Source organism: Callorhinchus milii, unplaced genomic scaffold, assembly GCF_018977255.1.
Source record: "Callorhinchus milii isolate IMCB2004 unplaced genomic scaffold, IMCB_Cmil_1.0 Scaffold2, whole genome shotgun sequence".
In the NCBI taxonomy this organism is placed as follows: Eukaryota; Metazoa; Chordata; class Chondrichthyes; order Chimaeriformes; family Callorhinchidae; genus Callorhinchus; species Callorhinchus milii.
The window spans coordinates 106,696,805-106,768,893 of NW_024704743.1; the positions used below are offsets into that span (position 1 = coordinate 106,696,805).

Genomic DNA, 72,089 nt, shown 5'->3' on the forward strand with positions numbered 1-72,089 from the left:
ACCAGTTGTATGTTTTGAAGTCTGTATGTTTAGCTCCCACAGCTGTGGAAGATGTCAACAAAATGGCTGTGCTGACACCCATACAGCACCACAGAACAATGGTCACTCCACAACAGAATGACGAGTGGACAAGTACAACCCATCCATCATCTACTTCACAATACCTGCACAGAGATCAGGGTCTACATTGGCAGCCGTGTGTGTTTTGTATGCGTCGGGTGTGGTAGTGTGCGAGGCAATGGGGTCGATAAGTAGAATAAACGCTATGATAGTTCGAGAAGAATTGTTAGTATTAAGAATACATTATTCTGATTTATTTTATGTAGCATTTACTTTGTCTGGTCCAGTATTTCAGTCATGCTCAAAACCTTCAGGCAAGGGTAGAGGGAACACCCACTGAAGTAATATAAAACATTTCTGTGGCCATACTGTTCCTGTTGATCATGATATTGTCGATAATGATGTGTTGTAATTACAGTTGCTAAAATGAGTTGAAAGGATTGTTGTGGTGGCTGAGGTAAAGGGAAATCGTGAAGATTCTGATGGTGATAGTGGCTGTGCTATCAGGTTGACCCACTCAAGGTGGGAACTGGACAGTTAGCAATCCCAGAATTCTAGTTTGTCATAAGTTGATCAAAAGGAAAATCACAAAGACTCATTCTCTTGTTTTGCTGAAATAGAGCTGACTTTATGGACTCTCAAGGACATTGGTAACATCAGTATGTAAAAGGTTGCCAAGAACAAAAGGAATGTACTGCAAATGCATTGTCTTCAAGGTTAAAATCCGTCAGACTTAGACTGTTTCCATCATTTCATCAATTTTCGTTAACTCCAGCAATTTCAGTAAGAAGGAACCTGTGGAAGCTCCAGAATGTCTGAAATCGATTGAAAGGTAACCTTGAAGGACATCTGTATTTAACCCTACAATGAGTGGTAAAAACAAGCTGTTGAATGTCTCACTGCAGATTTAGCATACATGACTAGAAAGGTCTAAGTATGGGAACGAAGAAGACAAGTCTAACCAATCTTGAGAAAAGAGATATTCTACAATCAACATTAATAATAATAATAATCCTTGCATTTGATATAGCGCTTTTCACGTCAGGAGGACGTCCCAAAGCGCTTCACAGAACACACTGTAAAGTGAATTGACTGTATATTTGTGGGCGAACGCGGCAGCCAATTGCGCACAGCAATGTCCCACAAACAGTCGTAGATTGAAAATGACCAATTTATTATTGTTTTTGGATTTGGAGGGATTATTATTAGGCGTGTGGAGTAAGGAAACTTGCCCAAGGTTTTGCCCTGTCTGGAATTGAACTCAGGTCTCTCGCTTGCAAAGCGAGTGCTCTAACCACTGAGCTACAGGACTCCACAACCACTGAGCTACAGGACTCCACTACACCACTGAGCTACAGGACATTGATCGAACGATGTTAACAAGTCAATTCCTAATCTGAGCTGCTTTATCAATCTGATTAATTCATTGCACTGAACTTTATTACTCATGTCATATGCGTTTGTGATTGCTCAAAATGTAATCTTATGTTGCTAATATTGCCTTTATGTTATTTGAGGTGCTTGTTAAAACAAACTCAAAAGAGGGAAAAGTATCTTGAGTTGAAACAGTTAATTAAGTGACAAATGATGTGAGAGCTCAGATGTTCCTTGCTCTCAAGGAGGGGACTATAGAGATAGGGGAAAAGGGTTAAGCAATCATAAACTAAAATAGAGTTAAAACCATACTAATAAGGTTAGCGGGCACCAACAAAGGGGAGTAGTGATAACTTAGAAGCTGTAATCGCAAGGCTGGAGCAAAGAACTTTTAGGGGAGGTACTATAACCTTGTAGATAAGGAAGTGAAACAGACCAAACAATTCATTAATAGAGTTGCTTCAGAAAGGGGCCAAGAATTAGACTGCGAAACACGCCTGGGAAACAAGCTTGGGCCACAGGAAAGAGACATGATCAGCAGGGGATGGAGAATGATCAAGGGAGAAGTTAAAGGTGGTTGTGCCTAGTACAGAAAGCCTCCTTGAAATACTTGAGATAGGAAGAGAGTAGACAGTGCTGATAGATTAGGAGAAGTAACATATAACTATTAAAAGGATATATGCAGATTCAGCGCTAAAATTAGTCGATGACAGAAATAAAAGGCACGAAGTAGAAGAGTTATGAGACCAGGAGTAGTGAGGTCTGTAAGGAAGGAAGGTTTTCTCCAGTCAGAGTGTGGTGTTATCGCGGGTAATATACATTTCGATTGTTATGCTGGATAAAACTGTATGCTAATGTGACAATATATTAGTGTTAATGCAGAGACTGTTGCTGCTTGTGTGTGAATAAAGACCTTTTCTTTGAATCGTTGTGTCAACTCGTACTAAGTAAACTGGTGTTCTGGCAGACCTTACAATAGTGGGTTGAAATCCCACAACGGGTGTTAAACTCAGTTAGGTTGACATTCCAAAGCAGTGCTGGGAGAATACTGCATTGTCAGAGGTGCTTCCTTTGAATGAGATGTTTAACCAAGGTCTCGGCTACCTATTCAGGTGGATTTTAAAAATTCCATGAAACTATTTGAAAAGAGAACGGAATTCTTCCCGGTGTCCTGGCCAAAAATCCCCCAGATGAAAAATTGATCGTTCACTGATCGTATCAGGTACAGCACACGAGACTCGAATCTAATTTACGGTTTGTGCTAACAATGAGTAACTACACACATGTGTAAATGGGATATTTACAGAATGCACTATTTATATCATTATTAACTAATGAAAATAGATACAAGTAATGTTACACACTCACTCTGCCTAAAACCGCTGGCTTCACACTCGGGATGGCAATGAGCCAGAGGTTACAAACTGTGAAACTTGTGTTCAGTGATCATGATGGGAATCGTTAAATAAATCAGCTAAGTGGTGATTGCAATTCCCCTCGCTTCATGTGCTGCTGACCAAAGCTAGAAAACAGTCTTCAGCATAGTGATTACTTTCCTTCAAAAGAAAATGCTGTAATTTCTCTAAATTTTAATTTGTATGGCACAGGGAGGACATATTACAGCATAAATGATGGAGATTTATTTGTCTCTTCACTTCATCTCAAAAGGAACAAAAGCCATCTGTTCTTAGATTGAAGATAACTGGCTTCTCCATTCAATTCCATTTAATCCTTTATTTAATTTCACTTACACTGAAAGACATATGAACAAAGCATGTTGTTATATAAGTTGCCAAGTCTTTTGTACAAGAACATTTCTTTTGACCGGGTGTAGTCACTACCGAATTATTTTCAAGATAGCGATTGTCGCAAAACCATTTGTAATCATTTTTTGTTGATTAGAAAAAGCAGAGCCAGCTTTCCAAAGGCATGGTTTGAGAATAGATGTGCATACAAATTCATGATGCCCACACACCTCAGTGGTGCTGCTAGGCATCAAACAAAACAAAATTCGATCTTGTCCTCATATGCAAAAATTGTAACTCTTTAAATTTAGACCATTTTTCTGTAACACCATTTTTAATCTAATACAATAACTTTAAATATGTTATTCATTGAAAGGCGTCATCCTGGCTCAGTTGGTAGCAGTCTCACCTCTGAGTCAGAAGCCGTGGGTTCAAGCCGTATGTTGAGACTTTGAACTCACACTCGAGGCTAACACTTTAGTACAGTGATGTAGAGTTACGAGTTGCAAGTTATGATTAGTAGAGACATAAAGCATCACAAGTGCTACTTGTGATGCTTTATGTCATGTGTACTGAAGTAAGAACCTATCCCCTTTTTTGCCTTAAGCAGAGATAAAGCGTTTCGCCCACAAAATATACGATTAATTAATTAGCTTTACAATATATTCTGTGAGGCGCTTTGAGACGTCTCGTGATAAGGCACTATATCAAATGCAAGGATTATTATTATAATAGACAGTATGAGCAAACCTAAAGTTAAGCTATATGGAGCCACGGGTTAGCAGATCTGCCTAAGGTGTTATTTTATGGGCTGAGTTGTAAAGCAATGATTTTCTGCATCTAGAAACTTAAAATAACAAGTTTAAATATAAATGCATGCATTGATGAATGAAACACCTGTTCTTTCTTGTCTCTTAATAATCAGTTTATAGCTTGCGCTGCACTGTGCACTGCTGAACTTGTTAATGAAGGGCTAGAGATCTATGATAAGCAGAGCCGCATTACCAAATCCGACCTTCAATTGGAGACTGTGGCAGAAACTGATGGCACCGTAATGTGAACAGAAACAGTATAATCTGTCTTATAAAATAGCATTCCTTGAATTGCGAATTGCTCAATAATTGTGTTGGAGTATAGCAAAACTTTTTGAAAAGAGCATTCAGACAAGTGATTTTTTAAGTATAGGCTAAGATTACAATAACATATCTATCACCAGAAATCCATTGCTATCACAATGGTCATAGGGCAGTAAATTGTTGGCACACAATTTAAATCAAGGTAATGTACCATGAACAAAACTACGGAAGAATTGTACTGAAAGATTAGGGGAGAAATTTCACCCGAGTCAAAATCGATTCTCTTTTCTTAGCATTTTAGAATGTGCAGAATTTCGCAACTTCTTAAATGCAAATCTTAATTTATTTCACGGCTTCATGGAGTCCTGTATCTTAATGGTTAGAACACTTGCTCACAAGCGAGAGGACCTGATTCCCAGGCAGGGCGAAACATTAAGTAAGTTTCCTTACTCTACACACATCTGTTTACGTAGCACTAAGTAGAAACACAGTTTGTGGGACACTGCTGTGGGGAATTTGCTGTCGCATTTCGTCCACAAAATATACAGTCAATTCACTTCATAATATATTCTGTGAAGCGCTTTGAGACTTCTCTAAGATGTGATAAGACGCTACATCAAATGCAAGGATTATTATTGTATTATGTATATATATTTGGCTGTTTGTGAAACATTGCTGTGCAAATTGACTGCCAAAATATCCAGGTTGCCTATAAAGTACAGTCACTACATTTCACAATAAAAATTCTGTGAAGTGCTTCAAGATGTCTGGACATATATCAAGCATAAATTGTATTTCTTACTATTACTATTATTTAAATCACGCTAATAACTCATTGACTATTGAAATAGATCCTGTTTATTCATAAGAAATAAAATGGCAATCAGTTTTGGACGGTGACCTGCCGTATCAGTTTTCAGAACCTCAGTGAGTAAGATCAAATGGATGCCCTCCTGAACCTCTTAAAAATCTAACCCATTCACTGCACAAACAAATTTTTTCACAAATCCGCTCTTACCTGGATTAATTATGCTCAAGATGCTCAAGTGAAAAATCCAACCTTTAAAAGTCTGGCAGCATATTACCCACTGTTTTGTAACATTAGCTTTCCACTTTAGCAGCAGGAGCAGTTTATTACTTTAGTCAGTGATGGTACTTCCAATACGGTTACTGCCAGATTATCTTAACCACATTCAGTTACACCAAAGTATAACAGATTCTTACACATTGACTAGAAAACACCAATTAAGTCAATTATTGTTTAGTTTTCATTAGAATAAGGTTATTCCAATCTTTCAAATTCTTGTAATCCGAGCAATACATTGATGTCGGAAAACATTAAAAGAAACAACTTGGTCTAACTTGTGATATTTCCTAATGAGATTCTTTAATATGTAATCAGAGCAGCACAAATAAGGCTGGTTACCAGTTCTACTCTGATCAGTGGGAACCAAATAAAACTTTGTCATTTACTTTGTGTAGTCCTGTAGCTCAGTGGTTAGAGCACTTGCTTTGCAAGCGAGAGACCTGAGTTCAATTCCAGGCAGGGCGAAACCTTACAAGAAAGTTTCCTTACTCCACACGCCCAATAATAATCCCTCCAAAACCAAAAACAATAATAAATTGGTCATTTTCAATCTATGACTGTTTGTGGGACATTGCTGTGCGCAATTGGCTGCTGCATTCGCCCACAAATATACAATCAATTCACTTTGCAGTGTGTTCTGTGAAGCGCTTTGGGAAGTCCTCCCGACGTGAAAAGCGCTATATCAAATGCAAGGATTATTATTATTATTAATCATGACTGTTTGTGGAGGATTACTGTGGGTAGTTCTGTCACTTTAAAGTACGTCCTGTGAAGCTCGTTGAGACATTCTTCCAACATGAAAAGCGCTTTATCAATTGTAAGCAACTCTGCTCCAATGTGATCTATTTCCAAGTGGAATGCCTACAGGAAAACATAAATCTAATAGTAACGTAAGGAGGTTATGAATAAGTAGAAAGTATGTTGATTCTTTCATATGCTGAATCTACCACCCAACATATGAGGAGTCTCACATGAATCCTTTGTCAGCGGCTCTAAGGATTTACAACTGCTAATAATATTTTGCCAGAGAAACGTTTCAAGCATATGTAGGGGATTAGAGTGGCATTGTTCAGTTTATCCTATCCATCTAGCACCAGAAAATGACTGATGACTTATCTGGAGGGATGAAGATTTATTCAGTTCCCGAAAGAACTGTTTGCCACATTGCAACAATTCTCTAATGCTGTTAGATTTCTCAAAATTCTAGAAGTGCTCAGCAATACCAACATTAAGTCAATGGGATCCAGCAAGCATTAAATATACTATGGAAGTCTATGTACCTCGCGATACATTAACCACAGCACAATGTTCTGAACTAATCCAATTCTGGTTATCAGTCAAAACAAGGTTTTCAAAACAAGCAGAAAACCGTAACCTGAAAAGTACCCAGGCTCATATTAAAGCACTTCATTGTCAGTCAGCCTTTCGCGCCTTATCTATTCAAACAGGATAATCCACTGCAAAGGTAGTTGTTGGGGATATGAATGTGGCCCAGAAGAATTAACACCACTGTGCCAAACTTCAACAGACAGACACAAATACATCCAGGCATCTTAAGCACCAACTTGTATGTTTAAATGAATCTAAAAATGAATGTGAGTAGCTTAGTTTTAAAGCCAATGTGCCTGAGTCAAGTGCAAATGTTGCAGACATTTGCCACAAATATCCAGTCAGTTCACTTTACAGTACATTCTGTGAAGCGCTGATAAGGCACTATATCAAATGCAAGGATTTTATTAGTAGTATTATTATTATCTGTGTTTGGACATTAAATTTGTTTGTGAGCAGATTTAAAGGAGATGGATGTCAATAATGCAGAACAAATGCATGTGCAATAAAATCATGTATGCAAATCACATTATTTGCTTAAGGTGTAAATTAATCATACTGGAATCATTTCCTTTTACTACAGTTATCAGTTGTTTGTGAGACATTGCTGTGCACAAACTGGCTGTCGGGTTTCGCCCACAAAATACAATCAATACACTTTACAGTATACACAGTATAGGTCCTATATCAATTGCAAGGATTATGATTATTTATACTGTCCATTGTGCTATTAATAACAATAATAGTACATCGGGAGGAAGTCTCAATGCGCTTTAGAAGATTTTACTGTGAAGTGTGGTAACTGTGTATTTTGTAGGCAAATGTTGTTAGAACAAGTGCCTGTTGTCTGGAACAGGTAATTATTTTCTGGTCCCTTTTGCTTGGCATCAAAGTTTATTTTAACTTTCTTTTTCAAAGCAGTCGCACTCTAAACCATGTTGTGACTGCATTGACACAGTCTTTGGGTAGGGTCTGACAGCAAACAGCTTCAAAATGCATGTTCAGTATTACAGGCAGAAAAGAATTCAAGTTGGAGGCAAATACACCCAGCAGTTCGGCAAAACACACTGATACAAAAATTGGTTGATTCCTTCTGAGTCCAAAATGTCAGTCTTAAATTGCAGATATGACGAGGAAAAGTACAAAGCACAAACTCCCTGCAGCACTGATTCTCAAACAGATTCCTCTCCCACAAAGCACTCTATCTAGATTGTTGAGTCAGGTTTGCAGAGAAGGCTTCTTCTCTCTAAAAATATTGAGATTTGAAATGACTACAATTAGCGCTTATTTCAGCTGCTTTGTTACAATTGAACAATCCCCCCAAATAAAATTGGTCATTCGCTTCATGATTGTCTGCACATATTGGCTGCTGTGTTTGCCTACAAAATACACAAACACTATAAATTACAGAATGCACTGTGAAGTACCTTGAGACATGCTTCTAAAATAAAATAAGCTATATCAAATGCAAGTACTGTGTTATTATTATTACTTGAAATACTGAATCTGTTTGCAGACAAATAGTAATCATTTATCATTTTGTTTCACTCCGAGTATAAATGGCCCAGATAGAATGGGAATATGGGTGGATCAGGAATTAATCCTTCAGATGTTAGCTATCTGTGTCTTTCAGCTTGAGTTATCATCTTCTTGTGCCTGAAAACAATTTTCTGGCAAAGTGAAGCATGATTATATTCTTGTGACAGCCACACTAAATGAAATTCTCATTCTTTCACCTCTGACTGGTGAAAATAATGACCTTCTTCACTAGATTTCCTGCTGAGAAAAGGGAAATGTAATAGACTATTGCTTTCATGGCTCTAGGATTCTGTGTAACATTTCCAGACTGCCCTTTGATATTCAGTCTTATGGATTAAAAGGGCCTATAAATAATCACTCACAAAATATTATTAGCCAGTGCTTATAATGTAAAGTTTCTAAAATAACTTCTATTTTTGAAATTGACATTTTTTGAAATTCAGGAGATATTGAAAATGATGATATTTTCGAGCCTGATTTTCTCTCTTTTAATAATTGAGCCGTGTTTCATTATCTTTTTTAATAATTGCAAAACAGCTTCATTCTATGTACAATAATTGTAATCCTTGCATTTGATATAGTGCTTTTCATGTCTTCCAGACGTCTCAAAGCGCTTCACAGAATATACTGCAAAGTGAATTGGCTGTATATTTTGTGGGCGAAACACGGCAGCCAATTGCACACAGCAGTGTCCCACACACAGTTGTGGATTGAGTGACCAAATTATTATTGTTTTTTTCTTGCGGGATTATTATCAGGTGTGTGGAATAAGACCATAAGACCATAAAATCATAAGGTGTAGGAGCAGGTGTAGGCCATTCGGCCCCTTGAGCCTGCCCCACCATTTAATAAGATCGTGGCTGATCTTCTAACCTCATTCCATTTACCTGCCCTATCCCCATATCCCTTAATCCCTCTATCCTTTAGAGTAAGGAAACTTGCCCAAGGTTTCACCCTGCCGGGAATTGAACCTAGGTCTCTCGCTTGAGAGGCGAGTGCTTTAACCACTGAACTACAGGACTCCTGATGCAAAATGTTATTATTATTAACATCAACGCCAGTAAGAAATTATTTGGAGGTATTACACAATCAGTGTCAACCTGGCTCAGTTTGTAGCACTCTCACCTCTGAGTTGTGGGTTCAAGTCCTTTGTCGGGACCTGGAACTCATAGTTTGCTGAAACTCAAGTGCAATGTGGGGGCGTGCTGCACTGTTGAAGATTCTGTCCCTTGAATGAGACATTAAAGATCCCATGGCACCGTTCGAAAGAGAAGAGAGTTTCACCTAGTGTCCTGGCCAAAATTCCCCAAATAGAATGGGTGACTCACTCAATGGTTGTTTTTGAGACATTGCTGTGAGCAATGTGGTTGCTACCTTCATTCACAAAATACAGTCATTCCACTTCACAGTATATCCTCTGAAGTGATGTTGGGTATCCTCCTGATGTGAAAGGTACAATACAAAATTGCAAGTATTATACTTATATATAAAGATCATAAGAAAAGTTCAGATAAAGAAAGCTCTTTGTCCTGAATACACCTCCTATTGAACTCCCATCACAGCATCAAGCTGTTTTTTAATCAGTCCAGTGTCCTGGCCTAAAGCATGCTTCCATAGAAACTAGAGCACAGAAGGAGCCATTTGGCCCATCATGTTTATGTTGGCTCTTTTGAGAGTAATCCTATCAGTCCCATTTATCTGCCCATTCCCCATCCCATTGGCAATCTGCTCCAATTGTTAATTAGCCTCTGGGTAAACATCTACAAAGGGCTACTTCACTTGGAGTTAAAAAAAAGCACCATGGCATGATCACATAGGTAGAAACTCCGCAATATATTAATGAAAGGTCGGCAGCCACTGAAAAGTTATTTTTCTTAGAGCTAAATGTGGTTTCTATTGAAGCCCATTTTGAATAATGAGCTAATGTCTTCCTCTATACAACAAATACATAGTCATAGGACTTTTTTATAGCTCTTTGTTCAATGTCCAATAAAACCAGTGTGATTCACAGGACTATTATAATTCATCATTAATGATGGTGTTGCAAACAAAGAGGAGTTCTGGGATTTGTACGACATCATTTTTATAATGATTGAAGTATATCAGGTAATACAGTTTGAAGACAAATGACAGAAATAGACATGACATGTTATTGATTATTTTGACGAATATCTGGAAGTAAATCTTGAGATGGGCTTTGAAAATGGGGTGGGAAGGATGAGCCAGAGAGACTCAGGGATGGAGTTCCAGAAAACAGGAGCAAAACGAGGATCGTTAAATAAATACCTAACTTGCAAAACATTTGCCACCCTGAACTCACAGTACAGGGCGGCAAACGTATGGAATTAGCAGAGCATTAAGTAAAATGGCATTGTGCAAGCTGTCTGCATTTGCTATTAATGCAGACTCACAATGGGCATCTTGGTAATCCAGAGCGAGGAGCTGTGCATTGTGCTTATATTTTGTCATGAGTGTGGCACTTGCTTCGGGGGACAGTGATAAATTGAGGACTGACAAATGCATCAGAAGATCCAAACACCAGCATTCATTTTTAATCAGATCCAGGCACTGAGTAAAAAAGATTACATTGGATTAGACAGAGGAATATTTAAATCTGTCAGCACTAATAACCAATAAATTGATGCGAATAACTTTTACCTGAACAACTACAGATAAGTAAATCTACATAAATAATAAAAGGCAAGTAGATCTACGTAAATAATACTTCCACAGAGTACGGATGAGTTTCTCCAAAGCATTCAAAACATATGAATGTGCTATGACAGTAGAGTTACATTTTTCATTGCATGTTAAAGGGCAAATGTGCATGTTTTCAAAATAAACAGTTACCCTTGATTAATTATGTCAATGGGAAAAATCCATTTTGCACACAAAAAATAATATTTATATTTGTTGTTTACATACTTTACACTTATTCCAAATTATGTAACATCTTGGCCTAACTTGGGTGATTTCCACAAACCAGTCAATAGTTTATGCATGGGATTCACAAACACATCTCTCCAAAGTGTTCGTTTTTTCACAATAGTTTGTTTTGTACCTTAGCTGTAACAAGGGTTAAGTAACTTACAGGCTTGATCTGTTTTCAGCAGAGATTTTGAATAGCCTGATGGAGAACATCTGATCAGTAAGCGATGGTAAGCTAAAAAGAATAATTTGGAAGGGGAATTTCCACAGTCCTTCAGATGCAATTTCCAAACAGAGACTGAATTTGAGATTTTTCTAAAATTCTGCATGATCTTAAATGTTAAGATCATGTTGTTAGGGCTAAGCTTGTGAGGTATTCAATGCCTCAGTTGGTTATTATTCATGTGTGCTCCTAGCAGTGAGCATTGGCAACCCTCTTGTAATGCAGTGTCTCAGATCCAAAACAATTAGACCCTCGGTTGCAACGATTCTGGGAAAAAATGGCTTCTAGTCCAACTTCTGAGTTATCGATCATACTGATGTCACTTCCAGTTCCTGGCACTTAACAGCTGTCTTACTGCATATGTACACATCTGGAATAAGCTGGTACCAGAAGTCGGAAGTGTATTGTACTTCCAATAGTCACTGCAATGCTACATGGTAAGCAAACAGGCACTTCAGTAAATCGTCTGGAATTTGACGATAAGGAGAATTACAGCCAATGGCAAATAATTGTCACCCAATGGAGACACACAAGCAGGGAACACTGAATAGTGATCAGCAGCTAACATGACTGATATCACTGGAGAAATCACAGGGATAATGAGGTCAGATGGATAGTTCGACCATCACCCTGACTCAGGACAGATAATTATTGGCCGGGGAGCTCAATAACACCCTATGAATTTCTTTTATCAACTGAGCGTTTAGGAATGCTAGCATCAAGCAGATCATAAGATTAGTTTGGATGAAGAAGGCCCTTCAGCCCATCTGATCTCATCCTTCCAGAATATCCACCTGCCATCTTCCCAACACAGCATCAAACCTTGGCCTCAGCCACGCTTCCTGACAACCTGTTCTCGTCGTTATTATTTAGGTAAAGAATACCTAAAAGAAAAATGTTTCTCTTTCACTTGTTGAAGTAGCATTAATAAAGATAAGTGAATGAGAAATGAAAATGGTCAATTTCACAATTCTGATACTCAACTGTTTAAAATGAGATCAGGTTAACCTTTAATTTTAAATAGACTATTTTATTGAGCAGTTCTGATATGGAAATATATAGACATTCAGACAGGTTGCTACTGGTGCTCACCCAGAGTCTTGGGCTATTATATTCGTAGAAGAAAAATAATGTGGCCATTTTACAAAATGACTCTAAAAGCAGTCATTGTTTCGAGATTCTTGTTTTATTGTAAGGCTTTGGACAAACTAGTTAGTGCAATATCAGCTAAATAATGTGAAAAGAATATTTGATAATACTGTAAAACAGCAAACAGTACCACAGTCATGCAGTGTTAAATATGCACACTAATGTGCAGAATTGCGTTCCACTTGTTGTATTAAATGGAGTGAACATAATAAAGGAAACCGGCAATGTGCAAACACCAAGCTCTGACAGCATAATCAGGCAATATGTCCCAGAATCACTGACAGTTATTATCAGGTGAACATGTACATCAACACATTAGGAGCAGTCTTGCAACTCAAACAATTTTCCTGGGGCAATTAGGAAAAATCTAAAATGTTACCATGGTGTTGATAACACACGCAAACAGCAGGTTTAGTTCACATTTCAAGTGTGTATTCTCATAATGTACGCACATAGCGTGCATGCTTTCCTTTAAAGTAGAACTCAATCATAATTAATAACCCAAGTGAAGCCTTAGGCATAGGTTTTCTGGCCAACTGTCCAGCGATAATGTCTATAGAGATTGTAAACAGACTAGGATTTTTTTGATGACTAGGACGATTCCACTTTCAGATGTGATGATTTGAGTGTGGAAGAGACGTCTCTTGCTGAGACAAGAGAGTCCTTCTTACAAGGACAACTTTCGCAGCCACAAAAACTGGCCAGCCAAAGACTTAGTGGGTGTATCATGTCATAAAGCATAAGCCCATATAAACCTAAATGTAATTTCTTCTTCTTCTGAATCAGCCGGGTTAACTGTATTACGAGCAGTCTTGTACGCACTCAAAGATTCTGTTCCAACTTGCTATCCAGTGCAGCACAGAGCTACTGTGCCCCCTTAATCAGATACTTATCCAGTTCTTGTCTTAAAAGATATCAGTAATACAGCATCAACTGATTTTGTTCGAAATCTGTTCCATATATCCACTACTCCATGGAAAAAACATTATAAGATAAATAGTTTGCTTTCTTCTATATTCCCATTGTTATTTTACATTGATCTGAGTAAGTTGTATAATGTAAATCATACCCTCTCCTGATCCTTTGTCAAATTAAAATTCACCATGAGTATCTTCACATTACTTTGAACTCTAAATCCTGAAATCATTCTTTTTACTGTTTTCTGAATGCTTTCAATGCTCTTTTAAAGGTACGATACAACAAAGACAGATGTACTCATTCTCGTTATATTATTTCTCTGTCCAGATGGTTGGTTGAGCATTGCTATTTACTATTGGTTCCTGTTGATGTTACATTTCAAGTTAATGTGAGACACTCGGTGATTTGTGTGAATGATCACAATTAGTATTAATCTTTAATGTGTATGTGAAACTGACTGTCCTGGAATAATAATAATAATAATCCTTGCATTTGTGCTATGTCCTTCAGTGTTCATTGTTCACAAGGCAAACCCCAACCTGTCTAAAAGCTTATTAAGTGATCAAGATAGTATTTACAAAAGTGAGATTAAACAAATCCAAAATAATTGTAAGAATTGCTTTTGTACATTAGAGGTAGTGTTTGATATATTTAATTTAATAGTTGCCTGGAAATAAACTCCTTCCTGCTCCACATGCACTTGCTGGCAAGATAATGTTATACAGTATTGTGTATAGAATCTGGACTGACATCTGTTTTGTTAAATGTTGGTTTGCTGCCACTTTGAGGTTTTGTTACAAACTACAGGAAGCATTCATACAGGACCAAACATGCTACTGTTGTAACTTACTGTGTGTCTGAAATCCAGGAATTTTGAAATGCATTCCAGAATAGAAAAACGTGTCGGTACACGCTTTTCTATTCTGGAATGCATTTTAAAATCCTGGATTTTTAATCAATCCATGTAACTGGTCAACATTTCCCCCCAAACAAATCGGCTGCCATGTTTGCCAACATATAAGTCAATACACTTTATAGTAAAATCTTGTGAAGCGCTTAGACATCTCATATTTCGCCCACAAAATATAGTCAATTCACTTTAAAGTATATTCTATATAATTTATAGATGTCTCAACGACATGATAAGGGCTATATAGGTGACGCCGCCTGGTGTGGAGGGTGCTATATTAATGCAAGTGGTTGTTGTTGTTATATCAAATGCAAGGATTATAATCATCATCACCTGGAAACTCCACCATTGTTATGGATGTAAATAGGAATGTGGACATATATTGATAAGTACAAATGTATACATATGATCTATACAAATGCATACATGTCTATGCATGAACAGATATTGCTGATGTACAATATTAAGCGGTCTGAGAACCTACCCTGCGTGGATGGCACTATACAAGTGCAAGTTGTTGTATTAAGATACCTGAATTGCAAACTACATACATTCAGAGAAGTTATTGCAATAAATTCAGCCAGAAAATGCTGTAGTTGACACCAGAAGCATGTTGATTTTGTTTTGGTCATCTGGGTGCCTGGCACAAGCCTACTACCGTGCTTCAGAGCATCCAAACCAGGCCAAAAGAGTTTTTATTCTAGAGTTTTTCTTGAAATCCTAATAAACATGCTAGGACATTCTTGTCTTTTTGCTGATAGTGCCATCTCATGGCAATAAATAGTCAGTTCAGTTGCTTTGAAGATGCTATTTTGCTTGAAAATATTGCAAAGTTTAGGGGGAGTGGGAATTCCAGAATATATATCATAACTTTACTTATAATAAACATGGTGAGGAAAATGGCACCCTGGCTTAACAGGTAAGTTGTAAACTCCGTTCATGGCACTCCAAAGTCTTGAGATATTATTCTATGTGAAGGATGCTATACAAATGTAAGTTGTTTTTGAGTTATCACATTCTCCTTTCCTAAATTGCCTACTGTAAATAGCTATCTCTGATAAATATCAGGACAAGGGTATTTCAGCTCACAGCTCAAGATTGAAATCAAGCACTTTTGCAACAGATAACATAAAGTTATTTTATTCACTACTAGTTAACTGGAAGTTGTAAGTGTTAAACATAAACATACAACATAGCATACACCTGAGCTAAAACTTAAATCAGAAGTCCAGAGTTTCACTTGGGGAGTTAAAATCAACGTATTTAAGAGGAAACAATGTATAAATGAGAAGAGAATTGAGAGCTAACCTTATCGCTAGGGAAGGGAATAAGAGGGGCAGAGTGAATGAGGGTATAAACATTGGGGTGGATTAGATCAGCCAAATAGTCTGTTTTTGCACTGTAGCATCGTTCATACACAATCTATGTAATTCTAATATGTTTTACGTCAGCACTTTAAAAAGCGTGTAAGCAATATGATCATTTATTGGGCTTTTTAAAATCTTGACCTTATCAGGGCCATCTCTCATCGCAGTTTCCATGGTCTCTTAGGTCATCGGTCACCTTGACTAGAGTTGCATCGTCATACTTTGGGTGTTCAGTTATCAGTTGACAAGTAATTTAATTTTTGAGAGTTGTTGTTTGCGTTTGAGAGCCTTCAAACTTGCTTTCCTTTTAGCAAAAATGCTGAAGGGAGAATTTTGCTGGTCTCTACCTTTCTCTGGATAGATTCCACTCGTAATTAGAATCCAGACTCAAATCAATACTCCATCAGCATTTTTAATCTGCCATCTCTCTGTCCATTTATTGAATTTTTCTCCTGCAGACTCTTCCCCCATTAATTTACCTGTTTTCTAGATTGTTAGTGGAAATGGAACGAGATATTCATTTACATTTCAATCAGCTGCCACCCTTTGTAATCAGCAGCTGACTTTTCTTCTTGATTTAAGCAATTTGTTTTTGGCCTTGTTTTGCTTTTACTTTCATATCTGTTAGTATTAAAATGATTTCTTATAACTCTAATCAGCTGGTAGCACAAAGGCTTTTTTGGGTGTTACCTGTAGGTCTTTGCAATTTGGGATCTTGACCAAAATTAACCTCTTCTATACAATCCTTGCATTTGATATGGAACCTTATCACGTTATCGAGACCTCTCAAAGATGTGTGGATATACTGTACTGTTGAATGGTTTGTCTTTATTTTGTGGGTGAAACGTGGCAGTCAGTTTGCACATAGCAATGTCCCACAACCAGCCATGGCGTGAGTGACCAATTTTAATTGGGAGATTGTTGACCAGAACACTGGGAGAAACTCCCTTCTGTTTACCAGAAATGAAGCAAAACTTAAAAGATTAAGATCATCTCACTCGTTTAAAATTCAGTTGAATAAAACAGGGAAATACCAATGCAATGAATGTGTAACACTGGCTCAGAATTAAACAGGTACCACTTTCACTGTTCATTCAGTTCATTGATCAAGCTCGTTTTTGATCAAGTTGGTTCATTTTGCACACGCGCATCATTTTGTTTGAATATCTTATGCTGAAAACAGAGAACTTTGCATGGATAATGTAAAGATTATTCGTGTATTCCAAAATATTTTAAGAATAACTTGCTAGACATGGTGATGTTTCTTTGATTTTAATTAAAATTGACCCTGAAATATTATTGCCTTTTCCACCATTTATAATAATGCAATTCACAATACAGCAAAAACAACGATGTAAAAAAGCATTTTTAAGAGTTACACAGAACCCTTTTGAATTAAATCACATTAAAAACTGCACAAACTATCAGATTCCAGTTAAAATTGAACTTTCAAATAACATATTTTATTTGGCACATCAAACAGATTGTGAAGCACAAATGCAAAACTTATACAAACTTTAAACAATCCATTATTGGTTATTTGTTAAAAATGCAATTTTGCCTTGTACAAAATTTGTAAGTTGACTAACATTGAAAATACCATTTTCACAGGTTCTATGTTTCGTTTGTTTTAAGCTTCATCTAAAACTAACTTTACATCACTTTCTGATTCTGCAGAGACAAGCAATAAATCTACTCACAGTGAAAGTTGAATTTTCTGATTGCTGTGCATCAAAACTGGTTGCATATATTTTTATTAGTGATAGATATTTTTTTAAAAAGTTCAACAATGCAGCAACCAGCATTCATAAATGTTTTCCATTTAGTTAGTAATTTAATTAAAGTAGCTGTACAAAATAAAAGTAACTTGTGGGCTCAACAAATTTTGTATGATTGCAGATTAGAACCAAAATGCGTATTTTAATAAGTTAGGTCTTTATCCATAAACATTGCATTAAAATTGCACTCACAGAAATAACAACATTAAGTAGTTTGTGTCAGGATACTACCTCCCGAGCAACACCCCCCGCCCCCCCCAATGTGTACGATTGTAAATAGCTCCAACCACATTTATTTTCACAACCAAAACCTTATTTTGCTTATCTTAAACCAAGTCAAAAATCCACCAGCAGGACACCAATTTGCATCCCCAACAAAAGCATTAGTTCACACCGCAAATCCAAATGTTCAATATCCTTTAAAATGTATATATCAGGAATTTCAAAACATAGTCTTGTGTACAATTGATTAAATTCCACATTCACCTTAGTTCAGGTGGCCTCCTGCTCGCAGTCCATTTGTCTTCCAAAACATTTCCAGAGATTTATTGTTTTGGTGCTTATTCCTTAGGAGTCTAATTTTAACTTTGTGTTTAACACATTTAAAATATGCAGAAACTTGAAAGTGAGTTTCTCAATCAGACGAGCTGTGAGTTGTATGCAGGAAGCCATGATTGAATTCAGGAAATACTTTTATTTTGTACAGGACCTGAGGCCTCACAGATATGTGCCGCTTGTGGTTCCATTATGTTACAGTAATAAAACAGGTCTCATTTGATAAACTACAGGTAATTGGGCTCCATCAAGATGATCTGCGTTCAAACAAATCTAGTTCGGGAAAGATTTGAGCATCTGTTTGGTTAAATGGGCAACTTTGTTTCATATTGTTTCCTACCCTGGTTAACAACCCAAAAATAGTACACAGGGTAACTCCAAAAATGCAGTAGGTGGTCAGTGTTTCAGATATCAGCTTCCTTGAAAAATGCATCCACTTTCATGAACCTAAATGGTCTCATCTGCTTACAGTGTGTACAAGAGAATGATAGTCACAAAGTCAAGTTGGCATTGTATTCCCAGTTTACTGTACATAAAGAAAGAAATCTTGCAGGAAGTTGGATGGAGAGGCTGGATGGACCAATGGTCTGGTCTACTCTGGTCAGAAGCTGTTATCGCTGTACTATATACAGAGAATGACATGAAATGCCCTGGAGTGAAGTCACAGCTTCAATAACTCAAGGACAGTTCTCCAGCAACAATTGTCTTTCATTTCTCCGCACAGCTGAACACCCACACATTTAGATACTCAGGGCTATGTATTAAGTAAAACACATTAAAGAGAGCACAAAATCAATCCAGAAGATAACATTTCTCTCTCATATTTTGAAGCACAAAATAATTTAAATGTTATGTTTTAGTATATGAGACACACCACGTACATTTGAACAACAGGAATGACTAAAAATGGTACACACTACATAAAACAAACATTTCCAGTTACATTTTCTTGAACAAACTGATGTCTAAAATATATTTCAAATACTTGTTTACCGATGTTTAAAATGCATTCAACTATAATAAAATAAGAATCTTATATACTTGCACTAATACTGGATAAGACTTGAGATTTAAAAATGTAAAAGCTTGTATCAAGAGTGACATATATTTGTGATTTTACAAACAACTTATGGTAAAGTTCATTCAAAACACAGAAAACCTAATCACTATTCATGCTATTCTCTGCAGTAAAACCCTCTTAATGGGTTGAAAGTAGCAATTTTAAAGATGATGTATACTTATTTAAAAAAAGTATTACAACAAACTTCCACTACTGTTTCATTGGAATAGTGACACAATGTTTATGCTAGTATTTCAAATGATGTATTTCTGAAATTCAAAACAATGATTATATACGATACATTTAAATACAGGACCAAAACATTATAAGTAGTGTAAATTATAGCAGAGAAACAAATTGCAAAAAAGATTCAAAATGTACTTGTTTAAGAACAAAGCTTTTTTTAAAATACAATATTTGAAGGTTTATGCTGCCTTTATTCATATCCTTTGATCCTCTTTATTTATCTGCTTGGAGTGTGTTCCTACAGCCTGCTGTCAATGCAATTTCCCCTGTCATTTAGAGTTGCCAATCACAGCTTTTGGTTCACGTCTAAAATTAAACTTAAAATGTGAGCACATCAGCGTTAACTGAGCAGATCAGAACTCAATACGGAATTTCTCTCTTTTACATGGCAATGAACATTATCATAATAGTGGCATGACAGCTTAATTTAAAAAATACAATATACGGTCTACCTTACTACATTTGTTTTGGAACAGAGATGTCTATTGTTGAGGGAGCACTTATTTCCAGATCAACTCAAGTGATGGAATAACAACATAATTAGCTTCTCCCTCTCTGACTCAAATCAATTTATGCAGTGAGCCACAGAGCCAAACACAGACTGAGAAGAAACCAGGTGCAATCCCTGATATGTACTGATCTCAGCGAAAGAATTAGAGAAAGCTACAATAGAATATGGTGAAACTGGCAGCTCATGTGTTGTATAAAATACCAGCAGGGACCAGTTTGGCTGCCTGTCAGCAGTTGGGTTGCCTGGCCTGTTTCTGTGCTGTACACACTATATTTTTCTGTAAAAGTGATATTGGCAGCATTAAAGTGGACTTCAAATGCCCCAGGTTAGGCTATCACTCTCCTGATCACTGTCCAGTGAATGTTGCAGGAAAGCATGCATGTGTAGATATTGGGCAAGGCAATGCTCTCATTTAGCCACAATTACCCTCTATTTCCCCCTTCCTTCCCCCATGATTGAATAACCTGCAAATACACAGGAAGGGTGGCCACTTTGATTGGTTACCAGAGAACTACCAATGAGTAAACACATAATAAGCATAATGATTTTAGGATCATCTAACTGGCTTCTCAACCAACCAGAGTAAGGTTATAAACTGGGAACAAACAACAGCGTCAAAAAATTATTTTTAAGAAATGGATGCAAATTATCCCTTTAATGCAATGCAAGATACCCAAATATGAATGGATAGATTTTACAACAAACTTTTGCTCCCCATATTTCAACCATAAACCCAGTTTGGTTTAGAAACATCAAAATCTGAACAAATCTGTATAAACAATACTTTAGTGAGCAAGTACTAAACTTATGGAACACAGGCTCCCTAGGGAGACGGTGGAAGCAGAAAGTGTTGTTTGTTTCAAGAACAAATTAGATAGAACATTTCAGGATACAATATATAGTTTGGGACATGACATGTCAAGCGACTGCCAGAATGGTGGAAGGCGAACGAGATGGACCTTGGTCTTTTTGTCGCCTAGCAAATTCTCATGCCCTTCTCATGTGTCAATAAATTCTCATGTGTCAATAAATGCAGCACTGGCTTATTTCAGGTTCATTACCCTGTATTCAGATTTTAAACCAATAGTCATTATGATCAAAGAGATTACCTTTAGCAATGATAGCTTTATCAATGATATACAATAAACCCAAAACAAAAAGCTAAAGTATTCAGAAACCAATGAATTTTATAAACTGAATGAGAAGCTTAGTATTATTTCAGACCATGTACAGGACTAAAAATGTGTTGCTTAATAGTTAAGAAAATTATGCCACTCCACTGACCATAAAATGAGCCATATCTAAGAGGCTGTAAATGGAAGCACTAATTGTACTTTGCTACTATGCTGACGTGCAGTCTTAAAATGCCTCCAATATAATTTAGAAACTAGGATTAATGAAAAGAATTATATGCTAGCCTTTACAAAAATAATATTCCACCCACCTGACCTTCATATATTACAGCATTAACACACAAAATAAAATTATTACTAATACTGTAGTATAAGCATGTTTATACAGAAAAATTAGATTGACAGATAATTCTGCATCTTTATAGCTGAAAACACTCGTATTCAGATGTGAACACGTACGTAGTGTGTAAGAATAGAAAGTTTTAGTTTCTGTACAAATAAAACATGTTGCGTTGATCTGGATCACACACTGCAACTTTTCTTGCATTAGTTCTTGCATTTTGCTTTTAACACTTTTCGCATTCACCAACAGTAATATATTTTCAGATAAAAACGTCTCGTGCTCCTGATCGTAAAATGAGCAAGACATATGCATCATCATCAGGTACAGTATTCAGTTGTCTTGTACTGAAACAATAATAAAAATAACTTGCATTTGACCTAGCGCCTTTTCACCATGAAACATCTCAAGGGGTTTCACAAGTATTTTCTGTCAAGTGTAGTGACTGTGTATTTTTTAGGTGGGCCCAGCGGCCATTTTGCGCACAGCAATGTCCCACAAACAGCCGTGAAGTGAATCATTAATTTTATTTGGGGGGATCATTGCCCAGTCCAGAAACTCCTTTCTCCTTTTGAACAATGCCATTGAGTATCAGTTTTATAAGATTAAAGTCTTGATGTGTGGCTTCTACCCACATCCTTCCGAATCCGTGGTATAGTAAATTCCTTCAACACCCCCCCACCCACCCCTTTCAGATATATGCAAGTCTTATCATTTATTATTGCCCAATGAGAACATGCTAAATATGCAACAGTTTTCTAAACAAACTTTGCTGTTTAACAATACACCATAGTAAAATATCACAGTAAGTTCATTCAACAGTTTTTTTCACAATTTAACACAAAATGTAAGAGAAAAAACACTAGATAAAATGTTACAGGAAAAGTTCAAAGATGACTGATTTAGTGAGTCTTTATTTATTCACACCAAGTTATGGGTAACCACTGTGGGGTTCCGCAAAAGAAGGAAGTAATCCCTCCTGGTGGTTACTTTTAATTGCTATTCTTGCAAAGAAAACATTATTAAAAAAATTCCAGTATTTTTTAAACAGTACAGTGAATGCTACACATAGAGTTCAAAGAAACAAAAATTCTAGGTCTTAAGAAACAGTACCTCAGCTTAACAAGGGAACAGACTGGAAACTCAACTTACAGTATATAATTAAGTTACGCTTTTTATGAAAACCATTCACAATGATCCGCAAGGTAAAACTAAAGTCTGCACAAAAACAAACTACACTGTATTCCAAACATTGTAAGGTTAGTGTTGGTTGTTAGGTCTAATATTCCTCATTGCAACAATGGAAAATCCCACTGTTAGCGAGCATCATCAAAGTTCCTGCACTTGGTGACAAGAAAAGCTTCTCATCCTTGATTTTCTTGGCAAACAAAGTTATCTATACCCAGCACTGGAGCCTTTTATCCTCACACCCAAAATTCAGCATTATTAATTTTCCAAGAGGAATACAGGCTAATGGTTAATCCGTACCAATTATGAACACACAGTTATTTGCTTTTATGTTGAAGCATTAGTTAAGATCCCTTTATCGTGTTTTCATGGATTTCAAATCTGGTAATTTATCAAGCAATTCTTTGTGAGGCATGCCAATGCTAGCAAGAAGTCCATCTTCACTCAACTCTGTATTGGAATAATTAATAGTGTTTCCTTTGAGAGTAGTTATTTGGCCACCAAGTGCTTCCAAGAGTGCATTGCCAGCACAGATATCCCATTTCTTGATATCAGTTACATGCAGATATACATCAGCATGGTCAGGCTGTTTATCATCAGGTATATCCAGCAGAGACAGAACTTTATATCCTACAAAAGATACAACAGGTTACCAATGTTCCTCAATGCAAAAGGCAGAAGGAGTTCAAAATTATCTACACAAAAGCACAGAAGGCAACATTTCTCAAAAGTCTGGATTTCCCTTCTATTCTGTCGGTATTCAGTATTTGTCCAGTACGATATCCTGATTTTCAAATTCTGGATCATACATATTGATATTAGATGGTGTAGTAGATAAACATTGGCCTTTCAGTTATAGACAAGAGCTGCAATTTACAGACCAGAAGCTCCCTCATTTGAAACATGGTCTCAGCCAGTCTTTCGAGGGTTAGGGAAGAGTAAACCAGCCAGGGTTCCACTTCTGATCGATCTACAACATTCTGTAGTAGTTGTTCGCCTTATGTGGCAAACATGTGGGGAGGAGGTCTTGCTCGGCAGTGAGACGCTCTATCATGGAGTGGCCTGATGACACTCACTGTGAAGGCACATGCGTGAACAACAGCCACTTAGGGTGGAGTAGAAGGGTTAACCAACATCCAAGGAATCACACCTCAGCAAGAGGAGGTCAGACCAGTAGCAGAGAGAAATAATGGGGGGAAAAAAATAATTGAGACATTAAATTTATAGATTTTAAAAAAAATGTCAAGGGAGGGGGATAAAATGTCATAATGTGATCAATGATGCAATAACTCACGTGTTATACTGATAGGAGGCTACATCTTATTGCACCATTGGCTGTTATTGGTGACGGATACATAATGCCAGTGGTTTGCCTTAAATTATAATTGTGCTATTTTATGCTTTTTGGTTACTTTCAATAATGTACAAGCAGTTGAAAAAAAATGTGGAGCAACTAATCTAAGTCTTATACGAATCATCTTCTCTGGTCACCCAATGAAACAGATTTATTGAACGTGACAGCTGCTTTAATTACTAACCTCCCAATATACAAATCACCACTTTTATTATCATGTTCAGGTCAATGAAATTTAATCACATGACTAATCCATGCTTGTCTAAACTAGACATAAAACAAAATGTATTATTGTATAATAGTTGGAAGTTCTAGATTATTTTCCTGAATTGCAATGAGGCAGATATAATAATCAAGAAAAGATAATTCTGCATTTTACACTCAACCTTACCTGCTCCTCCAGCTTCAATGATGTCACTGTCATTCCCAAACACCTTCTGGGCAAATGCTTTCCCTGTACCTGTATGTGACCGAGAGATTATAACTTTGGGGTTCTTCTTATTGTAGGATTTGCGGACACTCACATTTGATCCTCCATGGACCATTGCCCATGCTGTAACATTGGGGAAAGAAAATCACCGTTAAGACTAGACATTTATTGTTCAATTGTGGGCAATTAAACAGTGAAATAGGGAGTAGGTAGGGAGGCGGGAGGCAGAGTAAAGTGGAATTGGTTAAGAATCCCTTCAAAGATTTAGAGAGCTGAGAGTCAAACAAAATGCTGCACAGGTACCAGGAAATGCAATACCATAATGTGCAGGAGCATATTGTAGATAATCACTCCCTTGTCTCATAAAGAAAAAAATCCCACTGCTACATTTAACCTCCCTTTAATTGTGGCATTTGAAGGGCATTAGCAGCAGAGACTCCCAATAAAAAGCTTCAATAATTAGATTTCACTTGGTTATCAGTTTCTTTCAAATCGACATATGTTGATTCTTTCAAGATGACTTCAGTGAGTTCAGAATAAACATTGTCGATTAGCCTTCTCTCTTCCTGGGAGGGAAACTAGTTTAAATGGGAAGGGGAAAGGGTACTGTTTGAACAGAAAATTTAGTAGTGATCAAAACTTTCTTTCCCCGTAAAGCCTGTTAATGCATTTGTGGAAATGATTGACTGCATTCTGATTGAACACAACTTAATTTTTTTTCCTATATACAATAAACCAACATCCATTACTCCATCTGCCCAGTGTAACTGTTTAATCAGTATGTGAGCCACTAAGCACAACTGTACCCAATTATATGTTACAATGTGAAGTGCAGTATTATATATATTAATTCCAGTAAGGACCAGATCAAGTCTGTGCCTGTTCTGCTGGATACCTTCCAACGCTTTCACTCCTATAATACTCATCCTTTATCAGAGATTGTGGGTTGTTGCCTGATGTAAACATGATATCTCTAACAGAAGCCATGACAGAAGGAAAAGAACAGGATATGGAGTACCCAAAGCTGATCGAAAGGAATGATGTGACTAAAGACGGGAGAAAGAAAAATAGAGGGAGTAAAAAAGGGAGAAGACTGAAATATGTACATTAATTTTGACAGACTGAATTATTTATGTTTTTCTTGCATACCTGTAAAGTCAGCAAATGGTTTATGAATTACTCCAATCACTGGTTTTCCATTCACAGCAACACACACCATAGTTGTGACGTAATATAGAAGCTTTTCTAAATAAGAGGTAAATAAAAAAACACAATGTAGTGTAATGTTATTCATATGGGTTGAAAAAGAGCTTCAACAGCAAAGCATAAATGGTGCCTTGAATCTTGGAACATAAAGTGCACCTCCAGGAAGGAACCCCCACATATGATACACCAAGGCCAGATCAGGTCACAGTAGCGTTCCTGCAAGATTGCGAAGCATGGAACTCTGGTCTGTACACTTTTAAGCTTGGTATTGGGTTTCTGCACATGTCAGCCCCCCAGCTGACCTCTTAAACTAATAGCTTGCAAATCTTAAGGGAAGAATGTAATAAATTTAATGTACAAGTGAAGTAGATAACATTTGACGGAGAACTGCTGAATCCTCGACAGAGATCCTAGGGTTTTAGTCAGCACAGCAACCTCTATTATGCTATCAAATAAGTTATTGTATCTGTAGCATATATAATACAATATGAGGGTAATTAACAACTAGGCTACGAAGGGTGATTGAGGCCAGGACAATGGATTCATTTAAACAGCAGTTTGATACTGTTATGGGGGGAGGGGGGGGAGAAACAATAGGATGGGTGTTCTGGAAGAATGTCTTGTGAATTGTGAAATAGCATTTTACTTTATGTGTAATTTCTTATCCTTTTGCTGAGTTTGGTGTCCTATGTGATTGTGTTTTATAGTTTCTGCAAGAACTGGAGTGAAACGATGTACAAGGCAATTACTAAAGTGGGAAACGGATAAGAAGCAGAGCTTCAATAGACTCAGAAACAAAGTATGTCTCAGTGATTAGAGGTGTTTAGATGATAGAGGGCTTTTTATTTTAGATGTTTGGGGGAAAACAAATTCAGATTTGAGGAATAGAACTGAATCCAGATTTTTTTTAACCTTTGTTTTAATGTAGCTCATGGCACAAATAACCCTCTTTAGTTTGGTAACTGCTTGAATTAGCTGCTGCTGTTCCCGTCCGCAATGTGCAATATCGCTGCACACCAGCCCGTACTAATAGTGCACAAGCCTCCTTTACTGGCCCTGATCCTGCCCATCTTACATCAGCTGTCGATAACCTGTGTTTGTTTGTTTGTGGGTGCACGTGTGAGTATGCGAATATTTGAGTGTGCATGTGTGAATGTTTGAGTGGATCTGTGAATGTGTTCAGCTAGCTGTGCGTCCTGTAGCTCAGTGGTTAGAGCACTCGCTTTGCAAGCGAGAGACCTGAGTTCAATTCCAGGCAGGGCGAAACCTTGGGCAAGTTTCCTTACTCCACACAGAGCCTAATAATAATCCCTCCAACAAGAACAAAACAATAATAAATTGGTCATTTTCAATCCATGACTGTTTGTGGGACATTGCTGTGCGCAATTGGCTACCGCGTTCGCTCACAAATATACAGTCAATTCACTTTACAGTGTGTTCTGTGAAGCGCTTTGGGACGTCCTCCAGACGTGAAAAGCACTATATCAAATGCAAGGATTATTATTATTATTATTAAGAGTCACAGCAGTTTGCAATGGACTCTATCCTGTATTGCGTGCCATTAATGAAGCCAGGTAGAGGGAATACAATGACAATCATGTGTTATTTTCCCAAAAGAATTGTTCAAAAGTATCAGGTTATTCATCATGTCCTTCAGCATGTCAGTATTTATTAAGTAAGCACCCTCTCTTTGTGCAAAAATAAAGTTAAAGGAATGTTGTGTATTTTTTTCTTTCCCAAATTGCTTGAAAATTTTCCTTGTGGCAGAAAAGACCAAAGGCAAACCATACGTCTGTCTACCTGTGTATTCCTGGGTAGCATCAAGTGGATCAATCCAGACTGTGATGCTGTCAGAGGAAACTTCTTCTGATGTGGGAGTTTTCTCCAGGATCTCCTTTGGAATGACACGATCCCATATGGCATCCTCCTTGACAAAGCCCACATCTTGTTCTTCAGAAAACACCTAGTGTTAAATCACAGTAAGTACCATCAGGTTGCTTTGCAGTGTAATCTCAAATAAAAATTAATTCTTGCATTTGATATAGTGCCTTATCATGTTTTCAAGACGTCTCAAAGCACTTCACAGGATATACTGTAAAGTGAATTGACTGCATATTTTGTGGGCGAAATGCAGCAGCCAATATCGCACAACAGTGTCCCACAAACAGTCGTGGATAATGACCAATTTTTTTTAGGGAATTATTATTCCCGGAAAAGCGATCTGACAATTAACTAACAACTGGGTATCTACTTACTGCTAATTAAACAGGCGTGTGGAGTAAAGAAACTTGCCCAACCTTTCGCCCTGCCGGAAATCAGACCCAGGTCTCTCGCTTGCGAGGCGAGTGCTCTAATCCCTGAGCTACAGGACTCCGAATGACATGACGATATTAATTCAGAGGAGCATGGTATTCTACAGCATGACGTGCAACAAGAAACACATTTTGTATCCATCAGCTTGTACTGCAAATTACATGATGCAGCATAGCTGACAACAATAAAACTTGCTATAAGCAAAAACACTCTCCTACAAAAAAANCTGTGAATCCTGAGAAATGCTTTGCGACATCTTCCTAACATGAAAGTCGCTCTATCAAATGCAGGGAAGTTGTTAACTGTCCAGCTTCTTTTAAGGGAGTTGCTCAAAATATTAATCTTTGCATTTGACATAACTCCTTTTCACATTGTAATAACGTCTCAAAGCACTTCACAGAATTTACTGTAAAGTGACTGTATTTAATAATAACAATAATAATCCTTGCATTTGATATAGCGCATTTCACGTCGGGAGGACGTCCCAAAGCGCTTCACAGAACACACTGTAAAGTGAATTGACTGTATATTTGTGGGCGAACGCGGCAGCCAATTGTGCACAGCAATGTCCCACAAACAGTCGTAGATGGAAAATGAACAATTTATTATTGTTTCGGGTTTTGGAGGGATTATTATTAGGTGTGTGGAGTAAGGAAACTTGCCCAAGGTTTCGCCCTGCCTGGAATTGAACTCAGGTCTCTCGCTTGCAAAGCGAGTGCTCTAACCACTGAGCTACAGGACTCCACTGTAGGATGTATTATACACCCTACTCAGATGGACTTTAAAAGTTCCCATGCCACTACTTGAAAAGAGAAGTCAATTTCTCCTGCCTATCAATTCTATCCCCCACCTCCCAAAAAAGAAAAAGAGCCATTGGTTTCATGACTGATTGTGGGGCATGGGTGTGCAATTGGGCTGTTAGGTTTGCCTACAAATACAGTTAATTCACAGTAAATCCTATGAAGCACTTTGGGACATACTCCTGATGTGAAAGGCACTTTACCAAATACAAGGATTATTACTAAAAATGTGGCTGTTCAAAATTTTCAAGAGGGGAGGCGGGGAGGGGCTGACCATTACCCTGTTGAATTATTGGGATTCACCATATAATAAGCACAACAAATACCTTGTGTAGCATTTCTGGGGATTAACCAAAGAATGATGGCAGTAGCACTGAATGGGTGGAAATGTTTAGAAAGTGAAGCTGTATTCACAAACTGCTTAAATTGCACAATTATATGAAACTGGGGCTTTGCTTGTTTTGAAGTGTCCGTTTCCATTGTCCCTGGAACTGACTGAGATCCCAAAGAGTAAAAAAGCTCGTTTGGGGAGGAAGGGAGGGAGTGATTGGAAAAAAGAAAGTAATCAAACACAGTGCAACTTTCTACAGCTCCTCAGAGCGATTTTGGGGCCAGGTGTTTAAACATTTTTTTGTTGAAGCACTTCAAAGAGAATAATAATACTTGCATTTTCACGTTGGAAGGGCACCTCAAAGCACTTTGCAGGATTTACTGTAAAGTGAAGTGACTGTGTGTCTGTAGGCAAAAGCAGCAACCTTGTGCCAGAAACACAGTCAAAATGCAAATGGCCAGTTTTATCTGGTGGATTATTGGTCTGAAACCCTGGAATAAACTCCATTCTCTTTTCGAATAGTGTTGTAGGTTCTTTAGCATCTGTCTGAACTGGTAATAGTTTTGGGTTTACAGTTTTATACAAAGGATGACACCTCCAACAATTCTGTTGCTCCCCCAGTGCTGTATTGGAATGTCAATCTCGAATGCATAGTCAAAATACTGCTATTGAGTTTGAAGCTATAATCTTTGACGTTTACAAAAAAAGCATTGGAGGTCTTAAGGTGATTAATTACAGCACTATTTCCAAAAATATGCTTACCTGCAACCAAAATATTAATAAAAGCAGAAATGCTGACGCTTTTTACCCAAGAATAGCAAAATAATGTATCTAAAAGGAGTAGAAAAATGAAAACCTTGTAAAGGTTCCATTATCCCCAAACCAAAGCTTTAAGGCAGTCTGCTAGATCAGATGACATATTAACATTCAGCAATATTGTTTGTGCGAATGTCAACCAGTGCCCTGTGTAACGGCAAAACAACATTCTGAATGAAATTAAACGTTCCTAAACTGTGCGGAGGAGAACAAAATACAAATCAATTGAAACAGACATATTATTATCCCTTTTAAACCCCAATGAAACAAAATAAGGATATAACAATGGACAGGGACACACTGAAAATAACATATTCTGTTTCTAGCGAGGGTTTCCTTTGGCTCCTTATTCTCCATCCGTCTCCACCATCTTTCCACCTGCTCCACCTCCGTCACCCTGAAAACGCTTTCGTCCACCTTTCAACTCCCCAGCTCAAGCTCCCAGACAACTGTGTAAAGCACTTTAAGCCATCTTCACCACATGTAAATTGTAATTGAAAATTGTAATTGTTCTGACTGACAGGAATGCTAACTCGAACATTGCTACCTCAAAGTGTTCCAACACTACAACATGATAAACATACACAAATGCAGCTTCGTAGACATTCCTATGAAATAACCTAAAATATTCTTCTTCCTCCAAGAATTGCATTTTAAAGTACTGTATTTCAGAATTTTGGGACCACATTTGGACTTGGGTATTCTATCCCGAACAACATTAATTCACCAATCCTGACTAATGGTTAAAGTATCACAGTACCTGGTTAGTTTAGTTGTTCGCTTTCCTAAAAACAAAATCAGACACATGTATTTCTCTTTTTATCTCTGTCAAATTTGCATTCAAGTTTGAAGATTACTGTTCCTGGGAACACAGTGTTTTAACAAGCACTCCCTGATAGAGTACAGCACAGTGACGGAAAAGACAACCTTCTGCTTCTCCACCCAATTTCCAAAAGAGCAATCTCTCCTGCTCAAGTATTTTCTGATTCCCAACCAACCATTCTATAAGACCTGAGTGAATTGCCAATTTAGTGCCCCATTATGGGCAGTTTTGTGCTGAGAGCGAATTTCCACTGGGAATGGAAGCTGAGTTCATTTCACATATAGAACCCTTATAACTAGACAGCAGACAGCCTGGATTCACAATCAGAACCCAGAAATCAAAGCTTGGGAGTGAGTTCAGTTAACTACTTCTCTTGAATCGAGAGCATTAAGAGTCTGTTGAAAAGAGGTAGATTGAATCTTCTGTATGATGCTCCAATGCCTAGCACTGCGATGCTGAGCACTGGAGCATCAAATAGAAGATTTGATCTCCTACCAGACAGTCATGAATCTTAACTGCATTTAACAAGTATCCAGTAAACCTAAGCGCCCTATAATTGTGAAGAGGAAGAAAAATGTGAGCTGGTTAGGAGCAGGGCAGACTAGTACATTGCCTACTGCCCAGTCAAACCAGCATTGGCAGTGACCCAGGAGAATGCTGTAAGATAAAAAGTTTTTTCAAAAATGAAGTTATGTTCAACTTTTAGACACATGAAAGCAAACAGAACAAACAGAATGTGACCACTTACAAACCACTGCATTGAATAGAGAATGGATGGGTTTGAAGTGGCAAAAAAAATCAATCTCCATTCAAGACCTAAGAGCGCACTCCACATTATTGGTCCGCGTCACACAGCTAAACCAGGGTAAGGGTTAGAGTTACAGAATGAAGTAACAATCTCTTTAATACAAAAGTGGGAATGACAACTCCTGAAAAACAATTCATCCTGACCAGATGGGATTTATCTGCGATGGAGGGCAGGGAAGGTAGGAGGGTGGCCGAAGACTCGGTCAAAGAGGAGGGTTTTGAGACATGCCTTGAAGGAGGCAAGGGAGGGAGTGAGGCAAAGGAAATGTGGGATGGAGTTCTATAGGGTGGGGATAGAAAGGCTGAAGGCTCGACCGCCGATGGTGGGGCGGGGCACGTGGAGCAGGCCACAGTCTGCTGAGAAGTGGGAGCGGACAGGTTGATATGGGGTTGCAAGGGAGGAGCAAAGCCCTGAAGGGCCTTGAAGGTGAGGATGAGGATTTTGAACTCTATCCTCTGGGGGATGGCATATATAGATGCACGTTCTGTCTACGTAAATCAAACCTGCTGGAGTTTTCTTTGCATACCAGGCCTTTTACTGAGCAGTGTGGTGTTCTATTGTACAGAAGCCACTTTGTTGCTTTGTCTCTCAATTTTCCATTTACAGTAATGGAAACCTTCAAGCTTTAAATACAAGGGAGACCAAATTACTGGGAAGTGCAGTTCCTTGAATGACATGTTCAAACTGAGGTTCAGTCTGCCTATTCAAATGGATATTAATAGATCTCATGGCGTTATTTAAAAAGAGAAGGGAGTTTCTCAAGGTCTCCAGGCCAACAATCCCCCAAATAAAATTGGTCACTCACTTCATGGCTGTTTGTTCAGGACGTTGCTGTGTACTAGTTGGCTGCTGTGTTCACCTACCAGTCAGCTAGGTAGTGATAACCATCTTCTCAACTAATCTTAACTTCAGAGCTATTATCATACAGCCACATTCAGTGAGCAGCCACATACTAAAGTCCTCTTCGCTTCATAATCCAGACTAAAATATTGATTTGATTTAATGCAGTTAAATGTACTTGCATTTAATATAGCGTCTTATCAAATCAATGGTCTCAAAACACTTAATAAGAGTTCTTTTCAAGAGTAGTGAATGTTACATGTATTTAGATTGCTTTCATAAGTAAATCCATTAGATCAGATTTTGCTGGTCAGCTAACATTAAATCAAGAGAATTGTGTGTACTCGGCAGTAAGCTTAAACATCGTCCCCAGAGAAATGGTATTGAAGTTAGCTGAGCGTGGGGTTGTTTGTGCAAAACATATCTTATTGAAAAACATGTTTACAACAAATCTTCAATCTATTTGTCAGGGAGACAGGAACCGTCTTTGTAGTTGCAGTCATTTGTTTACCCAACCGAACATCACAATCAGTGACTATGAATGAATTTAGGTTGTATTTGAGGGTTTAATTCCACTTCTTAATCCTTGCTGGTCTCACCTTGTAGAGGCACACCTATCTCCCACAATACATTTGGATTGGAAGGTATGATATTTGTAGAATCCTCAATGAAGGCCAACAACAATAACAACTTGCATTTATATAGCACCCTTTAATGCAGGTGAGTGTCTCAGGGCGCTTAATAGAGGCGGAGCTTGACACTGAGCCGGGGGAGAGAAGAAGTGAGCTCCCCCCAACTCAGCCTCAAGCCGTAAGCAAGTTCGAGGAGGAACGTCTCAGGATTTGATCTGAAAAAGGAGAAGCAGGCAGAAAGGCAGAGACATCGAGGGAGTCAATCCTTCAGCCTTGTCAAGATCAAGTACCTGAGGAGTGATGTCGAGTCCAACTTAACTGAAAAAGCACTTTAATAAGAAATAGTGCTTAAAAATCGGTGAAATTGCGCCTACAAATAGCACTGTAAGATTGGTGGTTGACCTTGATCTTTACAAGCCAGCATTCTAAGAGGCTGAGAATACACATGCACTTCTACCTCACCAAAGCCTCTTCTTCCAACATAAAAAAATCAAGTGGAATGAATCTCAGGAGAGGGAGGTTTCCAGAACCATAAAAATGGTTGATGATAGAATAAACAGCACTGATGTGATAAATGCAAATCTAAAGTACCCAAATCTGTACCAGGATAAAGGAACAAAACACACTTTTTGTTTACACAGTGAGCTCTTAAAGTCTGGAATGCACTGCCTGAAAGGGTGGTGGAAACAAATTCAATAACAACTTTTAAAAGGGAATTGGATAGGTACTTGAAGAGAAAAAATTTGCAAGGATATGGGGAAAGAACAGAGGAGTGGGAATGATTTCTTAATTCTTCCAAAAAGGCTGGTACTGGGACGATGGGCTAAATGGCCTCGTTCTGTGTTGTAATATTCTATGATTCTATAGGATTGCTTTCAAAACAAGTACACTTGGCCAATTTACTTTTTATTTCCCTTCCCCATCTTCTGCAGTGAATAAGCCTTCAATCGTACCCTAATCTCTAGTGGGAGTACTCCTAATATGGTGGACAATTCATCCAACGCTCCCAGATCTGCCTCTTCCAATCAATTATCGGATTTGGCAGTCAGTGTCAGCTCTGGAGTCCTTTAGTTTTCAATGGTAAACAAACTCCCCAATTCCAATTCAATTCTATTTTACTTTATGTGGATCAGAGATGCACAGATCAGTTCAAACTCTGAATGCAACTGATGAAAATTGGAAAGCTATACATCTCTCGCATCTCTACGTACACCTGCCTTTTGGCAGGTCAAATGAACGTTTTGTATAGGACATACCTTATGCCAAGAAAGTAGCTTTCAGAAAGGGTTAACCAACTTTGAAAAATTAACACCATCCAAAAGGACAAAGCTCTCACTGAAAAAATCAAGGTCCCTCTCCCTCAATTACTGTACAGATATTTGAACACTTGGCTGTCTATTTTTTCTCATCCCCAGATAAGTTTTTTTACATCTTCCCAAATTCAATTCCAAGTAGGTTCTTATGTTTTGAACTCCTTCTGCATTCTTAGTGCCACTGGTTTATTCATGATGGGATCTCTGCTTAACAAAATTGATTTGATAACATATTAGTTCTACAACCTCAACATTCACTAGATATTCCTCTCTGGTATTCTATTGTTACCACACACAGTAATTTTTCAAAGAATAACTAAAATGTGAACTATGATAATAATCCTTGCATTTGATATAGCGCCGTATCACTTCTCAAAGCGCCTCAAATAGTAATACTGTAAAGTGAATTGACTGTATAATTGTGGGCGAAATGTGGCAGCCAATTGCATACAGCAGTGTCCCACAAACAGTGTTGTGGATTTAGTGACAAAATTATTATTATTTTATTTTTTTGAAGGGTTTATTGCTCCCGGAAAAGTGATCCACCAATCGACTAACAACCGTACTCCTACTTACTGCTAGGTAAACAGAGGCGTGTGGATTAAGCAAAGTTTCCCAATGTTTCGCCCTGCTGCGAATCACACCCACGTCCTCTCGCTTGCAAGGCAAGCGCTCTAACAAACAACAACAAAATTACATTTCTATAGCGTCATTGGGACATTGGGAGGATGTCCCAAGGCGTTGGACAGAGTTTTGGATCTGAGCTAGGGTCGGGATTGGGGAGGGTGGAGGGTAGCGGGGGAAGCAGGGAGATCGAAAGCACGGTCAAAGAGGAGGGTCTTGAGATGGGTCTTGAAGGAGGCAAGAGACTGCGGGATAGAGTTAGAGGGTGGGGGCACAGTGGTAGAAGGTCCACCTGCCAATGGTGGGGTGGGCAAGGCGGGGGACGTGAAGCAGGCCAGAGCCTGCTGAGCAGAAGGAGCGGGCAGGATGGTAGGGGTTTAGGAGGTCAGAGAGGTAGGGGGAAGCAAGACCATGGAGGGCTTTGAAGGTGAGGACCAGGATCTTGAACTGAATCCTCTGTGTGATGGGAAACCAGTGGAGTTGGGAGTGGATTGGGGTGATAGGGTCACGGAGCCTGGTGCGGGAGAGGACATGATCTGCAGAGGTCTGGCGATCTGTAGCCTGTGGAGGGAGGAGTTGGGGAGTCCGACATGCAAGGAGTTTGCATAGTCAAACGTCGATGTAATGAATGTGTGTATGAGGGTTTCGTTGGCCTGTGGTGTGAGGCAGTGGCAGAGCCGAGTGATGTTGCGGAGGTGGGGGACGTCAGAGCGGGTCATGGTGCAGATGTGGCGTAGAAAGGATAGCTGAAGGTCAAACAAGATGCCAAGGTTCCTGACTGACTTAGCAAGGTGGAGTGTGCATCCTTGGATAGCAATGCTGCCCACGCCCAAGGTGTAGAGGCGCTGACGGGAGCCAATCAGGAGAACCTCGGTCTTGTTGAAGTTCAACTGAAGAAAATTAGCTCTCGTCCAGGACTTGATGTCCGATAGACAGTCAAGGGTGGAGGCAGAGAGGTACAGTTGGGTGTCATCCACATGAAGTTGACCCAATGTATGCGGATTATGTCACCAAGAGGGAGCATATAGATATTGAAGAGGAGAGGACCAAGGACAGAGCCCTGAGGAACGCCGCACGAGACGGTGAGGGGACTAGAGGAGAAACTGTTTGTGGAGATGAAGTGGAGACGGTGTGAGAGATATGACCTGAACCAGTCAAGGACAGAGTCGTGAAGGTTGAGGTGAGAGAAGAGGCGGTGGATGAGGACAGAGTGGTCAATGGTATTGAAGGCAGCAGAGAGGTCAAGGAGGACGAGGAGGCAGAGGGAGCCCTGGTCGCAGATGGACGAAATGTCATTTGTCATTTTGACCAAAGCTGTTTCTGTGCTGTGGACGGCACGGAAACCCGATTGGAGGGGTTCGTGAAGAGAGTGGCAGGAGAGGAAGGAGTGAAGCTGGGAACCAACAACTCGTTCCAGTACAGACGTCCACATTATTGTGTTATTATCTTGATCTACTAACATTTGAAATAGCTTCCAGTCCTTGGTCAATGCAGTTACATATCTGTTTTCATTTTGTTGTTTATACTCATTTTCCACTAATAACCTTTACATATTTATTGACCAAAAAAGTAACTACTCTTTTAAAACAGATTGGGTTTCTAAATTTCTAAAGAGACTAGTAATCTGAATGGTAGGATTCTTAGTGCTTAAGTTGTTGGATACCTTCTAAAATGTACAATTCCCTGAACAGAAACAGAATTTAAAATTTAAGCAAAACAAAACAACAAAATGTTTCCTCAAGTGAAGGAGTCATTCCGCTCCAATTTTCAAGAATGCTAAAGCAATCAACCTATAAGTTACTCTATTGATTAGCATTTCTGGGTGAATCTCTCTTATTTGAGATTAGAACACTTTGTCAGTATCTTCAAATTAAGCTGAATGCACTTCTTCTGTGCTGTACAGTTCTGTTGGTTCAAAAATAAAATAAAAAAGGGAAGTGAGACTATAACAAGTGGTTTAAGGAAAATGGTAAAGTAGATCATGTGGGCTTATATCTTGCATCACTTCCTCATGGCGAGAAAAATGAACTGGAGATTGACATGGAAGAAGTGAAGGTGTTGTTTAAAAAAAGTATGGATAACAATGGACAAAAAAAGTCAGTCGAGCAATTATATTTAATAAGAAACTGCAGGAATAATCCATCGGAGGAGACCAAAACATACAAGAGGCACATGTCATGAAAAGTACAATTCTGCATGTGAGAGGGGACACTGACAGATGTTAGCTGATAAGTTAGCCCTGGTTAGATGAAATGATAGCTTTAAAATAAGAATGAATATCTCAACTGGTGTTCATTGGAATAAACTCTGAACAGAGTCAGAACAACCAAAATAAATGATTATGCTATCATGCGAATAACTTTGCAACACTGAAAGGGCAGAACAGCATTGCCAGTCCGCAGCATTTGTATTACGTACTGCTAGAGGTGGTGCAGCTAGAAAGGCTGGCATTAGAATGCAAAAGATGTTCAAAGTATAAGAACACACTTGGAACTCAATATGGGAAAGAGTAAGCAAAAGTGTACTCATAAGGGAGAGGACAAGGAGATTAGTAGGAGGAGGAATACATTGATGGGAGTGAGGTGGAGGGTACAAAATTGCTGTCAACTAGGTTAAGGAAATTTCATTGTGACCATAGGAGTGGTCCAAAAGGGAAGGCGAAAATGTGAAACTTTTAACCATTTATTCATATTCAGAAGATTACAAACACAGGCCACTTCATGCAGGGAAGATTGTGAAAGCAGGCAACATCCTCTGGTAAGGAGGAGATTTTGCATGTACAGTATATGAAGGGGATGTAATGATTTGGAAATGACCTCACGATGCTCATCTGCATTAAGGATGTGTCATAGAATCATAGAATTATACAGCACAGAAGGAGGGCATTCGGCCCATCGTGTCTTGCCGGCTCTTTGAAAAGAGCTATCCAATTAAATCCCACTCCCCCACTCTCCCCCCATAGCCCTGCAAACTTGTCCTACCCAAATAATTATCTGGGGAGGACATGTGCATGAATGCATTTTAGTTGTTATAAATCAGGAACAAGATTTGTGGAGATTATTCACCAATGCAAAAAAATAAATTGTGTGAACTATTTTCTAAAACAAAATTAATTAGCGAAACGAATTAACTCGTGAAACTAAAATTATACTAGCGTGGTTGGCAAGGTCACCCATTCATTCAACAAGCATTCTTTGTTCAATAGTACTTAGGATTGCTCATATTAATGCACGAAACACATTTGACCATATAAACAAATTACCAAATCTTTGTATTGTAAACTACACAGAAACAAAGGATAGCACTTTATCTCATTATAGATTTTAATTATCTTAATATTTCAGGTGCTTTGTTAATTATAATGGGGCTTCAGCCGAAAGGGCAGGATTTATTTTCAGAGATTAAGGACTCGAACTCTTTATTAAATCTAAAGCTACAGATGGTCTACTAAACAAATTGCATGCCTTAGGTCTTTTGAGTTTATTTCTGGCATGCTAATGACCACTAAAGACAATTCACTTCAAAGGATGCCCTTCTAGATGCTATTTGCTCAACTACATACCAGTTTTCTTATCGGAAATATTGTGTGGCATCCATTCATGTAACTCGTAAATGTTGTAATATTTTCTCCACAATTTAGAAGGATACACCATACAGTCCTGCTGAGAATATCAAATATTGCTTGTAGACTGCTTCACTTCAAATCCTCCCACATTAATAGTTAGACATCATCAGATATACATATACAGTCAATTCACTTTACAGTATATTCTGTGAAGCGCTTTTAGACGTCTCGAAGACGTGCTAAGGTGCCATATTAAATGCAAGGATTATATTATTCCCTTAGGAGCACTTCCCATTAAGATCAAATTTAATTTTGTGTATTCAAAAGTAAAAATGTTCCTGGTCTGATCTGAGCTTGGTCTATCCCCCTATTCCTTTGGCTGCTTCTCCTCCTTTGAGCACATCAACCTCTACCATCCCTCATCTCTCTCCCTCAAAATCATCTTGGTTTACCACCCCCCACAAACCTCCTGGCCCTTTCCTCACTGATATCTCCTCTCTCCTCTCATCCCTGTCCCTCTGGACTGAACACATGCTCATAATGAGTGACTTCAACCTCCACCTAAATTCCTCTTTGCACCACCTCCTCGGATTTCACTGCCCTCCTTACGTCCCTGAACTTTACCCTCCATATCAACTCGACGATTCACAACCGTGGCCACTCCCTCGACCTCATCATCACAAATGGCCTTGACATTTCCGACCTGTCAATCACGGACAAGGCCATCTCAGATAACTTCATCTCCCTCTCCTCCAGCATCCCATTCCCCTCTTCCAAACCCTCCACCAATTTTTTCCGCCCCTGGAATAAAGCTTGCCCCTGAGTTCCTCGCTAATGCCCTCGCCTCTTCGTGCCTCCTCGCCCTCTGGCCCTCCACCCGCAGCGATCCTGATGCAGCCGTCAAGCTACTGAATGACCGTCTCTCCGCAACCTTTAATTCTCCGGCTCCCCTGAAATCCAGGGCTGTTTCTAAACCCACCCACTCCCTGTGATACAACAGTCATCTCCGCTCACTCAAAACACAAACCCGGACGCTCGAGCGCAGATGGCAGAAATCTGGCCTCACGATTCACCACCAGCTGTCACTCGAGCACCTCCGTACCTACCACCTCTTCCTTTCACAAGCCAAAACTGACTTTTACTCCAAAGTCATCCTGGAGGCAAACAACAATCCAAAGACGCTGCTTTCCACCGTCCATCACCTCCTCCATGCACCTCAAGCCCCCTCGATCCTCACGTCAAACGCCAAGTGCAAAGAGGTCCTAGACTTCTTTGCCTCAAAAATTGAAAACATCCGCTTGGCTGCATCGTCCTCCCGCCCCCACCATGTTCCCTCCAACCCCGTGTAGACCATCCAAACCGCCTTCTCCCTCCGCCACGGCTTCTGCCACTCGCCCTCCTAACACTCCTTTGCCCCCATTTCTTCCTCCTCCCTCTCAACCACAATCACCCGGATGAAGTTCACCACCTGCTGCCTCAACCCCCTCCCAACCGAGTTGCTGGTCACTCAACTCCCCCTTCTCTTGCCCTGCTGGCCGACACAGTCAACCAGTCTCTCCTCAGCTCTTCCATTCCCCCTGAAAAACACTGTCATCAAACCCCTCCTCGATCCGTCTAATCTTGCACACAACCTACCCTTCGTTGCCTGGGACGCATTGTTGCAGGTTAACTTCGGTCATACCTCTCCTTCCTCGAGCTCCTGCAGTTTGGTTTTCGCCCTTCCCACAGCACAGAGTCAGCGCTTGTCAAAGTCACAAACGACATTCTCTCTATCTGTGACTGGGGCTCCCTCTGCCTCCTCGTCCTCCTGGATTTCTCTGCAGCGTTCGACACAGTCGACCACACCATCCTCCTCCATCGGATCTCCTCCATCATCCAGCTTAGTGAGACCACACTCACGTGGTTCAGGCCAACTTAACCAACCGCCTCCATTTCATCTCTGCAAATGTTTTTGCCTCTCGCCCCCGCCTGGTCACCTGCAGGGTACCCCAGGGCTCCATCCTTGGCCCTCTTTTCCTTATTTATGTGCTCGCTCTGGGTGATGTCATCCACAGACACAGGGTAAACTTCAACATGTATGTGGATGACACACAAATCTACTTTGCCTCCTCCAGTACCAACTCCACCGATGTTCTATCAACTTGTCTGGCAGACATCAAGGTTTGGATGAGTATAAACTTTCTGCAGCTGAAATTGGACAAGATGGAAGCCATACTCCTTGACTCCCGTCAACGTCTTCACACCTGTGAATCTAAACTCCTCAACTTCCCTGGGCTCTCCCTCAGACTCACTGAACCAGTGCGCAACCTAGGAGTCCGGTTCGACCTCCCCTCATCCGGTCCCTGACCAGGAACGCCTTCCTCCACCTCCGCACATTGCTCACCTCCTACCATACCCACATGAGTTTGTCACCTCCTGCTTGGATTACTCCAATGCACTTCTCACTGGTCTCCCCATCTCCACCATTCGCGAGGTCCAGCTCATTCAAAACATTGCTGCTCGCATACTGACCCGGACCAAACTACGTACCCGCATCTCACCAGTTCTGGCCAGACTCCACAGGCTCCCCATCACTGAACAGATTGACTTCAAGATCCTCACTCTCATGTTCAAATCTATTCACTCCCATTTCCCAATCCACTACCTGGTGCCTCCGCTCGACTGGCAACGGCCCCCTGCTCGTCCCTCACAACCTCCGCCCCACCATCAGAGGTCGTGAATTCAGCCACTATATTCAGCCGCTAACCCAAAACTCTGGAACGCTCTCCCTCAATCCCTCCGCCTTGCCCCATCTCTCCCCTCTTTCAAGTCCCCTCTGAAGACTTTCCTGTTCGACCGTGCTTACAGCCACCTCCCACCGGCTCGGAGTCAGGCTCCGTCACTGTTAAGCGCTCTGAGACACTATCCTGTGTGGAGGGCGCTGTATAAGTGCAAGTTGTTGTTGTTGTTGAATTAACTGATTCGTTCCCACCAGCTCTCGCAGGCTATCCAGAAGAGCTATTGGACTTTTCAGAATACAAAAAAAAAATCTATTTTGGTACATTTTCCATGTTCATAATACAAAGCAGCCAGAGGCAGCTCTCAGGGTATGAACATTTATTTTGTGTAGAAGTAACAAAATGCAGTACTATTATTTAAAAAGATACATAACATCTTTCCCCACAAACAGTTGTTCAGTAAAATTACCATAAATGAAGAATGGCAATGTTTTATTAAAGGCCATAGAAAAAGAATAATTCAATTTTAATAGTGCATTGCCATTCTGCTGTGAAAGAGAGCAATTGTATTGGTTCCTCTGCTAATGCATACCAATGGCACTATCCAATATTACAACAGAAATCGGACAGTTTTTAATCAATACTTTTACTTTTGAAACAACACAATGCAATCTTCATGCTGTTACATAAACATCACATCAGAATCACAGTCCACCACTATGTTGGACATTTATTTATCAAGTGAGCAGTTTGTCATTTAGGATAAACTTGCTCAACTGAAGGTGCTGCATTGCAGAGTCTGATTTTCCAGTGTAGTGTCAGAATTCTAACATTGCTGGAATTATCCAGAATGCATGAGCGTGAATGCCAGATCATTTTAGAGGTAGAAACCTCATTCAATCAGCCTCCAGGATGGTTCTCTTTATATAACAGATAGTAGAAAGTGCATAAATAGTCAAAGCGGACAGCTGGGGTAGTGATGGAATTCGGCTGAACTTGTTATAAACCTGTTCCAGATATTTGTTTTTTTGGTCTGACGCATGCGGAAACCCATCACCACGCTTCAGTGGATCCAAACCAAGCTGAGATGTCCATGCATCTCACCTACACATGGAAATTCCTGATAGATTGTTGGAATGGAATGCACACTCTCTCCCTGGAGGGACTCATCCTGCCTTACCTAATTCCCAAAAGTATTTGCACAAGTTGGCACGAGCCAAGGCTTGGGGATCCCAGAGTGTATGTTGGGGTACAGCTGTAATCTGACCAGATAGAGTATTGGCACAACACTCAAAATGAACACCGTCAGGCCAGTAAAATAAGCAATGTAATGGGATAATGGATGCAAGATTTTGTCACTAGATCAATGCATGCCTTTGAACTTGCACTAATGTTGATTCCCCCCTCCCGTGCTGTCAACATTTCATAAATTCAGTCCTCAGGAGGAAATTCGGTCATTCACCACTATTTTGAGAGGCGACAGCTCCATACTCAACAGTAATTTTGCGTTCCAGTAGGCTAATATTGAGAGAGAAAAGCAGATTTCCCTTCAGAGTAAAGAAACATAAGAAAGTATCAGACCACATAGACCAAAGCAGTCCATTTGGCTGGTCCCAAAGTTGGGTCTTTTATCTTCCCAAGCAATGCTATATATATTGAAAGTACTTCCCCCCCATCTTAACATTTCTGGGTTTGGAAGGATTTTTCTTTGTCAACCAGTTGTCTGATACATGCTAGAAACTCCTCATCATGCAAAGGAGCATCCAAACTAAACAGATTTCCATGTTTGTCAGCCACACAGTGTATAGTTTGGGAAACAACATGTCAAGCGACTGCCAGGATGGTGGAAGGCAAACTGGAAGGACCTTGGTCTTCTTTTGCTTAGTAAATTTTTATATTCTTACACATGGAAATTTCTCATTTCTGGAATAGAATGCGCACTCTCTCCCTGGAGAGATTCTCTCCAAGAGGTTTGGAAGGAAAGAAATAAAGCAAGTTACAATAGTTACAGTTTTGTTGGTATGAGAGAGGATTTAGCCAAAATAAACTGGGAAATTAGACTTAAGGATTTGATAGCAGGCCAGCAATGGCAGACGTTTAAGGAGATAGTGCAAAATTCCCAGCGAGCACGTATTCCTTTGAGGAATAAGAATGCCACGGGAAAGGTGGCCCAACTGTGGCTAACTAGAGCAGTTAGGGAAAGTATAAAGTTAAAGGAAGAAGCCTATAAAGAAGCTAAGATGAGTAGTAAACCTGAGGATTGGGAGAACTTTAGGGATCAACAAAGGAGAACCAAAAAAGGGATTAGGAGGCAGAAAATGGAATATGAGGGCAAACTAGCGAGGAACATAAAGACAGACTGCAAGAGTTTTTATAAATATATGAAGAGGAAGAGACTGTCAAGGGTAAATGTGGGTCCGCTACAGGCAGAGACGGAGGGAATTACAGTAGGGGACAAAGACATGGCAGAGTCATTAAACAAGTACTTTGCTACTGTCTTCACCTTAGAAGACACTGAAAACCTACCAAGAATAGAGGGGAACCAAGCGAGCAACTTGGGGGAATTAATATTAGTAAACAAATGGTTTTAGGTAAATTCTCAGGTCTTAAAACTGATAAATCTCCTGGACCTGATGGCCTACATCCTAGGGTTTTAAAAGAGGTGGCTACTGAGATAGTGGATGGCTTGTCTTTGATCTTCCAAAATTCTCTGGATTCTGGAACGGTTCCCATTGATTGGAAGATTGCAAACGTGACACCACTATTTAAGAAGGGTGGGAGAGAAAAGATGGGGAACTATAGACCAGTTAGTCTGACTTCAGTGGTAGGGAAAATTCTTGAGTCCTTAATTAAGGATGTCGTTATGGGATTTCTGGAAGACCATAACAAGATTAGGCAGTCAACATGGCTTTACAAAAGGGAAGTCATTCTTAACTTTTTTTTAATAGTTTTTTGAAGATGTATCTAGCAGGTTAGATAGGGGGGAACCAGTAGATGTAGTATATTTAGATTTTAAAAAGGCATTTGACAAAGTGCCACACAAAAGGCTATTGCACAAGGTTAAGGCCCACAGGATTAATGGGAACATATTAGCATGGATTGAAGAGTGGCTAATGAGTAGAAAAGAGAGAGTAGGGATAAACGGGTCATTCTCGAATTGGCAGGATGTGACTAGTGGAGTGCCACAAGGATCAGTGCTTGGGCCTCAGCTATTTACAATTTACATCAATGATCTAGACGAGGACATTGAATGTAACGTATCTAAATTTGCGGATGACACTAAACTAGGTGGGAGAGTAAGCTCTGAGGATCATGGAAAAAGATTGCAACGGGATATAGATAGGCTAGGGGAGTGGGCGAGTAGGTGGCAGATGGAATTTAATGTGGGGAAGTGTGAAGTTATTCACCTAGGTAGAAAAAATAGAAAAACAGATTATTTTCTAGAGGGGGAGAGATTAGATAGTGTTAGAGTGCAGAGGGATTTGGGTGTCCTTGTACACCAGTCTCAAAAAGTTAGTTTGCAGGTGCAGCAAGCAACTAAGAAGGCGAACGGCATGTTAGCGTTCATTGCAAAAGGTTTAGAGTACAAGAGTAGGGAAGTCTTGCTGCAACTGTATAGGGCCTTGGTGAGACCGCACCTAGAGTATTGTGTGCAGTTTTGGTCTCCTTATTTAAAAAAGGACATACTTGCCCTAGAGGGGGTGAGCGTAGATTCACTCGGTTAGTTCCTGGGATGAGGGGACTGACCTATGAGGATAGGCTGAATAAACTAGGGCTATATTCTCTAGAGTACAGAAGAATTAGGGGAGATCTTATTGAAACATATAAGATTCTTAAAGGGCTGGATAAAGTAGACACTGAGGGTCTGTTTCCCCTGGTAGGAGAATCTATAACCAGGGGTCACAGTCTTAAAATTAAGGGTCAGCCTTTTAGAACAGAGTTGAGGAAACATTTCTTTACTCAGAGGGTAGTGAATTTATGGAATTCACTACCCCACAAGGCTGTAGATGCTCAGTCCTTGAACATCTTCAAGGCTGAGACTGATAGGTTTTTAAAAAACAGAGGGATTAGGGGATATGGGGATAGGGCAGGTAATTAGAGTTAGGTCTGAAGATCAGCCATGATCTTATCGAATGGCGGGACAGGCTCGAGGGGCCGAATGGCCTACTCCTGCTCCTAATTCTTATGTTCTTATGTAAAAGTTGTAGACACATTTTGGTGCTTTTCTAGTTTCAGGTGCAGCCTGTTTATTACTCATTCAATCTGGCAAATGTCAACAGGTATCCTGTTTGACATCCTGCTGTGAAAGGTAAGAACTGCAAAAACTTGCATACCATTGCTAATCTTTGTCTTCAGGACTCCCAATTTGCACACAGCAAAGACAACTATCCATTAATTCACATATCATGCCACCCATCACAAAATGTAAAATTTATTTATTTTATATTTGTATTTTAGTACAGTACTTTACCAAGTCAAAAAATCTCAAAGAGCTTCACAGAAATTTTTGTAAAGTGTAGTTACCATGTATTTGTATGCAAACACAGGAGCCAATGTTCCGTGAACAGCCATGAGACAAATGCTCATTTTTTTTAATCTGGAGAACTGTTGGGCAGGACGCTGGGAGAATATTATTTTTCTTTTCGAACAGTACCATGGGATCTTAACTTCCTGGACAGGTGGGACCTCCATTTAATTTCTCACTGAAAGGACAGTACCTCAGACCTGCAGCTCTCCACCTGGTCTAGACTAGAGAGTCAGCTATGTGCTCAAAGTCCTGATGTTGGTTGGTCTTGAACCCACAACCTTCTGACTCCGAAGCGAGATTGCAACCAACTGAGCCAGGAATGCACCAGTTTAAATATTGTATGCCTAAATGTCTTGTGAACCTGATGCAAGAGGAGAATGTGCTTGTGTATAGATCTGAGTGTCAAGGTATGTGATCGGACATACCCGTTTACGTAATGTTTTCAAAAACAAAATTCCATGAAGAAAAAAGGGAAACACTGTATTTCTCAATTTTCCCTCTCCACCATTTTTCCCATTTAAAACTAGTTGTCTAATTTCTACTACAAGGTCTACAAATGAAATGAAATGTATAACTGGAGGTGAGGTCATCAACCACCTGTTCACTGAAATTCAGGAACATGACTGACAGTGAACATCCACCTGTGCCCAGGTCTTTGTGTTGCATTTTAACGCACGGATCCCAAAAGGCTTGCATCAAGCTGTGAGGCATTATTGGTGTAGGCAAATAAAGTAAGTGAATTGACTGTGATTTTGTGGCCGAAAAATGCAGGAGCCAACCGCATGCAGCAGTGTCCCATAAACAGTGATGGATTGAGTGACCAACTTTTTTTTGAAGGGATTATCGCCCCCGGAAAGCAACCCGCCAAATCGACTAACACATCACCAATTGCCTAAGGTTTTGTCCCGATTGGGAATCAAACCCAGGTCCTCTTGCCTGCGAGGTGAATGCTCCAACTAATACGCTACAGTACTCCATGGGTCATCTCAATCAGTAGCAAGAGAATTTTGTTGGAAGTCTACCAGCAGCGTTCTGTCTGGGCATTACTGATTTTTGCACGTAGTTCTACCTAAAATCCTTCCCTCACTACACTTTTCGTAAATCATCAAATGATTTGAGCACCGGTTTGGGACCAGAAGTAAAGCAGATCTGCAGTAATCCAAAGTTTTGTTGATGGTTGACCAATTTGTCCCGACAAATTACCTACACTTTGAGAACAGACCAAGGAATCAACCCCATAAGCCAAACCTTAACAAATAGGACAATTATTTTGGACTGCTTTCGAAGCTTTGATACTGTACCAGTTGAACTGTGTAAAACAGCCCAATCGCACTGAGAGATTAACAATAGGACCAACACACCCACAATGATGAAATTACACAATTGATTAATTTCCATTATACATTGTGCATTTTCTAAAAAAAAAATAAAACTCTTGAGTTATGAGGGAGGGGTGCTAACCTGGAAATTAAATATAGAAATTCCTTAGGTATCAAATATGATTGACTCGAATATGTGGGAGATGAACTCCGGATACCTCTTCTCTGCCATCCCCTCCGATTTCTGTTCTTATTGTCAACATCCACAAAGCTGGATCACTTGTGGCTTCCGACTGCTGCACTAACATGCAAATTTAAAGTTAGTAATTCCTTCACTTCAAGGCTGTTTATGAGACATTACTGTGCTTGAATTATTGGCCAATTTTGTTTACAAGTACAGTCACTACACAGTGAAATCCTATCATCTCAATGTCATTATAAGACACAATATCAAATGTTAAGGACTATTATTATGTCGCTCCAAGTTTCAAGATAAAAAAAAATCATTAAGAAGGGTTAATTCAGCATTAACCAGGCTGCGCAAATAAAGTGGGAAGCACAGGGTCTCCGTAATGATACAGCCAGGAATTCACGTCAAATTTAGGCTGAACTCTCTTGTGTGGCAAGTTACAGTATTGTGAATAAGCACCTCCTGGGGTGTGTGTGGGGGGGGTTGTGTGTGGTGGGGGGGTTGTGTGGTGGGGGGGTTGTGTGTGGTGGGGGGGTTGTGTGGTGGGGGGGTGTGGGTGGAGTTGTGTGGTGGGTGTGGTGGGGGCGGTGTAGGGGGGAGTAGGGGGTGTGTGTGGTGGGGGGGAGTGGGGGGGTGTGTGGTGGGTGTGGGGGTGTGTGTGGGGAGGGAGTGGGGGGGTGTGTGGTGGGGGGAGTGGGGGAGTGTGTGGTGGGTGTGGGGGTGTGTGTGGGGGGGAGTGGGGGGGTGTGTGGTGGGGGGAGGGTCTGGTGGGGGAGTTGTGTGGTGGGGAGTGGTGGGGGAGTGGGGGGAGGGTCTGGTGGGGGGAGTTGTGTGTGGGGGGGTGTGGGTGGTGTGGGGAGTGGGGGGGGGAGGGTCTGGTGGGGGGAGTTGTGTGGGGGGGGTGTGGGTGGTGTGGGGAGTGGGGGGGAAGGGTCTGGTGGGGGAGTTGTGTGTGGGGGGGGTGTGGGTGGTGTGGGGAGTGGGGGGGGAGGGTCTGGTGGGGGGAGTTGTGTGGGGGGGGTGTGGGTGGTGTGGGGAGTGGGGGGGAGGATCTGGTGGGGGGAGTTGTGTGGTGGGTGGTGGGGGGGGTGGGTGGTGGGGGGGAGGGTCTGGTGTGGGGGTGTGGGGAGGGTCTGGTGGGGGGGTGTGGGTGATGTGGGGAGTGGGGGGGAGGGTCTGGTGGTGGTGGTGGGGGGGAGGGTCTGGTGGTGGTGGTGGGGGGAGGGTTGTGGTGGGGGGGGTGGTGGGGGGAGGGTCTGGTGGGGGGGTGTGGGTGATGTGGGGAGTGGGGGGGAGGGTCTGGTGGTGGGGTGTGGGTGGTGGGGGGGAGGGTCTGGTGGGGGAGTTGTGCGGTGGGGGGGAGGGTCTGGTGGGGGGAGTTGTGCGGTGGGGGGGAGGGTCTGGTGGGGGAGTTGTGCGGTGGGGGGGGAGGGTCTGGTGGGGGGAGTTGTGCGGTGGGGGGGGAGGGTCTGGTGGGGGGGTTGTGCGGTGGGGGGGGGGTTGGTGGGGGGGTGTGGGGGTGGGGGGGAGGGTCTGGTGGGGGGAGTTGTGGGTGGGGGGGGGGTCTGGTGGGGGGAGTTGTGCGGTGGGGGGGAGGGTCTGGTGGGGGGAGTTGTGCGGTGGGGGGGAGGGTCTGGTGGGGGGAGTTGTGCGGTGGGGGGGGGTCTGGTGGGGGGAGTTGTGCGGTGGGGGGGAGGGTCTGGTGGGGGGAGTTGTGCGGTGGGGGGAGGGTCTGGTGGGGTGGGTGGGGGGAGGGTCTGGTGGGGGGTGTGGGGGGTGGGGGGGAGGGTCTGGTGTGGGGGTGTGGGGGTGGGGGGAGGGTCTGGTGTGTGGGTGGTGGGGGGGAGGGTCTGGTGTGGGTGGTGGGGGGGAGGGTCTGGGGGGGAGTTGTTGGGAAACACAATTACCATCAGAGCAGTTCCATTGCTTTTGGATGTCTCACAATCCAAACACACGTTTGAGCGCAGAGCGGAGAGGAGGAGGAGGAGAGGAGCGGAGAGGAGGAAGATACGGTCATCGCAGTTTGACAGGAGGATGGATGAAGGTTCCCGAGCGGGTGCCGCGGTGTGTGAGTTGGGTCCGGTCCGGAGGGCCCGAGAGTGGGGTCTGGGGGACGCTTTCTGCCGCAATACTTTTCAAGGTCGCGAGTTAAGTGTCAGGGATCTCCCCCTCACCCTCCGCCCCCCTCCTCCCCCCCCTCACCCCCCGTCCCCCCTCCCGCTCCCCCCCCTCCCCCTCTCACCCCCCGACCACCCTCCCGCTCACCCCCCTCACCCTCCCCCCCTCAGCCTCCGCCCCCTCGCCCACTACCCTCACCGCCCCCTCACCCTCCCCCCCCTCCCGCTCACCCCCCTCACCTGTATGTTCGGGAAGGCATTCCGGATCAGATGGTACATCTTCTGATGTGACATCAAGTCTCCGCTGGTCAGCATCTCGTCGGCCCCCTCCCGGGTCTTGCCTTTGCTCTTGCCGTGCAGCTCGCCGCCCTCCATCACCCGCCGCACCTCCTCGCCTCCCCGCACGGCCGCCTCCACCGACAGCGCCAGCAGCTCCCTCAGGTCCACCCTGTCGGTCCCGGGCGCCGCCCTGAAGCCGGCGATGCGGCCCGCCAGGAATCCCGAGTACAGGTGGTAGAGGACGCCCAGGGTGAGCAGCGCGAAGACGGCCACGCCGAGCGGAGACAGGCGGATGCCCATGGGAGCCATGGCGGGCGGGGCGGGCGGGCGGGCGGGAGAGCGCGGGGCGGGCGGGCGGGCGGGAGAGCGCGGGGCGGGCGGGCGGGAGAGCGCGGGGCCAACCGCCGCTGCTCCGCGAGACCGGACAATGCGTTCCAATTCCAACCGCTCCCCTCCCCGGGGCCGCGTTCCAACCGCTCCCCCCCCAGGGGCCGCGTTCCAACGCCGGAGCCCCCGCGGCCTCGCCGGGCCTTTCGCTCGCGAACGCAAAGACAATGCGGCGCCTCCGCCAAGTGGTTACATGGTAACCAGTAGCAGCTGCTACACACACACACGCGCACGCGGAGCGAGCGAGCGAGCGCGCGGCGGCGGCGGCGGTGGTGGTGGAGGGGCTCCGCGCGCACACGCGCGCGCTGCAAAATCAATGCAGCAGCACCGACCGCTGCTCCACTCCCACGTTCCTCCCACAGCGAGTCACTGGGTAAAAGGTAACGGAATCAGTTCCCGGTCGGCGTTCAGCCCGGAGGGGAGGGTGCGGGTGGGGGGGCAGAGGGGAGGGGAGCGTCGCCGTGCAACCAGTCGAGCGCAGACTCCAGTCCCTCCGGACATCCTCTCCGACGCGAATGTAATAATTCTCTGCAAATGTAATTTTGTTGTTCTTCTCCCGAGCAGCTCGATATGCTGTTGGTTGCTCGGGCTCACTCCTGAGAAACCATCTGCTTCAACACCTCCCCTCTCCGTGTTTGGTGCAACATGTATGCAAGTAGCAGGGACGTCGCTCGGAAGCTGTTCCCAGTGGCAATGTCTTTGCAACCCTCATTCAAGCACTTGGAACTGGGTTTATTTAGGAGTCAAAATAGATCACTTCACATGAGCACTGGTCGAGTTCGACCTGCCTTAAAGTGGGGGGCGATTTAATAATAATAATAATGATAATAATCCTTGCATTTGATATAGCGCTTTTCACGTCGGGAGGACGTCCCAAAGCGCTTCACAGAACACACTGTAAAGTGAATTGACTGTATATTTGTGGGCGAACGCGGCAGCCAATTGCGCACAGCAATGTCCCACAAACAGTCGTAGATTGAAAATGACCAATTTATTATTGTTTTTGGTTTTGGAGGGATTATTATTAGGCTCTGTGTGGAGTAAGGAAACTTGCCCAAGGTTTCGCCCTGCCTGGAATTGAACTCAGGTCTCTCACTTGCAAAGCGAGTGCTCTAACCACTGAGCTACAGGACTCCACTACAGGATTTGTCATGTTGGGAGAGAGGTGCTTATTCCCAGAAGGAAAATAAGTTTTATTAACAATAATAGTTCTTGAATTTGATATCGCACCTTATCATGTCATTGAGACATCCCAAAGCGCTTCACAGAATATACTGTAAAAGTGAATGACTATTTTGTTTCAACACTTTATCCAATGAATTTTCCATTATCTTTGAGCTCAACATCACGTAACTATTTCATATGACTTCAGTTAAAGTTAACAAGGACATACTCACGTTGCATGAAATCCCTTTAATTGCAAGGGTGGAGTTGTTTTACAATAGTTTCTGCACTGCACATAGGAAAAATCCTGTGAAGTGCTTTGAAACGTTTGTATGATGTGATAAGGCAGTGTATCAAATGCAAGGGGATAAACATCTTTATAAATTCTTGAGAATTAATACTTGAGATTAAAACAAAGCTTGTGGTTCTACAATTCAATCCACCACAATCACAACATTGCGTTTGTACAGTATAGGGTGTCCATATCTCCCTGATTTCTGGGGACAGTCCCCCGATGACGTACTGAGTCGCTAGTCAAATCCACCCGATTTTGAAATCAACAACAAACTGAACTAGAACAATAAAATCCTAAAACAGATACACTCTTAAGAGAAATACAGGCATTAATCCAACAAGCTTCTCCAGTGCTGCAAGCGTCAGGAATTCTGGTGAGTACAATTTTTTTTATGTGTCCCTGGATTTGAGCTGTCCTTTCTTCCCCACATCCGCACCACAACTGGCACCGCCTTCCACCACCTCCGGAACATCGCCATACTATGGCATTACCTCACCCCTCACGCTGCTGAAACCCTGGTTCACGCCTTTATCACCTCAAGGCTGGACTATGGGAACTCTCTCCTCGTCGGCCTTCCCGCCACCTCCCTCCACAAGCTGCAGGTCATTCAGAACTCTGCAGCTCGTGTACTGTCCCGCACCAGGCTTCGGGACCACATCACTCCCACCCTCGCTCGCCTCCACTGGCTCCCCATCCCCCAGAGGATCGAATTCAAGATCCTCATCCTCACCTACAAGGCCATTCACGGCCTTGCTCCCTCCTACCTCTCCGACCTACTATCCCCCTACCTACCTGCCCGTACCCTCCGTTCCTCTGGCTCCGGTCTGATCCACATCCCCCATCCCAACCGCCCTACCATCGGTGGTCGGGCCTTCAGCCTCTCAGCCCCTGGGCTCTGGAACTCTATCCCCCAGTGCCTTCGCCTTGCCTCCTCCCTTTCCTCCTTCAAGGCCGGTCTCAAGACCTTTCTCTTCGACCGTGCCTTCAGCTCCCCTCTCGACTCTCTACCCCCTCCTCGCTCTCTCCCTTCCCTCCCCTCACCCTGACCATTTCCCCCCAATGCTCGGCTCCTGACCCAACTGTACAGCGCCTTGGGACGTCCTCCCGACGTGAAAGGCGCTCTATAAATGCAATCTTGTTGTTGTTGTTGATTTACAAAATATGATCACCCTTGTATAGCATAACGGTAATAAGCTCACCCAAAGGTCAAGTTACTCTTGACAGATGGTGCTTATGCTTTAATGCTAATAACTGACGTTAGGACTGTGTATCGAGATGGTTGTTGCAGTATTTTGTAGATGTGGTTTATTAGTTCAAACAACTGAACAAAGGACAAGATTCTACTGACTTGTTATTCATTTTGAAGAACTCATTGTGTCATGTGGGAACATATTTTTCTCAGACATTGATGTGGAAACCACTTGAATGCACAAGATGTGTTTGGGCTGGCATCGCGAGCAATGGACATTTGTGATAAATTCGGTTTCTGGTCTTTATTTTAAATGAACTGTGCAATGAGTTGGATGATGTAACGTATGGTGCATTCTTCTCTACCTGATTCTGGTGCAGATTCCGACCCTCAAACTGAAGCATATTTATAAAATGTGATGTAGTGAACATGGAACATCATTGAAGAGCATGTGAAACACTCTTCCGAATAGCATAAGGCAAGATAACAGCTTCCGAGGTACTGTGACTATTAACGGCCTAAACATTTTAACATCATGTGAAGTCCAAAACTATAAATTGAACAGAAAGTAGGTAAAGTTCATGTTTATAAACATTACAAACAACAACAAATTGCATTTATTTGTTGCCCTTTCATTTTGTGAAGACATGGTAATTTGTTTTGAATGAATGCTTTGTACAGTTACTTAAGATTCATTATTTTTGCTCTAGGTTTTGAGCATGTAAAATGTAACAACATTCTTATGAAGTTGAGTCATCACATGGATAGTTTTTCACTCATAAACTAAAAGCAACCTCAACAGAGCAATGATAATTCTATGTGTCAGATGAATCTGTTTCACTGCTGTTTTGTGTTTATTAATATCTGCCCTGAGTAGTTCAACAATGTGAGATCATGTGCACTGTTTGCTATCTGCTATCTGAATTTTTTTTCATAACATGCAACAAAGAAGCTGTGGTTGAAGCAGAAAGCATCAGTGTATTTATGAGGAAACTTGATGCACACATGAGGGAGAATGGATTAGGGTATGGGAGGGGAAATATATGGAGTATAAAACACTGTTATGAAATAATTTCTTAGTTTTTGGATCTTTCTTGAAAGGTACGCAGAACAACAACAACAAGATTGCATTTATAGAGTGCCTTTCATGTCGGGAGGACGTCCCAAGGCGCTGGACAGTTGGATTGGGACCCGAGCAGGGGGGAAATGGTCAGGGTGAGGGAGGGAAGGGAGGGAGCGAGGAGGGGGAAATGGTCAGGGTGAGGAGCGAGGAAGGGGGAAATGGTCAGGGTGAGGGAGGGATGGAGGGAGTGAGGAGGGGGTAGAGAGTCGAGAGGGGAGCTGAAGGCACGGTTGAGGAGAAAGGTCTTGAGACCGGCCTTGAAGGAGGAAAGGGAGGAGGCGGCGAAGGCACTGGGGGATGGAGTTCCAGAGCCTCGGGGCTGAGAGGCTGAAGGCCCGACCACCGATGGTAGGGCAGTTGGGGCAGGGGATGTGGAGCAGACCAGAGCCAGAGGAACGGAGGGTACGGGCAGGTAGGTAGGGGGATAGTAGGTCGGAGAGTAGGAGGGAGCAAGGCCGTGAATGGCCTTGTAGGTGAGGATGAGGATCTTGAATTCGATCCTCTGGGGGATGGGGAGCCAGTGGAGGCGAGCGAGGGTGGGAGTGATGTGGTCCCGAAGCCTGGTGCGGGACAGTACACGAGCTGCAGAGTTCTGAATGACCTGCAGCTTGTGGAGGGAGGTGCCGGGAAGGCCGGCGAGGAGAGAGTTCCCATAGTCCAGCCTTGAGGTGATAAAGGCGTGGACCAGAGTTTCAGCAGTGTGAGGGGTGAGGTAGTGCCGTAGTCTGGCGATGTTCCGGAGGTGATGGAAGGCGGTGCCAGTTGTGGTGCGGATGTGAGGGAGAAAGGACAGCTCAGGGTCGAACAAAACGCCGAAGTTCCTGACCGGCTTTGAGAGGTGGAGAGTGCAGCCTTGGATGCTGATGCTGTCAGTGCCTGAGGTGCGGAGGCGCTGACGTGAGCCAATCAGGAGGGCCTCAGTTTTGCGCACGTTGAGCTGAAGAAAGTTGCCTCTCATCCAGGACTCGTTGTCAGACAGGCAGGCTGTCAGGACATCGGTGGTCGTGGAGTTGAGGGTAGAAGAGGAAAGGTAGAATTGGGTGTCATCCGCATACATGTGGAAGTTAACCCCATGTCTGCGGATGATGTCACCGAGGGGGAGCATATAGAGGGTGAAGAGGAGGGGACCAAGGACAGAGCTCTGAGGGACACCGCACGAGACAGTGAGGGGGTGGAGGAAAATCCGTTTGCAGAGATAAAATGAAGACGGTGGGAGAGGTAGGACCTAAACCACTCAAGGACAGGGCCTTGAAGGTTGAGGTGGGATGGCATGCGGTGGAGGAGGAGCATTAGTAGATTCAATGGCATCACATATTAACTGAGCAATCTCAATCTGTTTGATATGATCACAAGAGATTCCATAGGTCCAAGTTTTTTTTATGCCAATTCAAGAAAAAGAAGATTGTAAATTATTTAGAATGCTAGCATCTCTTGAAGCAACAACATTAGTTTTAGTGTATTAAACATCCCTGGATTAATTTTTGGCAATTTTTAAGACCTGAATTCAAGCTGTTAGCAAATACAGTACTATTAATCGAGATACTGAATAAACTATCCGCACAATTTGGTAAAATTGTAGAATTTAATAGGTGAGAATATCTTTTCTCCACTGGTCCATAAATGACAGACTTTGCCAGCGCGAGTATAAAATGAGGGCAGAAACATCCCCATTATAAGATCACATGTCAAAAATATTATAGTGCAAAGGAACAAATTTGATTCTTTTTCAGTATAATCTGTTCCCTTTTGGTCCTGTCTGATATAGAACTGGAGATTTACAACAATAATGAAGTGAGCTTCTCCAGCAAGACATTTGTTATTAATGAGCTGAGGAAGCCTGACTACTGGTGTTCAATGTTAAAGTTTAACCAGTTGAAACCAAATAGCTTGCCATTGAAAGCATTGTATGGCAAGCTTGCCACTGCCTGTGCACTTAGGTCTGCCCTATCCGTTAGGGTTTTGGCTTACATGTTTAACAGGCGATCAGCAGGAATAATCCCTGCTTCCAGTGACTGGTCTGCCCTACCATGAGCCAGGCTGACTGTCATCAACGGTGCGCCCGGCTGGCTCAGAAACAGGTTGCCGAGACTATGCCAGTGGATTGACTCGATTCCAACAATCCATTGACAAGCATGTCACCTTGAAGTCAGCTCAGCTTTAAGGTTACCCGGCTTACTTCCCCCCCACCCCCCCAAGAGCAGTTGTTCAATTTTTAATGTTCAATGCCACTTTCAAACAAGTGTCCCAGGTGCAGACTTCTTTACATGCTCAACGGTTTCTGAAGAGCTTTTATCCAATTCTGAAAACGAATTAATAATGCAGCATCCAACTTTGTTGCAACCCTGGAAAAGGTTCACTGATGACATTTAGCATTAATTAGCTCAAATTGTATTCCATCCAATTGAAATCTTCTGTTCTGGTGGGAAATGTTGTTTTAGGATAATTTCTTAATTCTTTTTTAATCTGCCAATAATAACTGCATCATTTGGTCTGTTTCACCTGATTGGATCGATAATGATTTATTATTTTCTCCACTGGATGCAACATCGGCAATGATTGATGTATCACACACACTCAATAATGCTAATGTACTCCATTTACTGAATAATGCTAATATACTAGGTTCACGGGTACTTGCGTGATTTGAGGTCTCTTCAATTATCAATTTCTTTAATTCTGCACGCATTCCTTGTGTTCTTGACACTCTGTGTCTTTGGGTTGTTCAATTTTTCATGTTTATAAGATGTAATTAGATAGATGCAGTAGGCAGCAATCCACAACGTAATAAAACCTAGGAACCTTCAATGAAATGCAAAATACTGCAGCAATGGCCTTTGACTCCATGTTGAGAAATGAGCTGAACTGGTCAGTGCTTTGCTGAATAGAGTGTTCAATAATAAATGCTCAGGTAAGGAACAGACAAAAATATTAAGTTGCATTTGGTATTGTACAGCAACCACACACCTCTGTTTACCTAGCAGTAAGTAAGAACCTGGTTGTTAGCCGATTGGCGGATCACTTTTCCCGGGGTAATAATCACTTAAAAAAATAATAAAATAACAATAATTTGGTCACTCAATCCACAACTGTCTTTGGGACACAGCTGTGTGCATTTGGCTGCCGTGTTTTGCCCACAAAATACACAGTCAATTCACTTTTCAATATATTCTGTGAAGCTCTTTGAGACAGCTCAACGACTTAATAAGGCACTATATCAAATGCAAGAATTATGATTATTACTGTACAGTTGGCAAACTTGTCGGAATTTGTAGAAAATTCTGGATCTGTCGCTTGAGTGTGCACTTAAGATAATCAGGAACAGTATACTTTAGCCTTGAGATTGACAAGCACCTCTCCATCTGAGACTAATGTCGAGGGGTCTGCAAACTGGAAAGTATATTGATTACTCTCAAACTTTCTGCTAGCTGTCACCTATTAGAATAGCAAAATGAATAGAAGTGGAAGAGCAGTCAATCCCAACTATTGACTTCATCTAGCCCACATAACCTGCTAACTATTCTGGCACAATGCAGTTAAACCTTCATGTGCTGTTGGAACATGCTTACAGTTCCATCATTGACAACTGTATTCAAAATCATAAATGGAGCAAACCGCATCCTCCTATTCCTGAAATTCTACTTTGTGAATGAAACATCAGAAATGTGGCTTCATAGCCCCACATTGGGACTTTGAGATCATTGTTAGACTGACACGTCAATCCAGTGAGAGAGGAAAACCGCATTGTCAGAGGTGTCATCCTCCAGATGAGATGGTAAACTCACCTGCCTATGCTGGTATACATTAAAATCCCATGGCATGGTTCGAATAGTGAAGAAAGTTTCTTCTGGTGTTTTGGTGAACAATCTCCCAAATAAGATCATTCACTTCATGGCTATTTATGAGGACATTGCTGAGTGCAAATTGGCTGCCTGTTTCACCTACAAATAGTGTGACTTAACATGACACAGAAATTGTATGAAGCGCTTTAAGACGTCTTTACGACATGATGAGGCACTATATCAAATGCAAAGATTATATACCTTTCAAAGAACAGGAACAAAGATGCGTGGGTGCGTGTGTCGAGGGGTGAGAAGTATTTTATTGAAGATCTCATACACAACATCAATGAATATTAGTAATTCAACTTCTAAAGTTCTGAAATTATCCTTGCTAATTCTTCTCTACTCTTGTGAATGACCTTTGAAAATTGGGTTTCAAAATTACATGCAATATTTCAAATGTGACTTCAACAATGAGCTCAAAAAGTTAGAATAATTTGCTCACATTTATGGTCAAATGCCGATGCAACCTCGTATTTGATTAACTTTATTGATAACTGCTTGACATTGACTTTCAGTGAACATTCCCTCTTTCAAATTACTTTTCATTTCCACTTTTGCTAATGAAAAGGATCAAGAAGAGTTTTTATGTTTGTGGGAGTTTCTGAAGGTTCAGTGCTAAATTTCTGTAGGCTTTTTAAATGAACTCTGGGAACGTTTTAATTTTTTTGTAAAGTCAAATTAAGTGGTTTTGATACATTAAAAATTAATGGTGATGATAATAATGCAGAAGACCAGTTCTGCTAGTGTTTGAAGAGCGAGTTTGGAATCAATTTACTTTATGAGGTTCACCAAGATCCACACAGAGCTCCAACTCGGGGGGAAGGGAGAACAAATTTGATGGCAAAACGTTGGTGAACTCGAGATTTAAGATTAGATTAATCGTTGACAATTAAACCTTGAATCTTCAACTCCACTCAAAGTAAATATTGCATTTCAAAGAAAATTGTGTGATCTGTTGCCAAGGAAACTCAAGCTCTTTGCTCCTAAGTTTGAATCTTTAATGTGTTATTTATTTAAAAAAAACAAATCACTGCTTCAAAAACTATTAATTAAAAAGGTTTATGTTGATCTTCTTACTTATTTATTTACGTATTTATTTTACTTAGTGACTTAGCACAGCAATGTCTCACAAAGAGCCATGAAGTCAATGACCAATTTTAACTGGGGGATTGTTATCTTGAGATGTGGGGAGTGCTGATGGAGCCATAATTTATTGCCCCTCCCTGGTTACCCAGAGAATATGCTGTCCTGCTCTTTAAAATGCTATAGGCCTTGTGGTGGTGCTCCCAAGATGTGTTGAGAAGGAAGTTCTAGGATTATGACCCGTTGACGATGAATAAAAAGCATGGATGCACACTCCACCTCACTGGTCTTGTTTGACCCTCAACTGTCCTCTCTACCCCATATCCGTGCCATGACCCGCTCTGCATTCCCCCACCTCCACAACATCGCCCGGTTCTGCCACTGTTTCACACCGCAGGCTGCTGAGACCCTAATACATGCATTCATAACATACAGGCTCAACTTCGCTAACTCCCTGCACATCGGCCTCCTCAACTCCTCCCTCCAGATCATCCAGACCTCTGAAGCTCGTGCCCTCTCCCGGAAAGGGCTCCGCGACTCTATCACCCTTATCCTCACCTGACTCCACTGGCTTCCCATCACATAGAGAATACAATTCAAGATCCTGGTCCTCATCTTCAAAGCCCTCGATGACCTTGCTCTCCCCCGACCTCTGCGATTTTCTAATGCCTACCACCCTGTCCGAACCCTCTGCTCAGCGGGCTCTGGCCCACTCCACGTCCCCCGCCCACCATTGCCGATCGTGCCTTCAGCCTCTCTGCCCACACCCTTTGGAACTCCATCCCACATTCCCTTCGCCTCGCTCCCTCGCTTGCCTCCTTCAAGGCACGTCTCAAGACCCTCCTCTTCGACTGCGCCTTTGGCCACCCTCCCTGATCCCAAACCCCCTGCTGCTCGGGTCCAAATCCCTGACTGTCCAATGCCTTGGGACATCCTCGCGATGTGAAAAGCACTTTACAAATGTAATTTTGTATTTTATTGTACTGGATTTTGGAGGGTGCAGAGCTAGGAGTTGCTCCTGAACCAAAATTGTTGAGTTGCCGCAGTGTATTTGTAAATAATAATAAAACTAATGCTTGCATTTGATATAGAGTCTTACCACATTGTCAAGATGTCTTAAAGATGTCTCATGTCTTAAATTGTGGTGCTTTTATACCATGGGACATTCAGGAGGTAAAGTGAATGAAAGTTAGTGTTGTATCTCACCAGATTGAAGCTATATTTATCAATTTGGGGGAAAAAAATCAAGACATTTCAAACCCTTAAAAAAAATGTTATTTTGGGGTTTGTTGGACAGGACACCAGGAAAACCTCCTTTCACTTCAGATCTGAGTATTTGATGAATTATGCAACATTCATTTTGGGAAAATCTGGATCAAAGGTTGGTCACCTGATAGTGTTCTGGCTTTTCTTGATGGTGGTGAAGCTTGCTACTGCTTGTCTAGTTTGGAGCACCCTACCTATTACTTATTGGCTTGCAGGGTTTTACAGGCACTAAGTGGAAAGAATCCCAATCCCACCCCTACCCCACCTCCATTTCCCTTCTCTTCCCAGTGCCCTAGAGTATTACCGACCGCCACTGAGGATTGATTTGATTCCGACATTCCATTACAAATCATATGACCTTGGAGCTAGTTCAGCTCCCAGAAGATCTGCTTGCCATCCGTCTATACTTAATCCTTTTCTGCACCGTGCAAAGAAATCAGCAGCATGATCTCCATAGAAACGGGTGCCATAGCCACGAGGCCCATGACAGGCTGCTGAACGTTCAAGCAGCTTAATAAATACCACACACAACAATGTGCTTTTTGAGTGAATTTAACTATCCCTTTCCCGACCTCCGTAACATTGCCCGCCTCCACCACTGCCTTTCATCACAGGCTGCTGAGACGATCCACGCTTTCATCACGTTCTGGCTTGATACGCTAACTGCCTGCTTGCTGGACCTCCCAACTCTTACCTCCACAAGCTGCAGATTATTCAAAACTGCAGCTCGTGTCTTCTCCAGACTCCGCAAACCAATCACCCCCGTCCTAGACCATCTTCACTGGTGCACCATCCCTCAGAATCGAATACAAAACCTTTGACCTCAACTTCAAAGCCCTCCACAGTCTTATCTCCCCCTACCTCCTAACCCCATATCAGCCTGTCTACTCCCTCTGCTCAGCGGACGTCGGCCTGCTTCAGGTTCCCCGCATTTCCTGCCCCACCATCGGCGGTCGGCTATTCAGCCTTTCTGCCCCCACACTCTGCAACTCTATCCCACAAACCCTCTGCCTCAACCCCTCGCTTGTCTCCTTCAAGTCCCATCTAAAGATTTTCCTCCTCGACCATGCCTTTGGCCACCCTCTCACCCCCACCACCTTGCCCTCCACTCCTCCTGATCCCAACTCCCAGCTGGGGTCCAAAACCCCCTGACTATTCAGTGCCCTGGGACATCTTTCCGACGTGAAGGGTGCTATACAAGTGTAATTTGTTGTTGTTAGTGGCTTCTAACATTTTCTTTTAAAAATCAAGAACAAGTAACTGTTTTTACAGAATCTGAAAAAAACACCAACCAACTTAAGAAAAGAAACCCTGCACTATTGACAGGGAATAATCTTGATTTTTGTAATAGGAAATAAATGTATTCTGTACCCCTGAAAGCATATATTAAAATCATGTTTACTTAAAATTGTGTTGTATGTTGAAGTCTGTACTCTGTTAAAAATAAAGATTACCTAACCTCCAAACTTAGATGATGATCTTTTGAGATTTCTGAGGCAGAAAGTTCCTCTTCTTGACAGTTGACTTGTGCAAACTTCTGGTAATTTCTGTTCACCAAAACCCAAGGTCATTATTGCCTGGAAAGTAGTGGTAAAGTGCATTGTTCAGATCACACTAAAGGGGTTTAAATTAATACTTGATTTTGGACTTCTTTCAACAGATAGTGTATTTTTTGTTGGGCTATTTTGGAACGAGATTTGCAATAGATTTTATATCTTGATTTGAAACATTAAATTCTCTCATTGATATAAATGTAAGACCAAAATAGATTCACAAGGAAAGGTTTCTCATTTCTACCATAGACCATCAGCATTGTGCTCAATACAAATTATTCAACACTTCTTTCGGGGATCATGGAAAATATTGCAGAACATTCCTACAGATGATAAATAAATAATAATAATAATCCTTGCATTTGATATAGCGCTTTTCACGTCGGGAGGACGTCCCAAAGCTCTTCACAGAACACACTGTAAAGTGAATTGACTGTATATTTGTGGGCGAACGCGGCAGCCAATTGCGCACAGCAATGTCCCACAAACAGTCGTAGATTGAAAATGACCAATTTATTATTGTTTTTGGTTTTGGAGGGATTATTATTAGGCGTGTGGAGTAAGGAAACTTGACCAAGGTTTCGCCCTGCCTGGAATTGAACTCAGGTCTCTCACTTGCAAAGCGAGTGCTCTAACCACTGAGCTACAAGCCTCCACAATAAGATTTATAATGGGACTTTCATCGTTGTCAGAGGGGGAGACTTAATTTGCCAAATGCCCACTTGTTTACACCATGAATTATGTTCTAATATATATCTGCATCTACAGCTCTGCTATTGAAACATGTTACACCAGTTAAATAGGAAATTATTAAATCCTTAGTGACTTCACTCCCAAAAATGGAATCAATATTTGTGCATTGAAAATGTACAGTGCACATTGGCAAATATCTGAAAGTGTTATTTAAATAGCTATTCCTGTCTTCAAATGATATTTGCATGGTTCTAAAAGCACAGGAAGTATAATGTATTTGAATTATCAATGTCCTCTACCAAATTAGTGTAGGAACATAATCACACGCTGGTGATAAGGTGCAAAGGAGATTTACCAGGATGGTACCGGGAATGAGGGGCTTCAGTTATCAGGAGAGGCTAGAGAAGCTAGGATTATTTGTTTGGAGCAGAGCAGGTTAAAAAGAGACTAGATAGAAGTTTTCAAAATTATGAGGGCATTCGATAGGGTGAACAAGGAGAAACTATTTCCACTGGCGGTGGGTCGTAACCCGAGGACACCGATTTAAAATAGTTGTTAAAAGAAACAAGGGAGGTGAAGAGAAATGTTTTCACACAGTGAGTTGTTCGGATCTGCAATGCATTGCCTGAAATGGTGGTAGAAGCCGATTCGATAACAACTTTTAAGAGAGAAGTAGATAATTATTTGGGGAGGACAAGTTTGCAGGGCTATGGGGAAAGAGCGGGGGAGAGGTATTGATTTGGATAGGCCTTTTAAAAGAGCCGGAACAGACACGATGGGCCAAATGGCCTCCTTCTGTACTGTATAATTCTATGATTCTATGGGGGCTGAGTAGCTGCTTGTGAACCCAGGGTTACAAATTGTGAATGTTTGATGATTTTGAGATTATCATATTGAATCTGTTATGACACATTGACATTTTCACCCCAGGTTTACAGTTTATTATTGTGAACGTCTAGGCTGTCAGGTTCTGGTAGGACTGTTCACTGCCAATAATTTGTAGTTGTTCAATAGTTCTTGAGAGCATTTTCCCCATTGGCTTAGAATCGTGGGGGTGTGGATGGAGCCCAATGCAGAGAGAAAGAGAGAGTGCTGTCAGTTAAAGATAGCTAAACAGCAAATTCATTCATCAGTTTGGGATTTAGGTGCCAAAATGTATCTGAAGTACCAGAACAGGCAGACAGGACCTTACTTTTAACATCTAACATGAAGTACAGCACCTCCAAATCCACTAACAACAATAACTTGCATTTATATAGCCCACCTCCCAGAGCGCTTGACAGTGGCGGAGCCGGGGGGAGGGGGAGGTGACCGTAGGCATGGTAGAATAGGAAGGCCTTCAGTCGCGACAAGTAGATGGGGAAGGAAGGGGCATGGCAGACGGATAGAGGAAGAGTGTTCCAGAGTTTCATGGTGTAGTGGCTGAAAGCGCAGCCACCAATGATAGAACAACAGCATGAGGGACACGCAGAAGGCCAGAGCCAGTCGAGTGGAGGCAGCGGGCTATGGGTTGGGGTGTAAGCAGGTCGGAGAGGTAGGGACGTGCCAAGACACTTTGTGCTCCTTTGATATTGCGTAGGATTATCAACAACAACAAGCTTACATTTCTATAGCGCCTTTCACGTCGGGAGGATGTCCCAAGGCGCTGGACAGTACAGCATTTCAGACCCGAGCTGGGATCAGGGAGGGGAGTGGAAATGGGGTGGCCGATGGCATGGTTGAAGAGGGTATTGAGGCAGGACTTTAAGGAAGGGGTGAGGCGGAGTGATTGGGGCATGAAATTCCTGAGGTTGGGGGCAGAGTGGCTGAAGGCTCTCCCGCCAATGGTGGGGCGGGTGGGTCGGGGGACGTGGAGCAGGCCGGAGCCGGCTGAGTGGAGGGAACAGGCGGGTTGGTAGGGGGTTAGGAGACCGCAGAGGTAGGGTGGGGCGAGGCCATGGAGGGCTTTGTAGGTGAGGACCGGGATCTTGAACTGGATCCTCTGAAGAATAAGGAGACAATGGAATCGGGCGAGAGTGGGGGAGATGGGGTCACGGAGTTTGGTGCGGGAGAGGATACGGGCTCCAGAGTTCTGGATTATCTGCAGCCTGTGGAGGGAGGAGTTGGGAAGGCCAACAAGCAGGGCATTCGCATTGTCGAGTCTGGAGGTGATGAAGGCAGGAACAAGAGTTTCAGCGGCCTGAGGGATGAGGTAGTGGCGGAGTCGGGCGATGTTACGGAGGTGAGGGAAGGCTAAACTTTTAACCCAAGTCCTGGAGTGGGGTCACAACCCTCTGATCCAGGAAAAAAAGTGCTGCCAACAATTACGGCCAACTAAAAATAGGAAGCAATCAAAGTTTATACTTTACCAATTTTAGAGGTTGAACTCAGTCTTATTAAACATCAAGGAATTCAGGAATATTTCAGTGAAATTTGGATGCATTTTCAATAAAATCTGTAATCTGTAAATGTCTAATAGGTATAACGCTTAAGACTCATCATTTATACATCTTCTCTTAGCGCATCTTTTATTTTGGAAAGCATGACTATCCCGCCATTCAGATCTCATTGAGCTTAGGTGATGAAAGGAACACATATTTTTGTAAACCGGCTTATCAATTTCCTTGTTTTCACTAGTGAAGTCGATAATATACGGACATTTTAGATAACCTTTGATAACCAATCTTTAATTATTCAGATGTCTTGGAAAAATGATTATTTGTATTTACTTGGTGTCAACAAAGTATGGCAGCTCGTCAAAATGACAGATTTTGTTTGTAGCAAACATTAATTCCTGGGCTTTCTGGCATCTTACCCGATATAGAGAAATTCCTCAATGGTTCAACATTTTAAAAAATTTTCAACATGATTCACTGATAAAATCTGACCTTTATTAAATAGTGTAGAATAATAAAATTAATATTTTCCAGTTACACAACGGGTTGATGTAGAGCCCTTCACGCGGGTAGGGCCTCCAAGCACTTAACAATGGTGGAGCTTGACCCGAGTGGAGTGGGCGTGGGGAGGAGGTTACCAAGCGATCCGAGATACTACCCCACGTGAATGGCGCTATTTAAATGCAAGTTGTTGTTGTACCATAGCCACAGTTGAGGAAGGCAGAGAGATTCAGGCAGAGACTTTCATAGTTTGGGATATAGTGGATCAAGGTAGTGGAGCAGACGAGAGAAGTGCAAGAGGCTGCAGTTTTGAATTGATTGGATATTTAGAATGGTGGAGCTGGGGAGACTGGCGAGGAGGGCATTGGAAAAATCGAGGTTGGAGTTGACAAATGTATGGATAAGGGTTTTCAGCTGGATTGGGTGTGAGGTACAGTTGGAGGTGGACAATGTGGCAGAGGTGGAGGAAATAATTTAAGAATACAATGAAAACGAGCATCTGAAAATGACAATTTATGTCTAAGATAGGTACAATTCCTTTTTTCTGAAGTAGCAAAGGCAGCATCTAAATTGCCTACAGCCTTCACTATTATGTGAAGAAATATTGAAAGATGTTAAGTGGGAAGCTGAAAGGGATCTAGGGGTGTTAATTGACTCATCGCTCACTCTGTCAAAATAGTGCAAGGCACAAATAAACAAGGCAAACAGAATGCTGGGCTAATTGCCATATCAATTAAGTTCCCATCCCCAACACTCATACTCGAGCTGTATAGTGATCAGTTCAGGCCACACCCAGAGTACAGTTCTGACCGCCAAACAAGGAAATCCATGCCCTAGAACCAGTGCATATGAGAGCAACAAAGGTGATCCCCAGTGTTACAGGAATTAGCTCCTGTTAGAAAGCTAGGGCTCTACAGTCTTGAAAATAAATATTTCAGAGAGGTCGACAAATATTCAAATGGAATAACAAAATTAAACTCAGAACAATTGTCTTTAGGATGAAATAATAACTGAGGTCCCACCTACCTGTTTATATGAGTGTTAAAGATTCCATAGCATCTTATCGAGGAGACAAGCACTCACCAAAGGTGGTGAAAGCTGCTTCTCAGGTCCCGAACAGCATGTGGCAGTATCGCGATTTAAGGAGTCTCTACAAGAAGGTAAGGGATCTTAATCTCGCTAAGGAAACTTAGACTAGGAAAAAGATTCACTAGTGTATTCATTTCACAGTTCACTTCTATTTGCCCTGTCATACATTTTACACACATTATTCAATCAGTGGCAATCAAATAATTTTGCAGCAAAAGGCCATACCGTGCGCTTTCCTCTCCTGACTGCATTCGTTGTCACCGTAGAATATATTAAGACTGTATCAGCACATCAATTGTATTATTTTCAGTAAATATGTTGGTTTGGGTTTGATTTGTTAAAGGTTTATGAGCAATTAGTTTTAAGTTTATATTTAACCTATATGAGGAGCAGATCACTGTAATACTCTACAATGTCCTCCACTCACCCCATTCCTCTCCCCCCCCCCATCCCCCTTGGCTGCCCACAAAACATGCTGGAATTGCAAACCATGGTCCTTTAATCTGCACTTGTTTAGCTTGTGTTCTACACACCTTTGCTGACTTACAATTTTGCTAATTCAAATGGCTTGTCCAGTTCTAGTCAGAGTTGAGATAGTTATTGAAATATAATGGTACTTCAGCCATTTCCTTCAATTGCCTGTTATCGAGAGACCTGAGTTCAATTCCAGGCAGGGCGAAACCTTGGGCAAGTTTCCTTACTCCACACACTTAATAATAATCCCTCCAAAACAAAAAACAATAATAAATTTGGTCATTTTCAATCTACGACTGTTTGTGGGACATTGCTGTGCGCAATTGGCTGCCGCGTTCGCCCACAAATATACAGTCAATTCACTTTACAGTATATTCTGTGAAGCGCTTTGGATGTCTAGAAGACGTGAAAAGCTCTATATCAAATGCAAGGATTATTATTATTGTTATTATTATTATCGAAAAGTGAAAGGAGTTTGTTCCAGTATCTTTGCCAACAATCCCCTAAATAAAATTGATCAATCATTTTGTGACTGTTTGTAGGACACTGCTGAATGCAAATTGACTCTTGCGTTTGTCTGCAAATACACATTCAATACACTTTACGACACTTTGAGATCTCCTCTTGACATAAATGGTGCTATACCGAAAGCAAGGAATATTATTCTAGCAATATTTTGATATGCAGCAACACAGCAGAGTGAATAGAAATAGCTGAAAGGTCAGGACATTTGCCAGGAAATTTTTTTNACTCAGAAGATAATTAATGACAGGAACAGGCTACCAGAGAGGATGGTTGAATCCAGGATCATGAGTGATTTGATGGGAGAGTCAGTTAGGTATTCTGGAATACAATACAATTACAATACAAAAGTACATTTGTATAGCGTCTTTCACATTGGGAGGACGTACCAAAGCGCTGATGAAATCACATGGGTCAAAGTCACCTTCTTCATTCAAATCTCTCTTTTGTGATCTACAACATAAAAGTCTCAGAATGCAGGCCAATAACATTTACAGCAACATTATTAACTTTCTTAGTATCTATTTTTACATAAAAAGATTAGACATTTGCCTTTCTCTTGTGAAAGGCTGCATTTCACAAGATGTCAACTGGATGTTGACATTTTCTGTTATTTATTGGGATTTGTTTAAAAAGTATTATTTTCAAAACATGCTTCAATATATGAACATATAAGGATCATTATTATGTAAAGTGCAGTTTATTACTGAAACTATCAGAAAATATGCAGTTATAATACAATTATGAACCCAAATATTATATGAATGAGTAGCTGAGAGATAGAATCTGCAATTCTTTCTTAAAGCTCCATTAGGCATTGATTGCTCTGCTTGAGGTTTATTAAACAGATTCTTTCTTGTCTCCACAATATGGAGTGTTCTGTTGTGTTAAAGTGCTTTCCGAGATGCAATCACGTTGGAATTTTACAAATTGCACTTTTAACCCTCAAAAAAATGTACTAACTTCATTCAGTGTCTATTTGGTGGGACTCCCACTGTTTCTATTGGAACTGGGGATATCATTGTATCTTTGTAAGACTCTTATTAGCTGCAAGCACATTAACTGTAGGAAATTAAATTTCCCATGTCTATATAATAGAAGTGGGCACGTTTATGTCAAGTTACCTGCACGCACTCCCTCGGATATTAAGTTATTTCCTGCACCGAAATGAAAACACCTAAAGGTCTCACAATGCCAGAAAATCACAATAATAAATCACTTCAAACACCATAAACCTTCCTCACATAGTCTGGCTTGATGCTGGCCCTTTAGCCTGTGAATTAATCATTTAAATCGTCCTCTGATCTGCAAACATCTGCTGCTGAAATCTTTGTTCCCAGTCACATTTTTACTTGCACACCCAGAGCACTCCATGCATGTACTTTTTTTTATCATTGTTCTCCAATTTTCGCTCCCTCTCCCTTTGATATAGAGCCTTATTTTACACCTCTTGAACAATTCACTTTATGTACTGCACTTTTAGTGAGGGTTCCTGGTGTACGTATATAAATTGCTATGGCTTGTAGTTGTAATGCTCATGAAAATAAACAGCAGAAAAGATAAACACTTTCATACTCCAATGCAATTAAACTCATCTCTGCTGTGGAATCTTTGGCATTTCTTGGTCAATCCACTGGATGGCAGATTTGAGCAGTTTTAACAAGAAAAACTCCACTGAACATAATGTTTCTTTGGGTTGGTTAAAATTCTTCTTTACACTCTATACATAATATACATTCACGAAACATATTTACTCCAATCAAAGAAAAATATTTTGTATTGCTTGAGGGGGCAGAGAAGGAGGAAATCTATTGGCTGAGTAAGTTATCTTCCTTTTTACTCTGCATGGCAGGAAATTGAAATTTTGGGGGAAATTATTTTTGTGGCAAATTTATGTAAGTATAAAGTATCCTTCCCTCTTCCATCCTTGTACTTCTGTGAAGTGTAATGTATTTGTAGGCAAACATGACAACTGATTTACGTGCAACATTGTCCCAGAAACAGCCATGAAGTAAATGACTAATTTTATATGGGTGAGCATCAAAGCTTACAAACTCAAAGTCCTGACATGGGGTTTGAACCTACAACCTACAACCCTAGTGGTGAGAGTGCTACCAACTGAGCTAAGCTGGCAACTGAATATAACATTATTTTGAGTGAAGGGAAGTTTACATTGTAAGATAGTTCTCGTATCTGCAGCCTTACGATCAAACTAACTCTAAACCATTGTTTGTCTTCCCTCTGTTTTCTTGGGTTCACTCATCAAATATTAATAGGAAGATTGGAATTAATAAAGGCAGTCAACGTGTGTGTGTATTGCCCGTGTCATAGTGACATGATTGACAGTTATATATTGCTTAGTGACATACTCCATGGTCTTCCAACCATGACCTCTCTTTATGACCCAGAACTAAAGCACTTAAATTCCAAAAGGTTGTAAATTCAAGTCGCCTGTGTCTATTTAGTAGATATTTAACCCAAGTCTTACAATTTCCAATGAATTGAATGCCTATTCTGTTCATATATAATTCAATCTATGCACAGTCCAGTGAGCTAACTATTTTAGGATCTTAGTGTTAGGAATAGGGAGAACAGATTATTAAAGTGGGGAGGAAGATTTCACTTCAGCATAGAGATAGTATGGTTCAAGCTAACACACAAAAAAAATCGGAAAACACTTCTTTTAGACCATTCAGCCTTTTTGTTCCAAACGTGAAAGAACAAATTCTATAAACTCGAATTTTGTTTACAATTCAGTGAATAAAATAAGGTGTCCATGTGACATCTGATGGGAAGTCCTGCATGTCAAAAGCTCTCACTTAGTCCAATAGATCACCCAAGAGCTTCCAGGATTGTCTTGTCGTGCTTTTTTTTACGAGTTATTTGCAACTGGCTTTATAATAATATGATAGGGTCTAAAATTGTGGCCCGAAATGTGCTAATTATCACTGATGATGGTTAACCACTTTACACATCACAATTTTTACCTCACTATCACATACATGACATATATCAGTGGTTAGGGCGCTCACTTGGCTTTGGGTCCTAGGCTAGGCAAAATGTTGGCCAAGTTTTCTTACTCCACACACTTCTGCTTACCTGGTAGTAAGTAGGAACCCGATTGTCAGTAGATTGGTGGATTGCTTTTCCGTAGGTAATAATTCCTTAAAAAAACAAATAAATTGGTCACTCAATCCACGACCATTTGTGGGACACTGCTGTGCGCAATTGGCTGCCACGTTTCGCCCACAAAATATACAGTCAATTCACTTTACAGTATATTCTGTGAAGCGCTTTGAGACATCTTGAAGAAGTGATAAGGTGCTATATCAAATGTAAGGATTATTATTTTTTTTCTACAGCATTATAAATGACTACTATCTGGGCTAACAGGGTTTAGGTGAGAAGCTTGATAGGATTGGGTTATATTCCTCAGACCAGAGGAGTGATTTAATGGAGGTATTTAAAGTATGAAAAGAACTGACAGATTAGACAGTGAAGGAATCTTTTCCCTTGGTAGAGGGATCGGTTACAAAGTGGGCATAGCCTTAAAATCTGAGCTGAGAGAGTTAGAACCGAAGTCAGGAAACATTTCTTCTCACAGAGGCTTGTGAAGATGCGGAATGCTCTGCCCCAGAAAGCTGTAGAGGCAGAATCAATAAGAATGTTTAAAAAGGGATAAATATTTGGGTTGTAGAGGTATAAAGGGGTATTATAAGACAACGGGGTATTGGGATTAAAAGGTCTTCCAAGCCCTAATAAACCGATAAAAAAGGCTCAATGGCCTGGATGGTCTCCTCCTGTTCCTGTGTTCAATGTTCCTATGGTTCTGTTGTAAATAACAATATTAAAAGTTACAAATGCATTTCCATCTCACCATCTTAGAATGACTCTTTATTGAGAATTAGTTCAAATTAATATGATTTAAATGACTAATGTAATAGCACGCATGATTGCTATATGAATGGTAATATTTATTCAAACTAGCTATTCTCGTGCAAATGACAAGTGCAGAATGTGTGACAGCAGATGTCTATTGTTGAAATGTTTTGTAAATTTGCAAATACAATCAATTTTTGGGGGTCAGCTAAATATCTGACACATGTGGAAACCTGTCACCTTGCTTAAGTGTATACAAACCAAAGGAGTCCACATTTATATGCCACCTACACATGGAAGTTTCCCTGTGTCTGGAATGCAATGCACATTCTCTCTCCGTAGGGATACACCCTGCTTATCTAATTCCAGAAAGTATTAATAATAATGATCCTTGCATTTGATATAGTGGCTTATCATATAATTGAGATGTCTCAAAACGCTTCACAGATTATATTGTAAAGCGGATTGACTGTGCATTTCGTGGGCGAAGGTAGGTGCAGGTTGGCAAGAGCCAAGGCTTGGGGACTCCAGATTGTGTGTTGGGGTAGTACTGAAATGCAACTGTTTGTCCAGCGGGGACCATTCTACCAAGACAGACACAGAGGATTGACTGATTCCGACACTTCATTGCCAAGCATGTCAGTTTGGAGTCAGCTTAGCTCTAAGGAGACCTTGGTAACCTGCCCCTCTCCCCCCCATCATGAAAATAGTACAATTAATTGAATACAGAATATAGTAATTGTGCACCATAGCGTAGTGATTATCGCGCTTGCCTCGCAAGCGAGAGGGCCACGGTTCGATTCCCAGGCAAGGCGAAACCTTAGTTAAGTTAAGTTTCCTTACTCTACACACCTCTGTTTACTTAGCAGTAAATAGAAAACTGCTTGTTAGTTGATTGGGAAATCGTTTTCCGGGGGTAATAATCCCTTCTAAAAAAAATTTGATCAATCCACGACTGTTTGTGGGACACTGCTGTGCGCAATTGACTGTGCGTTTTAACTTGGATTATATAGCGCCCTCCACGCCGGACGGCTTCTCAGAGCGCTTCACAATAACGGATCCCGGGGCCGAGCCAGAGGGATGGGAAGGAAGGTGATCAAAGGCACGGATGAAAAGAAAGGTCTTCAGCCAAG

At 41.5% G+C, this 72,089-nt stretch overlaps 1 protein-coding gene across 1 annotated transcript; it reads right to left on the reverse strand.

Moving 5' to 3' along the window:
• Positions 1-20,791: 20,791 nt before the first annotated feature.
• Positions 20,792-49,830, reverse strand: bpnt2 (3'(2'), 5'-bisphosphate nucleotidase 2). Its single transcript, XM_042331947.1, has 5 exons — positions 49,483-49,830; positions 27,307-27,469; positions 25,450-25,545; positions 24,262-24,423; positions 20,792-23,146 (listed from the first exon to the last, which is right to left on the reverse strand). Exons 1-5 carry the CDS (start codon positions 49,828-49,830, stop codon positions 22,872-22,874), a joined length of 1,044 nt encoding a protein of 347 aa, XP_042187881.1. The 3' UTR covers positions 20,792-22,871.
• Between the last annotated feature and the right edge of the window lie 22,259 nt (positions 49,831-72,089).

What these genes read in the sequence shown, in the direction of transcription:
- bpnt2 (XM_042331947.1), bottom strand. Translation starts at nt 49,830, where the DNA reads ATGGCTCCCATGGGCATCCGCCTGTCTCCGCTCGGCGTGGCCGTCTTC. An exon ending in ATGCCTTCCCGAACATACAG is followed by an intron (nt 27,470 to 49,482) that starts GTGAGGGGGGTG and finishes ATTTAACACTAG; the next exon opens with GTGTTTTCTGAAGAACAAGA. An exon ending in ACCATTTGCTGACTTTACAG is followed by an intron (nt 24,424 to 25,449) that starts GTATGCAAGAAA and finishes CCAATGTTACAG; the next exon opens with CATGGGCAATGGTCCATGGA.